At 52.4% G+C, this 70,328-nt stretch overlaps 1 protein-coding gene across 3 annotated transcripts; it reads left to right on the top strand.

Moving 5' to 3' along the window:
• The first annotated feature begins 221 nt into the window (after positions 1-221).
• KCNC4 (potassium voltage-gated channel subfamily C member 4) lies at positions 222-22,070 on the top strand. Of its 3 annotated transcripts, none has more exons than XM_014835245.3 (4): positions 222-1,044; positions 11,786-12,722; positions 14,795-14,998; positions 20,872-22,070. In XM_014835245.3, the coding sequence occupies exons 1-4, from the start codon at positions 367-369 to the stop codon at positions 20,922-20,924; spliced, it is 1,872 nt and encodes a 623-aa protein (XP_014690731.1). In that variant the 5' UTR covers positions 222-366; the 3' UTR covers positions 20,925-22,070. The 3 variants fall into 3 exon arrangements, with proteins under 3 accessions (XP_014690731.1, XP_014690730.1, XP_014690728.1); XM_014835244.3 differs by having other exon boundaries at positions 20,931-22,070; XM_014835242.3 differs by lacking the exon at positions 20,872-22,070 and adding an exon at positions 17,356-17,660.
• Positions 22,071-70,328: the final 48,258 nt, after the last annotated feature.

Raw genomic sequence — 70,328 nt, forward strand, 5'->3', positions numbered from 1 at the left:
TGAAAAGGGGGGTGTGTCCCGGACCAGGAGCGTCTGAGTGTCCAGCTCTAGCGGGGGAACGTGTGTGTGTTTGCCCCTGACTCCCTGGGCTCCTCGCTTGGGTCCTCGGCTACCCTTTCCCCATCCTGCCTCCCTCCCCGGCGGCGCCTGCCCAAACCCCAACCACCTGTGCACCCGAGAAACCCAACTCCTCCCGCTCCGCGCCGGGGGGTGGGGAGGCAGGGGCAGGGCCAAGCCGCAGAGGGGGCCGCCGCCGCCTCCTGCCTCCTCCTCGTCTCCTCCCCCTCCCCCGCCTGACGCTGCCTCCTCGGGAAGGGTGTTTGGAGGGCAGCGGCCGCCCCAAGCCGAAGCCCCGCAGCGCTTCTTATGATCAGCTCGGTGTGTGTCTCCTCCTACCGCGGGCGCAAGTCGGGGAACAAGCCTCCGTCCAAAACATGTCTGAAGGAGGAGATGGCCAAGGGCGAGGCGTCGGAGAAGATCATCATCAACGTGGGCGGCACGCGACATGAGACCTACCGCAGCACCCTGCGCACCCTACCGGGCACCCGCCTCGCTTGGCTGGCCGATCCCGACGGCGGGGGCCGGCCCGAGTGCGATGGCGGTGGTGCGGGCAGCAGCGGCAGCAGCGGCGGCGGGGGCTGCGAGTTCTTCTTCGACCGGCACCCCGGCGTCTTCGCTTACGTGCTCAACTACTACCGCACCGGCAAGCTGCACTGCCCCGCCGACGTGTGCGGGCCGCTCTTCGAGGAGGAGCTCACCTTCTGGGGCATCGACGAGACCGACGTGGAGCCCTGCTGCTGGATGACCTACCGGCAGCACCGCGACGCCGAGGAGGCGCTGGACATCTTCGAGAGTCCGGACGGAGGCGGCGGAGGCGCGGGGCCCCGCGACGAGGCCGGCGACGATGAGCGGGAGCTGGCCCTGCAGCGCCTGGGGCCGCACGAAGGAGGCGCGGGCCCCGGCGCCGGGTCCGGGGGCTGCCGCGGCTGGCAACCCCGCATGTGGGCGCTCTTCGAGGATCCCTACTCCTCCAGGGCGGCCAGGGTGAGTGACAGGAGCCTGCGTCGCCTCTGGGGTCTGCAAGGGGGTGCAGGGTGGTGGTCGGTAAAGGCTGGGAGGAGCCAGACGGAGACTGACTTACCTTACCACTGCCTCCCTCCCAATTTCCCCTGCCTTCCCTGGGCCCCCAGGGGAATCACACCCCCCCTCTCCCCTGCACGCCTCATCAGGAGATTGCACACACACGATTTACTACTTGGACCTAATCCCAGATGCCTGCTTTGCTGCATCCCCCCCACCCCCCAGCCCTTAGTTGAGCTCTTCCACCCCCTTCTTTCTGCACAGGGTACCTCTCTTCCTTTACCTGGCACTCCTCCACAGGGCCAGAGTCCTGGAGAGTTCGGGTTAGGCCTTCCGCTGGGGTCAGGCGGGGTTTAGGGAAAGAAAACTAGCATGTGTTAGCACCACAGGATAGGCAGGCCATCGCATTCACTGCTTGCAGGCGTGCCACCTTAGTTCAATCCTCCTAGCAGCTTACTGTGCTAGACCTGTGAGTTTTAGAAAGGGGCACAGGGGCTTCAGCCTCTTCAGCCCGTGACAGGCAAGGCTGGGACCAGAAGTCAGGCCTCTGTCCAGGTTTGGGAGGGGCCTTTTTACAGGGAGATCCCTGCCCTATGCCGTGCCCCTGAGGCTTCCTGGACCCCTCGAAGGCATGAGGGCAGAGATAGACTGGAAGGGCCTAATGTTCTGGGCCCTGCAGGCGCCATGGCCAGGGGCCAACCACACTGCCTGGGGATGATCCCAGGTTTGTTGCTGCTTTTCTTCCTGCTGCGGCACAGATTGGTTTTCCAGAAAGCCCTGGTTCAGGTTACTGCTTGAAATGGATGTTTGGGCTGGGGGTGGGGGGACGGGTGGGTTGATTTGGGCAAGAACCAGTCCCTTCCCACCACCTTCTCCCCAAGTCAGTCCTGTTTCCCCTAACTCCGTTAGGTGGAGGGCTGGGCAGATATGCTTGGGCAGCAAAAAAAAAAAAAAAAAAAAAAGCCCCAAAAGGTGGCTTTAGAATCTTTGAAAAACAGAATCCTGGGGGCTGGTGGTCTGATCTCATGGCTGGCAGCCTGAAGTCTGTCTGGGAATCAGGAAAGAGCTACATGACGTGCTGGGTCTGGGGACTGCCTCCTGATGTGGAAGCCAGTTGTCACCTCTGGCATCCCAAGCTGTCATGTTAATGAGTCTCAGAGCCCTCCTGGCCCTGCCCCCCCACCTCCTGTGCTGGGCCTCAACTCAGTCAGGGGAGGAAAAGTTCCACTTCCCCACCCAGGGGAGGGTTAGGAGATTGGGAAATGGGCTGCAGGGAGGGGCCAGGCAGACACGGACGCTAGAGCAGGGCAGCTGCATCTCCTGCCCGGAAGAGAAGGGAGGAGCACAGGGCTCTGGTCGTGGCGTACCAGGCTGGGACTGCAGGCGTCCCAGGGCAGCCACTGGGAGACAGGGCCCTTTTGCAGGACTGAGTGAAGCTAAGGCCAGTTGCGTTTGCTTCTCCACCTGCAGCCCTGGGACCAGCTCAGAGGGTGAGGGCACAGCAATGCCCTGGCTGGAGTCTCCTGTCAGTTCCTTGGGCTTCTCATGCAGTTCCCTAACCGCTAGTGTCAATTCTTGGCTGTGTGCACTAGAAGAGAGACAAGTACGGATAATGCAGCCTCCTTCAAAGTTGGGGGTCAGGAGGAGGGAACAGGTTTAGCTTGATAGAGATGGGGAAAGGGGCCAAGGCTGGGAGGCCGGAAGGAATGAGGTGGGTAGGGGAGCAAGGCCCTATTTCTGAGCATTCTGGGGTCTCTGGGGACTTTCCACTGTCTCAGGTTCTTCCCTCTTGGATTCCAAGGGTCTATACCATCAATGAGTTAATTTTTTCCTTAACTGACCGCAGACTGGCCCAGCCAGGGGGCTGTGTGAGTAAGCTCAGAGCCTGATCGGCCCCTTGAAGTCCTCCAGAAGCCCAGGAGACTTTGCCCTTTGACGTGGAGTCACATCAGGCAGGGCATTCCAATTGAGGGAGGAAGTTTGGGGCCAGACAGGATTAATTGGTTGAAGCAATGAAGAAAGCAGGATTCAGAGACAGTAAGTGTCTTGTCAAAGACACTTAAATAAGAGCAGAGCCAGCAAACCACCCCTAGTTTCCAGTCTTCTGGGTGTTAATACTGATGTGAACAGCTGTATGGAGCTTTGGTGGCATTCATGCCAAAGGAGGACTTGCCTTCTGCTAAGGAGCACAGAGGCAAGCCTTCAGCTGTTCCTGGATCACACAAGTGAGAATTCATAATTTAAAAAAATTAACGACAACTGCTATTTATTGAGCACTCCATGTGGGTACTTTGCATTAGTCTCTAATCCTCCCAGTAAACTCGCAGTGGAGGCATTATCCCCATTTAACTGACTGAGGCTGTGAGAGGGTAAACAACTTGCCTGAGGTCACACAGCTGGATCTTGGTGGGCTGTGACCGCAGCCAGGGCTGCCTGACTCCCCAGCCCTTGCTCCACGGGTTACAACATGTTATTTCCACTGCACGAGGCTGTTTTCCAGGAGGAGAGGTGGCTATTTCTTGCTCTGGCCTGGGAGGTATTCTGAGGTTTTGTCCGTCCTCTGGATGATATCAGAAAACCCTGGGGCAGATGAGGACATCAGAGGGGACACTTACTCTGTTGCCCCTCCAGCCTGAGGGTCTGAGGTCCAGGAACTCTGGGCCTGCGCCCTGCCCCTCTGTTTACCTCAGGCCAGTGACACTGTCCCCACCCCCAGCTGTCCCCTGGGTCTGTGTGCACGCTTTCCTTCTCTTGGGGCCTCTTCCTGCTGCCTCCCTGGAGGGTCTGTACCCGCAGCACCGTGGTGGTGGGCTTGGGGCACTCAATGATGGCCAGTAAGGGCAGAGGAGCAGCACTGTGCCCCAGGCGTCTTCTTCTTCACACACAGCAGCCGGTCATTTGAGTAGTGCCTTATGGCAGAAGCAGAACAGATACAAACACAAAGTGAACGGAGCTGATTGTGGGAGCCTGTTGCTTAGCTACCCGCCTGGCCTGAGGAGCCATTCCCGTGCAGGCAGCCTCCCGGCCTGGGGTGCTCACCTCTGCTCCCTTCACTGTGGCCGGGCCCATGGGTGGCTGCTGCTGTGGTTCTGTTTCTGTGGCCTTACCTGGGGGCAGGCACGAGGGGCAGACTAGTCCTGGCCCCACCTGCCCACTGCCTATAGTCCCGGGCAGAGTGAGGGCTCGGCAACAGCCAGGGCGGCTTCCCAGCCTCAGGGGGACCAGTGTCCAGAGCTCTAGAATCAGACCTGCCTTCTTTTCTGAGGGCAGACAGGAGAACTGATGAATGGGACCTTGGCACTCCCCTCCCTCACTCCCAGTCTCCAGAGGTCCCAGGGGCCATGCTGGCTTTACCTTAGTTATTAGTCCTGTTACAGATGACAGTCCTCCTTCTTTGGCTAAATCAGTACTTGGGTTGAGTTTCCCCATGATGTTTTCCCTGTGAGGAGAGGACATGACCACAGGATCCCCATTGCTCCAGGAAGGCAGCTGAGGCTGGGCTTTCACACTGAGGAAGCATCCACTAGGCGTCAGGTGCTGTCACCTGTGCATTCTTCTGATGTCTCATCTGGCCCATGTGAGGCAGGGGATTATTAACCTCAGTTTACAGAGAAGGACACTGAGGCCGGGAGGGGCTTGCTCAAGCCCACACAGCTGGTGGTAGAACTAGGATCTGAACTCAAATCTTGTGACCCCACATCTGTGCTTGTACCGTGCTTCAGCTGCCTCCTGTGGCTTCTTCCTGGAGAAAGCCTCTGACTTCAGGAGGGCCCTTCTGCTCTCCTCCCATCCCTTCCTTCACTTCTCTCTCCAAACTAAAGCTCCTGTCTCCTCGCTCCCTAGAATTCTCATGTCCAAGCTTGCTTGCTTGCTTGCGTTTTTTTTTCATTCCCTCACCGCGGGACTTTCATAGGACAAAAAGAAAGGAGGCTTGGTTAGGAGAGGAGACTAGGTGTCCCCCGGCCCAGGCAGAGGAATGAAACCAAGGCCTTCTAGGAAGGAAATGCAGAGCTCTGTTCCTCTCGCTCCTTCTCGTGGTCCCGGCTTCTCAGGCCCCGGCGTCACCTGGGACCAGCTGATCGGTGGGCAGGACCTCTGGTCCCGTGCCCTCTGGGCTAAGGAGAATCACAACCTGAGCCCAGGTGCTGGGTGCCATGGCTTCCCAGCCCCCCAGGACGGCGGTGCCAGCATGCCCCAGGGCAGCCCCTCTACCTCCCTGGGGAGCGATACGGGTGCAGGCCTCCCCCAGCCCCTCCCTGAGGCAGCCTCCCAGTCTCCTCCTGGGTTTGTTTTGTGTTTTCCTCTCTTATTCTGAACAGACCAGCATTTGCCTCTGAACATCTCATCTCTGGATGATGAGGTGTTTGTTTGTCACCATGTGGGGTGGGGTGTAAAGTGGGGGAGGGGGTAAAAGAGACCTGGGCTATTTTGGAGAGCTGGAGGATGAGCAGGCAGGAACAGAGTCAGGCAGCTGGGCCTCAGGAACGGGCACCCCGGACCCCTCACCTCTGCTGTGGACGGTGTTGGCCTGGGATGCTGGGCGCCAGGGCACTCACGCCATCCTTGTTCCTGGGCAGCCAGCCTGCGTGACCTCTGGCCCAGCTCCCTGCTGGGTTTTTTTCAAGCTGGCAGGGGTCCCCGTCAGGCAGTGGGTTTGGCCTACCCTGGCAAACCGTAGAGTCTGAGAGCCCAGGTGCCTGGAGGTATTCCTGGGCACACCCTTGTCACCTCTAGCCCCGGTTAGCGGGGCTGATGATCTCTGTGATGGGCTCCCCAGGACCGGGAAAAGGAACAGGCCGTCGCCTTGGCTGCAATCATTCAGAAACATTTATTGAGCGCTGGCTACATGCCAGACCCCAAACTGGGCCCTATATTTATAAAGATGAGCCAGAGGGGGTCTCTAATCCTGAAGAGAGCCAGGTCAGGTAGGGGAGGTGGCAGTTGGGAGAAATTAGATGACAAGAAATGGTGATAATGGTGTAAGATAGATCATGAGAGGTGCCACAGTAGTCTTAAAAAAAGTTCAATAGGAGGTGAGAGAGGGAAGCCATGATCCCACCTCTACATGGGACAGGGTTGGAGGGGGTGGCGTGCGGAAGCTTCAGCGAGGAAACAGAAGTTGAGCTGAGTAGGCCCTGCAGGATAATGACTTAGCTCCCTTAAATAATTTTTAGAAGGAGGCAGGTTATAAATAAATTTATAAATAAGTAAGTGTTCAATGTGGGTAGTGCGTAACTATGCAGACTTAGGGAAGAGGGGACTTTCCTGGCCAGGGGACTGGCCCGAGCAGAGATGGGACAGCATGGGACACTGATGGGCAATACCCCGGAATTGCATTTGACTGGATAATAAGTTCTTGGCCAGTGATCTAGGCTGGGCTGAATTCCTTCTGGGGCTGGAACTCAGAGGCTCTGGGCAACCCAGTGGCCCTGAGAGGCCCCAAGTGCTGACTTGGTACGAGGTGGCCATAGGTAGAGGCTGGCTCTGGACACTAGAACCAGAGGGTCCTGGCTGGGCAGGGGGCAGGGCCAGGTTCTGCTCCTAGGGAAGCCCATGAGGGGAGAGGAATAGGGGTCTCTCGGCTGGGAACTGGGCTTCGTAGTTCTAGCCCTCACCCAGGAGCCCAGGGATGGCTCAGAGATCCCTTTCCTGGCAGACTCCCTCTTCCTTCCTGCCTCTGAGCCCCCAGGGCTGCCCACTCCCTTCCCAGCACTTCCTGGGCACCAGGATCTCGCTTCCCTGGAAGGCTTCGCTCCTCGTCCCATCCCCACAGAGCTTCCTCTGCAAGTGTCTTTGGCTGTGTTCTCAAATTTCTCTTCTCCTACACTTCATCCTTAATATAGGTTTTTGGGCATGAGTCTTCTTATGTTTATCTGTCCATCTGTCTCCTTGGCCCTTCCTCCTTGGGCTCCCCGCCCTGCCCCCGCTGATTGTATTCAGTTCCCAATGACTGGTGTCTGTCACCTCTCCCCCCCAGCCCCCCCACCCAGCCTGTGCCAGATTCCTGAGACACTCTAGGCTCTGAGCTGAGTTTTGCAAATATCATTTATTTTAATCCTCAAAACGACCCTATAAGGTAGGTACTGCTCTCATCCCTCAACACACCAAGCATGCTGTGGCCTCAGGGCCTTTGCACTTCTCGTTCCCTCTGTCCCTCAAGCTCTTCTGGATCTTCACATGACTCACCTCCTCCCTCCTTCAGGTCTCTGCTTAGATGTCTCCTTAGCCTTGAGGCCCTGCCTGACCACCCTATGTGAAATATCTCCCCCACCCTCCGACTCCTTATCCCCCTTTTCTCTTTATTTTTCTCCGTAATCCTTATACCATTTGTCATACTATCTATTTTCCTTGTTTACTTGTTGACAGTCTCCCTCCACTAGAATATGAGGTCTGAGGGGCAGGGGGTGTGTTTTGTTTCCCAGTGTTCCCCAGCACCCAGAACTATGGCTGGCATGTAGCAGGTACTCACTTTTCCATTTTATGAGCAAAGATCCTAAGGCTCAGAGAGGTTAAGAAACTTGCCCAAGGTCTCCCAGGCAGTAAGTAGCAGAGCCCGACTTGCACCCGGAAGTGTGTGACTACATTTCCACCAAGGACAGTTGTAGGATGAGCTTGGTGCAGGAGGCTGGTCACAGGGCGGGCACATCAGCTGACACTCCTGGGTCTCTGGGGATGGTGGTCCTGAGCAGGATACCGCTGGCCACATGAGGGGCCCAAGGAGCAGGAAGCTTGAAGGAGCAGCGCTGCCCTGCACAGAGGCTGGGAACCTGCTGTCCAGATGCCGAGACCCTCCCGCCTCCTCCCAGCAGACAGGAAAGGAGTTGCTGCTGGCGGAACCCGTTCACGCAAGCACTTTTCCACCTGGGCAGCTTTGACTTGGGGCAGAATCCACAACCTGTGTCCCCGGGCAGTGGAAAGAACGCACAGCTTCGGCCATGGGCACCAGGCAAGCCAGTCCTCCCCAGGCCTCAGTTTCCTCACCTGTGAAACAGCAGGAAGGGAGCTGAACTGCATGATCTTCAGAGTTCCTTTCACTTCTAAAAACCAAGGATTTTCTGATATTATTGGCTCCAGATCCAGCTCGCCTTCAGAAACTGCATGCAGGGGTCCACAGAGGCCCCACACCTCCTCAGCTCTGTCACTACGTGAGCACTACTGTGTGCCGGGTGCTTGCTGTGTAGATGCTCGTTTAATCCTGTAGTAACACTACTAGGTGGGTTCTAGAACTGTCCCTGTTTTGTAGTGAGGAACAGGCACAGAGCGCACCATTTACCTGGTCAAGGGGCAGGCCCAGGATGAGGCAGCTGGGCAGTCTGACTCCAGGGCTCCGTAGCTCGCCTTTGCTCTGGTCTCTGGCTCCCCTGAGGCCCCACAGTCCCCTCGGCAGGGCCAGGTGCCCATGGCCGAAGGGAAGGAGGCTCAGATGCGCACTGCCGGTGCTGCAGGTGGTTGCTGAACGGGAGCGAGGCCGTGACCTCTAAGCAGGGTGGTGTGCTGCAGCCAGCGCGTCCTCCCTGGGCCCTTCTTTGCCCGGGAAGCGTCCCAGTCTAGAGAGCTGCGAGAAGGAAAGCATCCATGATGGTGACAGGCACTGATTACAGGCAGGGGCACCACTTCCACAACAATTCAGTTTGAGGAATAACTTAGGGAGGAAAGGAATAATTTGGGCCCTGAAGGGGGACCTGTAACCTTGGGACCCACCTGGGGCAACATGCCAGAGCCCACTCCCCTGCATCCATCACAGCTCAGCCTCAGGTCTGCCTGGCGCCTGCTGCCAGCCCTGGAGAGGCTGCAGGGGGGATGGAGGCCCCATGCAAGTTCCTCAAGGAGGAGTGGATTTTCCAACTGGTTTGGTTAGAGGGCCAAGCGGGAAGAGCACTGAGCAGAGAGGCAGGAGACTCAGCCTCAGTTTGGTCCTGAGCGAGTCGTTTGCCCTCTCTCGTGCCTCTGTTGCCCCTGAGAAATGAGCACATGTGGCTACCCTCTGCCTGGCCTCTTCTTTTGAAATGGTGGAGGTGAGGGGTAGAAGTAAAGAGATGGGGCAGTTCTGTGTTTAAAAGAAAAAGCAAAAGTGAGTGCAGACTGCAGGAATTCAGGAGAGGTGGCATGTGCCTACGGGGCCTCCGCAGACAGAGCTGTGGGCCATGGGAGCTGGGAAGGCACCGAGGCAGGACCAGAGGCAGGCTCCTTGGCCCTGCAGGTGAGACAGTGGCCCAGGCCGCACGATTCTCCCTCCCACTCCCGCTCTCTGTGCCCTGGGCTGAGCCCCTTGGCAGTTCTTCCTGAACTTGTTTTTCCAAATCACTAATTAACTTCTCACTCAGGCTCCCAGTTGGGCCAACTCTCCTGGCTAACTTTTCCTCGGAGTGGGCAAGCTCCTGCTTCCCAAGCTTCCAGGCAGAGCTGAGATATGCTGTCCCCATGCCTTACTCCAGCCCCCTCTGCTTCTCAGGGAGAAGGGGGCATTGCCAGGACTCTGGGTTCCCAGTGTCAACACGGCCACCGGACGGGTGCCTCCCCCAGCTCATCTCCGGACAGCCAAGGAGAGCTCACAGGCTGGGGCCGTCTGCCTGATGCCCAGGTCAGCCTGTATTGCCTTAACAGCCCATGGCTCAGGGGAGGAAAAATGAGGCCGGAAAAGGAACTTCAATTGGCCTTCACGGGGGAGACAGAGGCAGGAGAGGTTCCAGGCAAAGTTGTCAAGTGGGGAGAGTGTGTCTGTGGTCCACTACTCCCTCCTCCTCCTGTGCCGTATCCGATCAACACGTCCATGTTCAACTGTAAATAAGATAAGTCTTAGTGTGTGACGGGTGTCTGTCCTAAACCAAAGGTGCACATCCCTAGCGTGAACTAGCAGGCATCAAGGAGCTGGCTGGGAGCAGTGTCCACAATTCAGGGAAGGCTTTCTTCAACCTGTGAATAGACCCTGCCTGGGAGGTAGTGAAGACAATGTGGTGTGAAGAGAAGGTACAGCCTCTGAATTAAACAGTGCTGAGTTCAAGTCTGTTTCCACCCCTTTCAGGCTGTGTGACTTTAGGGAAGTATATAACCTCTCTGATCCTCAGTTCCTCTTTGGTAAAATGGGATGACGAGGCCTACCTCACAGGGTCACTGGGAGGACTGAAGGCAGTAACATACAGAGTGCCCAACTGTGCCAGGCACAGAATAGACAACTCAGGAATGTTCATTCCCAAAGTTTCCTCTTCAGAATTGCCCTACTCCCGAAGGAGCTCCTGGAGGTGCTCCTTGCTTTGTTTTCTCGGATCCCCTGTATTCTCCACTGCTGTTTTGTACTAAGTAAGGTGTTTGGTCGTGGGTCCCCCCTCTCCCTCCTGCCACCAGTGAAGACTCCCGGGGAGGAAGACGTCTCAGAGGCCTAGTCCAACAGGCAACGTCATGGCCAGGTGGACATTGGGGTGGGGCAGGCGTGGGGTTGCCAAGTGGCCGTGGGGCCTCAATCCTCCCTCATCCACCTTTTAGGCTCAGCCCTCTGCTCAGGAAGGAAACCCTCCACCCACCAAGCAGGACAGGCAGCAGCAGGGGGCGTGGACCCCAGCAACTGGTCCGCTGATGGTGGTGAATGGATCTCATGAATAACAGATGAGGGCTCCATAATTGGTGTTATTACACGTGCCTTTCGTCTCCATAACAATCGGACACTTCAGCCCAGCCGTTCGTCTGCCGAGTGCCGCTGTCATCTTTCCAGCCGCGATCCCGGCGGCTGTCTGGAGCAGTTGCTGTCACTCTCTGATCCCAATGGGTGCAGTTTACTTCTCTCTGGAACTCAGTGTCCCAGGAAATGTCAGTTCTCAGGACGGGGAGGGGTGGTTACTCTGGGCAAACCACCCTGCTTCCTGCCGCAGAGCATGTTGTCTTCTTTCTGACGCTTCTCTCCGTCTGGGCGGTCAGCTGAGACAGGCTGAGGTGAGAGGCCAGAGAGAGGGGCTGGGACTTGACGAGGTGGCTCGTGGCTGGAGCTTAATAGGCTCAGCGGCAGAAAGAGGCCCAGGGTCATTCCCTCCAGCCCCCCGCCTCTGGGCATATCCCTTAGTGCAGTCACCTGAACATTTAGTGTGCATCAGAATTACCTGGAAGATTTGCTGAAAGGGACTGCCGGCCCTGCCCCCAGCGTCTCTCCTTCAGTAGGTTTGGGTGGGGCCCGAGAGTTGGCCATTCTAACTAGTTCCCAGGTGATGCCAACTCTGCTGGTCCAGGGCCTCTCTGAGGAGTACCGCTTTAAAGCCTAGTTGCACCGCGTGGTCTGTGGACGGCAGCCTCCCTGAGAGCTTGTTAGAAATGGAGAATCACAGGCCCTGCCCTCAACCGCCTGAATCCGAATCGCATTTTAACAAGATTCCCAGATGATTTATAAACCCATTACAGTTTGAGAAGCTTTAAAGCACAACTGGGGTAGTGGTGGCCAGAGCTAGGCAGTAGGCACGGCTGGGCAGCTGTAGCTCCCTGTCCAGTTGCTTCCAGCCAAGAGCAGCCTCTGGCTCCTGTGCACGGTGCATGCAAGCAGAAGGATAAAGGCCCTGCGAGGAGGGAATTTCAGCCCCTGAGTGTGCACCTTAGTCACATCTCTCACCATGGAACTGACTGCCTGGTGACCCATGCCCCACGCTCCCCCAGCAGAAGTCCCTGTCGTCGCTGGGCCTGTCCATCCCTGTCTGACAGCTGCCCCCACGCTCCTCCCCGCCCACAGGTGGTGGCCTTTGCCTCTCTCTTCTTCATCCTGGTCTCCATCACCACCTTCTGCCTGGAGACCCACGAGGCCTTCAACATCGACCGCAACGTGACGGAGATCCACCGAGTGGGGAATACCACCAGCGTGCGCTTCCGGCGGGAGGTGGAGACAGAGCCCATCCTGACCTACATCGAGGGCGTGTGCGTGCTGTGGTTCACACTGGAGTTCCTGGTGCGCATTGTGTGCTGCCCCGACACGCTGGACTTCGTCAAGAACCTGCTCAACATCATCGACTTCGTGGCCATCCTGCCCTTCTACCTGGAGGTGGGGCTGAGCGGCCTGTCATCCAAGGCGGCCCGAGACGTGCTGGGCTTCCTGCGCGTGGTGCGCTTCGTGCGCATCCTGCGCATCTTCAAGCTCACGCGCCACTTTGTGGGTTTGCGAGTGCTGGGCCACACCCTGCGTGCCAGCACCAACGAGTTCCTGCTCCTCATCATCTTCCTGGCTCTGGGAGTGCTTATCTTCGCCACCATGATCTATTATGCTGAGCGCATCGGCGCCAGGCCCTCTGATCCACGGGGCAACGACCACACCGACTTCAAGAACATCCCCATCGGCTTCTGGTGGGCCGTGGTCACCATGACAACCCTGGGCTATGGGGACATGTACCCCAAGACATGGTCGGGCATGCTGGTGGGGGCGCTGTGTGCACTGGCCGGCGTGCTCACCATTGCCATGCCAGTGCCTGTCATTGTCAACAACTTCGGCATGTACTACTCCCTGGCCATGGCCAAGCAGAAGCTGCCCAAGAAGCGAAAGAAGCACGTGCCACGGCCACCCCAGCTCGAGTCGCCCATTTACTGCAAGTCCGAGGAGACCTCGCCCCGGGACAGCACCTACAGTGACACCAGCCCGCCTGTCCCGGAAGAGGGTATGGTGGAGAGGAAACGGGCAGGTGAGATTGGGGGGTGGGAAGGAAAGCCACCTCTCCCCCAGTGGCCACGGGAGTCCCGAGGTGAACCTCAGTCCTTGGAATTTGGGATTGTGCTTTACTTCTCTATGCTTCCCTAAGTCCAAGACCTGCCTTCATGAGGGCAAAGTATCAAGGCCGAATCTCTATCCTTGGTTGTCTGATAGCTTCCTGAACTTCGGGGTCCTTCCTGAACATGGGTGGAGTGAGTATCCCACCCAGCTTAGGCTGTGATGGGCAGTGCATGGAGCTATAAATTAGAAGCCTGGCTTTCTAATCCCATCTTGGCCACTCTGCTGTGTATTCTGAAGCCTGCCACTCACCCTCTCTGGGCATAGATGCCTCATCTGTAAAATGAGAATGATATCAATATCCTACCCCCAAGATTTTGATGAGACCCAAATGACAGATATGAAAGTACTTTGAGAAGCTAAAACCACTTTACAAATCAAGTGCTGTTATTATTAGCTGGAGAGCGGGGCAGTTGTTCTTCCAAGGGGCATCAGCACATGAATCATTTCTTTCCAAACATTCGAGCCTGGTGTCTCTTGGCCTAATAATGTGATAACGTAACAGCAGTGGGAGGCTGCCTTCTGTTCACCACAAGCTAGACTGAGTCCTGGGCTCAGGGTTTAACATGGGATGGAAAGGAATCAAGAGGCAGTGGCCCAGACAGTGTTGGGAAAGGGAAAGAGAGCAGCTGGTGTCTGCCTCCTGGAAGGGGAGGACCCGAGGGTCTCAATCCTCTTCTTCAAGGATGGAAAGGCCACCCCAGGGAAGCTCGCCTCCCCCCGAGTTAGGAGACGGGAAAGGAGATGGACTTAACCCACAGCAGCGTGGAGCTGGGTTGGAGAGTAGGGGCCTGACTGTTAGGTAGGGATGGGCTCCTGAGGGAGGCACAGGATTCCTAGTCCAAGGCTGTTGGATGCCAGGCCAGTGGGGAGCTGCCGGTGGGGCCGGACAGTAAGAAGCATCTCCTGGCTAGGCTCTGAAGGCAAAGTGGGACTCCTCCTCCAGAGGAGTGCCTGACTCAGAACATCATCCGTGGTCTGTTGGTGGATGCCCACCATATGTGCTGCAGCCACTCATTCTCTGGGGTCATGCAGGGGCCTGGGTCTCCCAAAGATCTTGATGGAATAGCACCCGTCAGCCTCTTCTCCTCTCCCCCACCAAAGTGGTACCCCTTCCCCAATCCCTAAATATAAATCTCCCAGCCAGTGCCCCAGGGAATTTTAGCTGCACCCCGAGGCCCATTCAGGGCTCAGAGGGAAACCTAATATCAAAATGTACACGCCCCTAGGCTGGCTCCTCAGTTCACACCTACCTATGGCCCGGTCAGCCGTGCCTTAGCCTGGCCATACCTGCTTGACCACAGTAAGGGCATTACTGGCCAAGGCTACAGCCACTTCCCTCAAACCAAGCCCAGATCCAAGGGCCCAGCTTTACCTGTGCTGCTGCCTGATGGAGCAGGAGGTTGGAGCTAAGAGCCCACAACAGCAGGAGCTGAATTGGAGACTCTTCCCCCCGGGGTCCTCCCCAGACACAGGTGAGCCCCAGGAGCAGAGGGCTGTGAGTCCTTTGAGCGCTGGACTCCGGCTTGGATGCCTGGTGAACAAGAATAACTGCCTTCAGGTGGTCCAGGGAGACAGCCATGGAAGCCGCTCTATCCATTTAACCCTGGCAGTGCCGCCCCTCCCTCCAACAAGCAGGGCATCCTCCAAGGAATGCAAACTCATCCAGGTGTCAGCCTGAGCCAGACCCAAGGAGGAAGCAGAGTCTGCCACCTGCCCTGGGCTGATCTGCAGCAGGCAGACTTGGGGAGTGGCTGCTTAGGGTATCTGTGGCCCCGTCTTCTAGGAAAGACTGTAGGCCAAGGGAAGGAGGGAAGCCAGCATCCTGCCCTCAAGACCAGGCCCGCTCCCTGGCTCTGGCAACACTCCTGCCTCCTTGGGTCAGGCAAGTGGCACTCAAGGTCTGGGATGTGAAAGACCCCAGGACCCCATGAGGAAGACCCCGGCAGCCCCTCACGCAGCCTCCTTTCTGTCTGCCCCTTCTAGACTCCAAGCAGAATGGCGATGCCAATGCGGTGCTGTCAGACGAGGAGGGAGCTGGCCTCACGCAGCCCCTGGCCTCCGCCCCGTCCCCTGAGGAGCGCCGGGCTCTGCGACGTTCTGGCACCCGAGACAGAAACAAGAAGGCAGCTGCCTGCTTCCTGCTCAGCGCTGGGGACTATGCCTGTGCTGATGGTAGTGTCCGGAAAGGTATGGCTCCCCAGGCCGGGCAGGTGGGGAGACCCCATGGAACTGAGTCTCCCCAGTGTCCCCCACAAAGCTTGAGGTCCCCTCCTCCCCTGAGGCCGTGGCCACCATCTCCTCTGCCTTGGACACACCCCCGCTTTTAGGATGAGACTGATCTCCCCGTCCCTGGATTAGAAAGGCCTCCAGCATCCCCAGAAAGTACACAGAGCCCGTCCCGCCAGGGTCTCCTAGAGGGTGAGGGGACACCAGATCAGGGGCCCCTGCCCCTCACATCTATTTCATCACCTTCTCTGCCTCTGGTTCCTGCTGTGACCTTCAGGCCCGGCTCCACAGGGTCACTGCCAGCCTCTCCCTAGGCTCCCTTAAACACAGCTAAGGCTTCCCCAAGTAAGAAGTTCCGGGAGATGCCGGCACCATTCAGGAGGCAGGATAAGAACAAGGTGCTGCTGTGAGGTCCTCAGAGAGCCTGGCACAGGCCCCAGCTCCTCCATCCCGCGCTGGGGGTCCTGGAGCCCACGAGGGGCTGACCCAGCTCTGCAAGCCCCTAGAGGTGACTGTCCCCTTGAGGCCGAGCCGGAAGGTGACCGTGGGGTGGAAGTGGGCAGGGAGAGTGGATCCCCTCTGAGGTGTGTTCTGAAGGATTTGAAGAGTTCAAGGGAGCAGCCGATTCCCTCCGTGGAGGAGGGCCGGCGTTCCCTCAGCGACCCCAAGCCTGCAGCAGGGGCAGGGCAGAAGCTGGGCGGTGGAGCGCAGGATTCCTGTCCTGAAAAGGGGCAGAAATATCAAGGATAGTTGAGAACCACTAGTGGCTGAGAACCGGGGGTGTCAGGGCCAGATGTTCCTTCTGCCCAGTTCCTGATCACCATTTTGTCTTTCTTGTCCTGTCCCTGTGACACCCTGCACACCCTGCTCAGCTCCAGGATAAACCCCGACTCCTTCCCAAGCGAAGCTCTTTCCTGGGTTCTTGGGCCACTTCTTAGATCCCAAGTTCTCCCTCCCCCACTTCCTGCTCCCCCAAATTCCAGGCCAAGACTGGGTTGAGTGAGGAGGGGCGGTGGCTGCTGCAGGACCAGCCTGTGATGCCTGTGGCCCCTGAGGGCTGTCCCCTGGCTGCCCAGCCCATGCAGCCTCCATGGGCACCTTCCAGACCCCTTCCCTGGCCTGCTCAATACCACTGTTCCCACGGGATTCCCCAGGATGCCCTGACCCTAAGCAAGCCCTGAGCGGTGTACATCCAGCTTTGCTGGGCATATGTCCTGTCGGGTGACAGGAGCAGCGAACTGGCAGCTGGGAGGAGATGGCCCAGAGGCCCCAGTTAGAGGGCTGCAGGTGGATGTGCTCAGACCGCTTCCACCCTCTCGTGCATTCTCGGATCACCCTTCTGCGGGCCCTGGTTCTTGGGCTCTGGATGTGCCTCTCCCTTCTGCCCCTCACCCCAAATATGCAGGCTTCCCCTGTGTCCTGGTTCAGACCCAGAGCCTTGCTCTGGCTGGAGTATGCTAAGTGGACAGCCTAGAATGTGGGGTGGGGGGAGCCCCCCCCATGGAGGAATTGAGCAAACAGCCGAGTGCTGAGCACCCCTGCTTTCATCCAAGTGTTGTCGGGGGCTCCGTGAAAGTAGAAGAGACTGTGAGTCAGAGAAGGGACCATGAGGTACTGGGGGAGAGTCGCACCTGGGGAAGGGTGGCATGTGTGCGTGCATGGGGCTGGGGAGCCTGCGTCCCACCACCGTGTCTCTCTGGGTGCTTGTGGGGCCCAGCTGCTCTATTTTCAAGATGCCACCACAGTGCTTCTTGGCAACAGGCATGTAGCTCAGCCAATTAGAGTGACCTTCGAGAGGGAACAGGTGGGTTGCTGGGAAACAGGCCCTGCTAAGCAAGCGTGGCAATTAGCATCGCCAAACTCCCAGTGCGTACTCGGCAACTTTCTCCATGCCAGGCCGTGCCACACGCTCTGCACTCGGGCTACGTTGAGCCCCAGGAGTGAGTGGGCTCAGGCCTCCTCCAGCCACCGGTGCAGACCCCGCTGTTAGCCTGTAGCCGCCCACGTGTCAGAGTGTCAGCTCCCTGGGAAGAAGGTGTCAGATGCTCATCAGGGTTGAGAAAGGAAGGTGCTGGAGGCTGTGGGGAAACTTACCTGGGGACAACGACAGGGCAAGCTGGGTATGGGCCCTGGAGTCTGTCCTCAGGAGCCCTGGTGACCCAGAGACCAGGGAAAGTCAGGGAGCCGTTCCCAGCTGGACCAGACCCTTCCACCCAGGCCGGGGCACCTGCCCTGCAGGGTCCCCTGGAACATGGATCCCATGGCGCTGCTCAGGCAAGGAGCCACGCCCTCTGACCCATGTGCCTTTTCTTCACAAGGCTGCGAAAAGTCCCGGAGTCTAAACAACATAGCCGGCGCGGCTGGAACCAGTCTGGGGCTGTCTCCACTGGCATCACGATACGGCTCGCCCTACCCTCCGAGAAAGCTCCTGCTCTCCCACCCCTTCCACCCCCTCACCAGCCCACCACCCGGACACTTGGCCCCATAGCTGCACCCTCAGCTCTCCTTGCCTCCGGGCGTGGTGCACAAGCAGGCACACTTGATGCCCTGCGGCCCTCCTTCCTCCTGGGGCCCGAGGGAGCTGCCTGAGCTAGGCAGGCAGGATGCAGGAGAAGGCGAGCCCTGAGCTGCCCCCCCACAGCACCCAGCTCCCCCAGATGTTCAGCTCTGGAGCCTGGAGCAAGGGGGCGAGTTTCCCCAGGGCTTCCATCCACCTGCCCCTATCCTGGGCGGAGGTGCCTGCGCCCCCAGGACCTGTGTCTCTGGGCCCTGCCTCCCCCCTCAGGGTCCCACGTTAATCACAGCCAATGCAATTCCGTTCCTCGTGGCCTTCAACCAGAAACCAAACAACCTGGAACTGAATGTCTGTCTGTCTGTCCACCCCACACCCAGACCAGCAAGGAATAAGGTTGTCCCATGGGGCAGCTGCTGGTGTCCAGAGGGCTTGTCTCCTTAGAGGAGCAGTGCCGCCCTGGGAGGAGAGGCCTGATGTTCTCCAGCTCTGACCCGGGGCGCAGGTGGGGGCGCTTAGAGTCAGAGCCCCAGGATGGGCCGCTGAGGTGCGGGGATGCCCGTCTCTCCGGGGCGACATCCAGCGGTGGAGCTTAACATCCTATCTGCGCCCCGAGCCTCGGCATCTCTCGCCACACTGCTGCTTCTGCTTCCACGACAGTTTTTCTTCCCTCTCCCCCCTCCCTCAAACTGCCAGCCCAGCCTCTGAGTCACCTGCCGCTCCCACCCAGCCTCTGCGCTCTGTATTGCTGCCAGAACCGGAGAGTCATCTAATTTCTATAATTAAGTGTATTCATTTACCTAATGAGCCCGGGAGCACAACAGGTTTGTGAGTCACTGAGCGAAGCAGGGTGCGCCCTGGGCAGGGGCAGCTGAGGGGAAGCCATCCTGCGCCTACCCGCTCCTGCACCGGCACCTGGCCACTCCCAGGGAGGGCCAAGCCGTGAGTGGTCCCTCCCCAAGCAGGGCACCGAGCAAGGCTCCCAAGGCCCTCGTCAGCCCTGAGAAGGAGGAACAAGGATTGCCCTAGCCAGGACATTTCCTGTTTCACCTGATGGGAATTAGACCTGACAGCGAGCTGTGTGCCTGGCAATTTTTAGAGTCAGATTATGCAACTTGGTGGAACGAATGACTAAGTAAGGTCCGTATCTGCTCCTTCCAGGGTGAGCATAGATAGGTATGGCAAGATAGCATTTGGGGACTTGGCAGGAGGCTGGGAAATGTGGGGCCCACCCCGAAAGGTGAACTGGGCAGAAAAGTCAGATGGTTTCATGGGATTGGGGGTTGTGAAAAGCCTATGCCAGGAGCATCCCCATTTCAGTGACTTCTTCGGCGTTGGGCAGAGATGGGAATGTCCCTTCTAGAAAAGTCTGTTCAAGGTGGGTCCTGAGATATCCCAGCCCTGCTGTGGTCTACGGGGCCTGTCTCCTGCTTGCTCTCAGAATGAAGTGTGCCCCTAGGAGTTGAGAAGATACCGGGGCATCTTTGCAGCCACCCTTCAGAAGGGGACAGGCCTCTTTAATCAACAGGGGAGCAGGATGGAGACACCCGGCACCCTCTCCCTGCACAGCCCAGTTTGAGGGCCCAGCTGATTCTCCTTCATGAGGACAGGTTCCATCCTGCCCCACAGGGCTCCTTGTCACTGGGGTCCTGGCTCTGATGGGGACAAGATGAGCTAGATGTCCAGTTTAGCATGGGTCCCACAGCTCTTTTCTCCTCTGACTTGCCTTTCTGGTTCAGGGAACTGAGGCGGCTATTTCTGTGGCAGCCCTCAAGTTGTCAGGAGCCCAAGTTTCCACGGTACCCGCCGCCTCCTTCCCTCTCTTCCCTCCCACAGGGATGGGCATGCTCACGGCACCCCTATGGTGGGCACAGATGTCCCTGGGCGACATGATGCAGGAGTGCCAGCCTGGAGCCCCTAGTGCTTTGGAGATGGGCTCCCACACGTGTGTGTGTGTCCCCCCGCCCCCCGCCCACCCCGGCTCTCTGGGTCCTGTGAGGGAGACACAGGACCTGGCTAACAGGAGAGCTGAGTAGGCTGCTCTAGCTACCACTCAGGGCTCTGGGAAAGGGCAAACCGAGTCCTGGAGTTTACAAAGACCCACTGTGTACCAGGCTCTGCCCAGAGAGGTGGCTGTCTGCACAGGCCTCCCTCCTTGGGGAAGGCCCTGCCGCCCACCTACAATCTGAGAGTGTAGTTTGCTTTATCTTGCATCTAGACTTGGACCTGTACCATTACTTTGGCTTTTAGAAGCCTTTCCCCCACAACTGGGGCCTGCCCGTCCCCGCAGAGCTGGGAAGCAGCCTGGGTAGGAGTTGTTAACCCTACCTTCCAGTTTGTGCCAGCACTACTGACAACCCTAGAGGCCACTTCTCAGTCCCCAGGGCTTCTGAGAGGAGTGGCTGTGAGCTGCACTGTGGTGAGTGGGGAGGCTGGGTACCAGCCGGAGGGCTGGGGCTGCCCTTTCCCAGAGCTGCCTGGGACAGGAGGGCCTCCTCCGCCCTAGCCAGACAGCATCACCTCCGAAATACCTTCCCCACGGCAACCACCCTGTCTGCCCTACCTGTGCCACTGCTGGGAAGGTGGGAGAAGGGAAGGGCCAGGCCGCTGACCTCCCAGGCTGAGGATGGGATACTAAGAAGAGCTCATGGAGGGGTTGGGTTTCTCAGAAAGATGCTATTTTCTGGCCTTCTCTCCTAAGAGGGCTACATTCATCCTCCCTGACCTTCCCCTTCAGCATTCACCCTCCAGCTGCCAGATTGAGGAAGGGGGGCTGGGCACCACGTGGTAGCACTCAAGAGCCTTCTTCACCAGCCCCCAGGGACAGGGGAAGAGCCCCAGGTGGTGATGGCAGATGGAGCAATATGGGGGGAACCCAAGTTGGGCAGGCAGCAGCCCAGGTGATGGCCTGTGGGCTACAGGTCACACCAGGAGCCTCTCCCTCCCATGACGCCCCCACCCTGCCTCCATGCCACGCTGCAGAGCTGTGGTCCCTCCCCGCACTGCACTAGGGCTTTGGAGACCTGAGTGCTAGTGATTCCTGGGTTCATTACCTGAGCAGGTGTGGAGATGAGCTGTGACATCACCTAGGAGTCACCTTGGCCCAGGCTCTGGGTTGGCAGAGGAGTGATGAAGGGGCGCACCCCATACCCTGACCTGTCCCTGCTCTTCCTGGCCTCTTAGCCCTGGGTCCCCATGCATTCCAGCTCTGCTCCTGGCCTGCTCCTTAGCCCACAGCCTGTGGGTCGGCAGCTGCCTTCCTTCTAACATCTTGTTCTTTGTTTCTCCCTTTCTTTTGCTGAACTCCTTGCCCCCCGAGAAGGCAATGTTGAGCCGAAAGCGTGCGTCCCAGTGTCTCACACCTGTGCTCTTTAAACACAGAGACCTGCCAAGACGCCCTCTCGTCCAACTATGCCCAGGCTGAAGTCCTCACCCTCTCTTAAGGCGGCACCAGCGTGAGAGAGACAGGCAGACAGACAGAAAGCCAAAGGCTTAGGGAAACTCTGGAACCCAGGCAAGAATCTTTCGCTGGGAAAGACTCAGATATCTGTGTTTGCACAGGACTGGTGGAAAACCTCCCATGTGACCCCCGGGGCCCAGAGCCATCTGGGTCTGATGTTCTGTTCTGTTGTACATTGAAGAGACATGTATGCACATATAGTATCTATATTCATACGTACTATACTCTTGTGTGTAGTGCATGTGCTGTTGGTGGTCTGTCTTCTTTGTTAGGCTGTGTCTCCCCAAGTCCTTGCCCCACCCCTAGACCCCCATTCCCTTCCCCTTTACTGATTCCTTGTCTGCTGAACGTGTGTGAGGAATGTCCTAGGAAAAGTGCACCTGGGATCTGCCGGTCCAGCTGGGTGATCCCAGGCTAGACTGTCCCTCTTGGGGGCGTTTCCCCTGTGGGCCGGTGGCCTATGGAAGGCCAGATTGCCCCCCAGGGTCACTTGCTCCACTAGCCCCATCCCACCCCAGATTGGGGTTCTACCTCCCACCCCACGCCCCAGTTGTGGGGGGACTTCCAGGGGCTCCTCTGCAGCTTCTTCCACTCCTTCCTCCACCTTCCCTGTGTCCTTGACTGAGGGGGCGTTTCATCTTTTTTTGTTTTTGATTTTTTTGTTCTGTCTCCTTCGTTCATTTGTTTTCAAAGATGCTGCTGGGCAGACGGGCAGGGAAGGGGTCTGTCTGTCCATCTGGCTCAGGGGTCTGAGAAGGGGAAGCCTCGGGCGAGTGGAGACCAGTTGCAATACTGTACTTCCTGGCCAGTGGCCAGAGGATGCGTGCAATAGCAGAGGCCAGGGGACCCCTTCGACCTTGGCCTCTGCCCCTCCCTCCCCGTTCCCACCCCGCCCTGCCCCTCCCTGGTGTTGGTCAGTCCTTTTCTAAAGCTGTCCCCTCGTGCGTGTCTGAGGCATGCCTGGGCTGGCCCTGCCGCCCTGTCCGCATGCCTCTGACTGTCATGCTGTGCTCGAGCCCCAATAAAGACATCTGGAGCGTGCCGCTGCTCCTGCTGTGTGAGTGACTGTCTCTGCCTCTCCTTTCTGGTTCTATGTCTGTGGGGACCTCCCCAGGAGTCCACCCCAACACCGGAGAAATGCAACACACTCCGGCCCTAACCCCACCCCCTCCAGGAGTCATCCATGCAGCCCAACCCCTGCACTTAGAGCTAGACTCTGATGCTCAGAGGAACAGCAATCTGCCCAAGGTCACACAGAGGGCTAGCCCGGGACCCCTGATGCCCAAGCAATGTCCTGATCGCCACTGCTGCCACCTGACCCCAGCCCTAACGTGAAAGAAAAGACTGTTGTTTGTTTAAGGAATCCCACTGTGTTCCTGCTTGTTTGTGCAGGGGCCCGCCCCTCCTCCCTGAAATTGCACCAGTTCTATTTGGGCCAAGGCCCTGGGGATGCCAAAGTCCTTGTGATGACTGGATGGCTGATGAACTGAGGCCGACAAGGGACCGGTGACACGACTGGGACCACTTAGGGATGGGGAATGAACCCCTCCTGGGCCCAGATAGGATTGGGTAATGGTGAGTGCTAGTCACGCGTGGTCCGTCTCAGACCCACAGGGGGGCACACACAGGGCTGGCTTCAGGAGCGTGCAACCTGTGCAGTCGCTCACAAAGGCCCCTCACTTGACTTAATGCTCAGCTGTCGCTGTCTTGAAATTACTAGTCATTATCCAAGAAGGGGCCCTGCGTTTCCTCCTGGCACCGGGCTTTGCGGATTGTACAGGAGGTCTGGGTACATGTTTGCCCTTCGTTCTCTTATTTCTCACTCCTTCCTCTCACTCCAGGCATGATAGAGCCACAATGTCCTCAGTGCAGAGTCTGGATCTGCTACACACTAGCTGGGTATCTTGGGGCAACTCACCGAGCCTCAGGTTCCCTGTCTGTAGACTGGGGATAGTGATAGTCTATTTCAGAGACAGTGAGTGGAAGGACCTGGCCGAGGGCTGTTTCTCTACATGTGACATACAGTAGGTGCACACTAAGTGTCAGTTCCCGCCTCACCCTGTTCCTGTAGCTCTCAGGCCTTTCTCCACAGATCTCTGAGATCTCCTGTCCGTCACACCAAGAAAGGACAGAGCCCAGTGGGGAGCAGGGGTGAGGATGGCAGGGCTGAGGGAAGAGAAGAAGCGAGGGGAAGCCTATTCCTGAAGCAGAAGAGAAATGGGCCTGGGAGCCTGGGCCAGCGGGGGCAAGGCGATGGCAGGCAGCCAGTTGTCAATTAAAGATAAAATCTCTCCTCCAGCGGCAGAGGGCAAGGAGGGCTGTGGCGCCCCACCCCTCCCCACCCCCCCCACCCCGGACGGGAGAAAGCCATTTGCAGCCAGGCTCGCCCCAGAGAAGCTTGGCCAGGCGATAATGGTTTGAGATGCACTGCTGGCTCCTTAATGAGATTACGCATCAGGGCCCATGTCCAAAATGGCTGTTTTTTTTGTAGATCAGCATGGAACCATTTCATGGTCAGGGGTCAAAAACCCAGCAAGCGGCCCAGGGGTACCAGATGCCAGGGTGGTCCTGAGGGGACCCAAGGAGATGCAGCTGGGGTCTCCGGTGTCACCATCAGACCGCTGGAGCCGGAGAGGGGCAGGGGGCTTGGTGAGAGAAGCAAGAGACCGCTCCTCCTCCCCACCTCGCAGAAACATCAGGCAATGCCATCAAGGAAGACAAGGTTCTGGCTTCCTCTGCTCCCTGGAGCTGGAAATGAGCCTAAACCAGAGAGCTGGCTAAAAGAACGGGACCCTGCGCTGACGGAGACTGACTTTGGGAGTCAGACAGGCTCAAGTTGGAGTCCTGGTTCCAGCACTTCCTAGTGGTGTGACCTTGGGCAGGTGACTTCATCTGTGTGAAACTCTATTTCCTCATCTGTAAAATGGGAGTTATGATAGTGTCTCCCTCGTGGGGGTGTTAGGAGAATTCAGTGAGGCAGGGCCTATAAAGCCCTTAGCACGTGCCTCGCACAAAACATTGCTTACAAATTTTGGGGGGCAGGGGGGTAAACCGTGGAGCAACTCACTCCAATAACATGACTGGTTTGGTTTGATGGCCTCACCTTTCAAACAGGTGCTATGAATTAGCCTCGTTTCAGCGAAGCCCTTCTCTGCCTGTGAAGGAGGAAAAGTCGGGGTGACAATATCAAATAGCTAATATTTATTGAGTGCTAGGCAATACATCGAATGCTCCTAAACGTGGAGTCCGAGATTGGTGTTATCACCCTCTTTGTTTCACAGAGGGGAGAACTGCAGCACAGCAATGTCAAGTCATTTCTCCAAGGTCATACAGCCCATCAGTGGCAAAGCCGGGATTTGAACCCCAGCAGTCTGGCTCTGTGAGCCCAACACTTAGCAACTACCAAACGGAAGGGGGCTTCTAAGTTATAACCCCTAGGGTAGGAATTTGTGCTTTTTAATGTTTTTCATTTCCTTAATCTCAATTGATTGTCATAGCAAAGGTACTGTTTTCCTCTTTTATAGATGAGAAAACCAAGGCTTGAGGAAGCGAGTGATTTGAACATGCCCTCCCACACACGCATGCACAGATACACACACACACATTAACTAACGAGCACGAGGTGACACCTAACTTGGGGAGTGACTGGTTCCTTCCTTCTGCAACCCCCTGAGCTTTACTGTCTGACGCTCAGAAGGGGGGACTGCTGGGGGGACTGGTCTGGAAACCAAGTTAAAGGAGGAGAAGCTCAGCCCGGAGGAGGACGCGGTGGGGACGTGATCCCCGCCTTCAGGTATTTGAAGGGCACCCGAGGGGAAGTGGGGTTAGACTCTGATCCCAGAGAGCACACCTGGGAGCAGTAGGTGGAAATGTTAGGAAGGCAGATTTGGTTCAAATAAAGGAGAACCCTACTTTTTGTTCTTGCCATTACAAATTTAGCACACGGTTTGGCAAACATCCCATACCAAATCAACGGGGAAGCCCCATCCCCCTCCCTCCATCGACTCTCCTCCCCGGAGGTGACACTGTCACCCTCTGGTGTTGGATCCTTCGAGGCCCTTTGAGAAAGAGACGTTCTCTGGCAAAGCTGCCGAATAGGAACGGGCTGCCCTGCGGTGGTGGAGTCCACATTCCTGGAAGTTTGCAAAGACACTGGCTGACCACGGGCCAGGGGTTTGTGGGAAGAATTTCTGCTCAGCATAGCAGGTTCCATTAGAAGATGTCTTCCGGTTCTAAGATGTTCTGACCCACCTGGGGCCGACGAGCTAGGTCATGCTGGGGGCAGGTCTTCTGAACAGGACTCAGATCAGCTCTCTCCCGGCATGATTTTCCTCAAAGTCCTTGACTCTGGAGTGGAATTCCCTGCTAGGCTTCCCGTTGGCCTCTCCCCAGCCAGTCATGGGTGTGTGTGCCAGGGCAGGGGCTGGCATGTGTGGTGTCTGCAGTGACTCAGGGGGTACCTGGGCTTGGGTTGACAACGTGTGCCCAGCACCTGCTCCTGCAGCCTCCCGGCCCTGGCAGCATTGTTACAGCGAGCACAGGCCTTCATCTCCCAGCCCCAGGCCCTTGGGCGTGCACATCCTGGGATGCGTACACGGGTGGCACAGGAGCTAGCTGAGTCCCCTGGGGCTGTGGTAACCACACCCATGCCCCAGGCAGCATGGGTTGCTCTAGAGGCCAGCAAGGGCTGCCAGGGACTCCAGGACCCGCCCCCTCCTGGGCAGCCTCAGTTGGGCCTGACCACAGCGTCACAGGCTGAGGAGAGGGAGCCAGGAGGAGGGCTGGGGCTCCAGGTCAGAGGGGTCGGAGGCCTCTGATGTTGGGGCTGGAAGCCTCTCCTTCTTTCCCCACAGGGCTGTGGGGCCAGCCCCTGCCCTCTGCCATATTTCCTGCTTCTCGGGCTACTCTGTAAGAGTCTCCCGAAACTGCAGGACTCTGCTTTTTGCTGAGCTCAGGTCCCTGTTTCCTAAATCGACAATACCTGGTTTGAGGAGAGAGGGTAGCTAGCGGGGGTTGGGGGGGGGTCCCTTCCTCTCTCTCTCTCCATACACTCTTCCCTAGGTGACCTCATCCACTCCCACAGCCTTGAACTTCCAGGCACTGGTGACAGCCACATTTATAGCTCCAGCCCAGAACTCTTCTCTCAACTCCAGTCATTCATTCATTCAACAAACAAGTATTGAGCCTCTTCTCTATTCCAGGCACTGCTCTACATGCTGGGTGTGCAACAGTGACCCAAATAGACAGCCCCTTCCCCTCATGCTCTCCATGCCCACTTGCGCTGCCTGCCAGGCCCCTCACAGGCACCTCCACCACTTCCCTGACTCTGGGCTTTGATCACCGCTCTGCCCGACTGATCCTCCCCTCTCTGCATGCCACCACCATCCACCCTGCAGCTGAACCAGAAACGGGGGTATCATCGTTAATCCTGCCCTCTCCTGCCTTAATTCCTCAGTCACCATGCACTAAATCTTTTTAAATACCTATACTGTGTCTGGGGACCAACAGAGAACAAGACCAACAGCATCCTTGCCCTTATGGAGCTTACATTCTAGTAGGGGAGAGAGGCCAAAAGACCAATAGATAAAAAAATAGATACTAATATTTCCCACCCACATTCCAACCCATTCACAAGTTCCGTCACTCCCAGCTCTGAAGCATGTTTCACAGATCCTCCCTCTCCTGCTCTCACCAGTCCAGACTGCAGCGGGCTCCCTCGCCTCTCCCCTGGTCTCCCTGGGTCCCATCTTCTCTTCTACCACCCAGTCTCCACCCAGCAGCCAGAGAGCTTCCTACAACAGACACCAGCTCGTGTTACCCCTGCTTAAAACCTCCAGTGGCTGGATCCCCGCCGCATCTCAAATAAAATCCAAACTCCTTCAGAGAAAGGCAGGCCCTCGGGGCCCTGCTGCTCATCAGGCCCCTTCCTGCCTCTGCAAATCCTCGTGCCTCTCTCCCTAGGCCCCGTGAGCCTTTCTCACGCGCACCAGTCCCTTCCACCTTCAGTCGTCTGCATGCGCTGTTCCCTCACGTGGACCACTGAACCCCAGCCCACCCGGCTCCTTCGCTTAGCTGAGGCCTCACCCTTCAGGCCTGGCTTAAATGTCACTTCCTTGGTGAGGGGTCCCCCCCACCCCGTGTTGTTTTCTGTGACTGCAGCCGATTCATTCTCTTGGTGGTACTTACCACTCCTTGTGACTACATATATGTTTATTGCCTGCCTCCCTGGAAGTACCCGGGGCCTAGCACAGGGCTAGGGCTCAGTAAATATTTTATGAATGAATGAATGGGCAGAGATGCCCCTGGCACGAGGAGCTGCTGAACTCTGTCCTCTCTTATCCCTCCCAAGCTGTCTCCAGCTGGCTTTTGCACCTCACTTCTGGGGCATTCCTGGGAGGCCTTGGGGGAATAACGTGAAAGCCCTTCTCTTTACATTATGCATTTCCTGCCTGAGAAACTGTCAGGATAAGGAGGAGGGCTGAAACAGAGAGAGAGGGAGGGAGAGTCCCCATAGCTCTTCCTTTCAGAAGGTAACTGTTTGTACTGCTGTTTTGGGTCCTTGTAACCTTCCCCCTCCCCAGATGTGAGGGGGCTGATTCATCCTGGCTCCTCTCAGGGCCTAGCCCAGCACGCCATGCACAGTAGGTACTGGGGAGATGCCGGGTGAACCAAGAAAGGGATGGAAAAGGGAGCAGGAAGAGTGAGGAAGAAGAGGGAGGGATGAAGGGAGTGATGAAGAGATGAAAGAGAAGGATGGAGGGAAGTGAGGTTGGGGCCTGGGAAAAAGCCGGGATTGCCTGACCCAGCATGGCCCTTAAGGCAGCCCTGTCACCCCCCACACGCTCTTTCTTGCACTCAGAGCCCTCCTCCCAGACCCTGGGGCTGCTGGACGTGACTGCGCCTGAGGGCCCCTCTGCAGGGACCTTAACCCTTGGAGCAACTCCATTCCTAATAGCCCTAGAGACTCCTGCTCAGCACTGGTCCCCCCACCCCCACCCTGTCTTTAGGCCCCAGACCCAAGGACAATTACCTCAAATTCAGTGTAGTGATCAAGTGTTCAGAGCACACAAAGGAAAATAAAACCAGACTTTCCTCCACGCCCTCAGCCCTCAGCCCCAGAGGGGCTCCAGGAGGGGGTGTCCTCCCACTGCTTCAGGGCCCAGGCTTTGCCAGCGGCCCCTCTGGAATACCAGGGGTAAGCTCAGGAGGCCAGAGGCCCAGAGGAGCTGTTCCTGGTCTAGATGTTGCCATGGTGGCTCTCCCTGGGGTGGCGGCTCCCAAGTTGCTATGGAGAGCAGAGTTATGCCACTGCCACCACCACCACCACCACAGAGAGGCTGCCCCGGGATCCTGAACCCTTGCTAGGCTGCTGGATGGTCAGCCTAGTGGCCAGTCTGTGCCATCCTCTCAGTATGCGAGGGGGGAGCGGCACAGAACCATGAACGTGAGTCAGAATTAACCCCCTTCCCAACACTCCAGCAGCATCCAACCTGGTGCCTCAGGACCTCCTCCTCCCCTCCGGGGACAACACTGTTTGTACTCCTGGTGGATCAATTAGGGACCTCATCTCTCTCAGGAACCCACTAGAAGGGAACCTGGGGGTGGAATGGTGAGGGTAGGGGATGGGTAAAAAGGCTCCAGTGGTACCACTCTCCCTCTGGGTCTCAGTGTGCTGGACTGTGACAAGCTGGATCTCCCTGGAAGAATTGAAAAATTCGTCTCTAGTACACTCCATCTTTCCTCCTGGGTTTTTCTCTACCCTTGCCGGGGACTCTCACTGACCGTCACCCCCTTACTGCCTCTAAAACACATATATTTCCAGGGTCCTTCTATTCTCTTCACTCTCTCTTCATGTTCTCATCTATGCGTAGGAAAGTATCTTGTGTCAGTCATCCATACTCTAGTATAAGCTAGGGTCCCTGTATATTTTATTTCCCAGGACATAGGATTACTAGACCTCCTCCCAACTTATGGAGCGAGAGCCTTGTTCTCTGTTATAGAAAATCCTAGCACCAAAGAGCTCCAAGCAGGGTAGATAATTGTTTGATCAGAGGAGAAAGAACACAGGAGCTTCCTTGTGTGAGTCAAATTAGAGGCCAGGATTCTACAAGGAGGTCTGGGTTGGTTCTGATTAACAAAAAAGAAAATGGAGCACAAAAGGGAAATGAGAAGTGATATACAATGGAAGTTGCCTATGTCTAGAAGATCCTGTCTCTACTTTTTGTCCCCCTTCCACATTCCAGTATTAAGTCCTCTGCCTGGCAAACTCTTATTCATCCCTCAAGGCCCACTCAACTATCACCTCCTCTGAGAATCCTTCCTGGACTCTTCCTTTATGCTCTCATAGCACCTTGTATACGCCTCCATTATAGTGTTGATCACAGTAATAGCTGATTGCTTGTTTACTCATTTATGGATGCTTCGTTTATTAATGCCTTTATCTCCAGCCCCTTCTCAGTGCTCAGGAGCTCAACAATGGACAAATGAATGAAGGAATGAGTGAGCAGACAGTAAATGAGCTAGCTGCTCGCTGCTGACTTCAGTCGTTCACATCTGTCATTCTAGCCTGTGTCTGGTCTCAGAATTCATCCAAAACAAATTCCCTGGGATGCTGAACCTCTCCCTCTACCACCCCACCACTGTGTGCCAGCCAAGTCTCTCCTCCACCACCACCATCAGTGCTCCCATATGCAGCCCCCCACGCCCCTCAGCTTCCAGGCTCTGACCGGCTGGGCCTTTCTTTCCTGGTCCCCATCTGTGAAATGGGGATACTTGTACATGTCCTGCAGATTTGCCAGGAGGAGTAAACGGAGGTGGAATACATGAAACAGCCAGCCAGACTCAGGCAGGTGATGGCTCAGTGCATATCCTTCCCTATTTGTAGAGAAACAGTCGGGGGGCGGGGGGGGGGAAGGCCTGACTTCCACAACAGAAAGTACCAGAAACCCTTTTCCAGAAATCCCTTACTAGGGCCATTCACTGTGGGAATATGGGATGGAGATGGTGTCCATTTGAGGCAGGGCCTTGGGACGTGAGTGCTCATGAGACGACTCGCTGGGGTGGCCATTTCCCTCTTGGTGACCCAGAATCAGTGATGCGTACAGACTTGCTTCCCCTGAGAAGTCAGAGAGTGGCCTGCAAAGCTGCCTGCTTCCTGTGCTTGGGGGCACCTCTGCCCTGCTTCCATTCCTCCTCTCTGCCCCAAGGCCCAGGGTCCAGAGCTGCCCCACGTCTTCACACACACCTGCCAGCTGCTGAGAATGGGAGCCAGGGAGGCCGTGAGAGAAGAGAAAGCAGTAGAGGAGAGGCAGAGAGCAGGATCTCAGGAGAGGAGGAGGAGGAAGTGGAAGAGGAGGAAGGGGGAGGAAGAGGAAGAGGGAGGAGGGGAGTAGAGGGGGAGGGGGGAGAAAGGAGAGTGGAAGGGAGGGGGAGGGGAAGCCAGGCTGGAGGAGAGAGAGAAAACGTGGCTGGGGGAGGGGAGGAGGGGAAGAAGGAGCTGCCGGCTGGTCCTCTGCGGGACCTAAGATGAACTGAGCAGGCTGGAAATAGAACAGCGGGGCAAACCCAAAACGCTCTGTTTGGGTGTCTGCTGAGCCAGCACGTGAATGAGCAGAACTGGGGGAGCAATTCAAGGAACAAATAGATCATTTCACCTCAGGGGGAGGTCAGAACGGGAAGCATTTATCCCAGCTCTCCCAGACTTGTCGGGGTTCTTTTTCTGAAGATGTTTGCTTTACATAATCATTATTTTTAACAGGCTAGCTTAGTGGCTGGGTTAGCCTGCCACCACCCCGTCTTTGGCAGGTTGAAGCTTTGGGTTACTTTGAGACCAAGCCCACTCTGGGTTTTTATTCTGACTGTGGACACGTCTGGCTTCAGGAGAAGGGATCTTAATCCACTTTCCAAATGGAGACTTTGGAGTCTGAGCCACGTAATGGAATACCACTTACCTTATTTGAACAAAACCCAGTTCTGGGACGGGTCAGGACTGACCTGCGGGGCCCTGCCTCTCTCAGCCCCCGAGAGCTCCACCACCATGCCTTTTGATGACCAGATTTGATGCCAGGAACTTCACCCTGAGAGGTGCCCAGAGCACTGAGGCCCTGCCGTGCTTGCTCCTTCCCCGATCACAAGAGGTACCACCTCTGTTCCTCTCCACCAGCCCCCACCACAGCCCTCTGTTTCTCTCTTCCTCCACTCCTCCAAACCCTTCCTCTCTCTTTCCCCACCTGGGCCCCCATGGGGGCTCTTGGGTGGCAAAGAGAACTTTCTGACTCTCAGGGCCCATGAACTCCCTGAAATTGCAGCCAAAGTTGTGTGTATGTGTGGGTGAATGTACATTTTCTAGAGACAGGATCCAGATTCTGAGGACTTTGAGCCCACCACCACCCCCCCCCCCCAACATGAAGAACTGTTAGTCTAGAAGTTAGAGGTCAGGCCAGCACAGGCTGTGAAGACAGCTGGAGCCAGTGGCCTCTGGCAGCTGCTTTTTGGCCCAGCCCACGTCCTCCTCACTGTGGGGTTTTTGCTCCATCACAGATTTCTTGAGAATTCAGATCAGCTCTACTTGGGACTGAGTGTGGACAGCTATTAGGGGCCTAGAGCTCTAGCCTTGCGTCCACCAATGGCTGTACAATCTTTGGCAACTTGCTTGACTTGGCTGAGCTGCAGTTCTCCCTCTGTAAAACTGGGGATATTACCGCCCGCCTTAGTGAATTCTCACGAGGCTCGAATGAGACCCCGTGTCCCTGCCACTTAGCTCAGTAACTGACGTTTCATCAACTTCATTTCCTTCCTTCCTGCTCTCACTCCTTTCCTGGATGAACTTGAAGGGCCTTTCTAAGTTTAATAGGTAGACTCCACCGGAGGACCTGTGAGGAAACCTAAACTGGGGAGAGAAAGAACCCAGGCCATTCCACAGCCTCTCCAGGAGGGGCTGGGGCCGGAGGGTAGGTCTGCAGGGCAGACGAGGGAGATGGGAGTAAGCAGAAGGTCTTGACTGTGGTGGACAGGTGACCAAACCCGTAGCTCTTTGGAACACAGCTGGATATCAGACAGGACTTTGGCTTTAACCAAATATTTGACATTTTGTAGAGCTCATATCTAAACGTGAGGCCGGGTGCTGCAGGCGGGGGTCCATTCCCCAGTCCCTGCTCTGGGCTTCAGTTTTCATCAGGAGTCTTTCATAGGAAGCCCCGGCTAGTGATCAATTCATGGCAAAAAGCAAAGGGAAGTCTTATCTCCAAGGAGATTAGATCAGCGTTTTCCTGTTTCAACTGGGTGGTTAGTCCTGCACATATTGATTATATAACCGCAAGTGGAAATAGGGCCCACGAGTTGACTGCCTTTCCAGACTGGACACTTAGGAACACATCAGCCGTAAGGAAGCTGATTTAAGGCCCCCTGGGTCCCCGCCCCCATTGCACATGTGTGCACACACTCACGCACACACCAGCAAGAGAGATGCCTGATTGATTGCAGTTGTTGTTAGCACCATCGAATTGATTCTGACCCCTCGTGACCCTGTGTACGGCAGAACTGAACCGTGCCTGGTCTTTACCGGCGGCACAGCTTTCACCATCACAGCAACATGCAGCTGCCACAGTGTGACAATTGAAAGACGACAGGGCGGTGTGGTTCCCTGATCAGAAAAGGAACCCAGGCCACAGCAGTGAGAGTACTGGATCTTAACCACTAGACCGCCTGGGCTGGCTTGGTTGCAGAGCCTCCCTATAATCTCTCCTTCCCCGCACTGCATCTCCCCTTCCTCTGGGCCACAGGCTCTCGCCTAAAGTGGCTTGTTCTGCGCACTTCAGGTAGAACTAGAAGGAAAGCAAGTCAGACTCCTCTTCTCTGACATTGATGAGGTGGGGGACCAGGGAGGATGTTTCAGAAAATTCTGGAGTTCTTCTTGGTTCCTTGTACTATCTGGGCCAGTTCCAGCTTGTGCTGCCCTTGTTTGGCCTGCCTGTTGCAGGAGTGAGAGACCAGCATCTTAGAGAATGCACATAAAGTACTCTGAGCCTCTCACGTGTAAAGACAAGAGAAATCAAAGCTGGCTCTTATCTCCATCCAGATGATGGGTAAAGATGAGAGAAATCAAAGCCGGCTCTTATCTCCATCCAGATGATGGGGATCCAAACGGTCGGCTCCCGTGCCCTTTCTGGCCTCACTTGGACAGTGGCTGAGTTAATGCCAGGTTGAGATTTCTCTTCCCCTGTACTAACCTGGCCCCAAGGCTGGCAGGGTATCAGCTGCTAAATCTCCAGTCCATTAAGAGTCACCTGCAGCCTTCTTCACATCCCAGGAGGAGTCTACTCCATCCTGACTTCAGAAGCCGCCTTTACCAATGCTTTCTTCACTGTGGATTTGGGCATCACATCTGTAATCTGAAGCCTAGAAAATATTTTTAGCCACCAACCCTGATGCAGACTTTATCCCCGTTCACAACAGTGGGGGGTGAAGAGGGGAGGGAACTGACTGGAAGATTCCACCACCACAGGGCTAACAGCTCCTTGGGGATCTTCCCAAGGACAAGCCTGGCCACATCCATCCTTTTCTGAAAGCCCTTCCGTGGCTCCCATTGGATGAAGGTGAGATGTGTCTGTGCAGCTTCCAGAGACCCTCGACCGTCGGTCCCAGCCCTCCCTCCCCACCTGCCCACGCACAAGTGTCCTTTGAAATCGTGTGCTTTCCTGCTTTGGGTCACACTCTTCGCTTTCTTGGAGTGACCCCTGCTTCCTCCACCTTGTGAAACCTACTCTTCCTTTGTGAAGTCTTCTGATCCACCCTGTCCCACCGGCAGAACTCTGTGCCCTCCTGGCCCTTGATACACCTTTATGAGAGCGTTTGCTGCACGAGACGTTTACTTGACTGCGTCGGACAAGCCTTTTAAGGGCCGTGGCTTGGACTCACCTTTCCTGTACTCCTGCCAACTAGGCCACAGGGACCTCCATAGATATGTTAGAAAAAATTTTCGGAAATTTAGATAAGACCAAGAGAATGGCTGTATGTTCCTTCAGTGTCCTACTGAAGCTTTGTTTAACAGACCTACACGAAGATCGTTTAATTCTCCGGAACCGTGCTATCAACGTATGGCTACGTTGAAATGTGAGGAACACTTGAAATGTGGGGAACACCACATGTCAAAATGACAATATTTTGGACATGCTGGGTTAAATAAAATATATTATTACAATTAATTTCACCTATTTGTTTTTCATTTTTAATGTGGCTACTAGAAAAACTTAAATTACACACGTGGCTCGCGAGATATATCTGTTGGACGGCGTGGCTCTGCTGCCGTAGAAGAAAGTTTCACTGTTGACTTTGCCATTTGGTTTTTTGGGGGGGTTTTTTGCGAGGAAGATTGGCCCTGAGCTAACATCTGTTGCCAATCTTCCTCTTTTTGCTTGAGGAAGATTGCTGCTGAGCTAACATCTGTGCCAGTCTTCCTCTATTTTATGTGGGATGCCACCACAGTGTGGCTTGATGAGCGGTGCTAGGTCCGTGCCCAGGATCCAAACCTGCAAACCCTGGGCCACCAAAACAGAGTGCACAAACTTAACTACGAGACCACCGGGCCGGCCTGGTTATTTGCTATTATTAGTGAAGAACTTAGACTGTGAAGTTGCATGTTGAGTAGTAGGTTTTTGTCTGGTAGAGATTTGAGTGGTTTCTGTCCACTGGGGGAGATCACCTGATTTTATTCCCCTGTAGGACATTTACCAGATTTGTCTCTAACTTAAAGAAATTATTTTGGTGTGCCCTTCCTTTAAGTCCCAGTTCCGTAACTGCTCTTTGAACCAGCTTTGTCATCTCACGGGCTCCCTCGTTAACTAACGAGTTCAGTAAAATCTTTGATACGTGTTCATTCCGTATCCGTATGAGACGCATGCTTTTAACTGTTTGGAAATTACTTAGATGGATCTCTATCTCCTGTCCAGCTTAAGAAAAGAGACTGAATTATTAACATGCCTGGTATTAAGTAGGGGCTCAGTAAATGTTTATTGAATGAATAAAAAGCACTTTCTTGGACTTGGGAGCTTATGTTCAAACTGCCAGCCACACTTGGGATCCCTATCAGCCCTATGCCCAGAGGCGGGGGGATATAGGAAAGATAAGACTCTCTTTTCAGGATCCCAAACTATTTGGCTGGTCCCCAGGAAGATTCCCCAATTCTTGGAGCCTGCGATCCCAAGGGGATGCTGGCCAAAGCCAGTCCCTTCAGTCAGCTCACGGGGAGGTCCACCCAGCCTCCCCTGCCAGGGTGCTGCAGGAAGCGGGGCACCCACACAGGTTTCCCTGCTCTTGCCGCCCGTGCCCTGGGGTCTTGCTGACCTCAGCACTGTGAAGATCCCACAGACAGCCCTGGCTGCTCCTCAAGGGCTGGACACAGAGGCGCTTGTGTGTTGTAGGTCAGTAGCAGTGCTGGCCTTGAGACCCAGGTCTTCTGGAGGCCCTGGAAAAATCTCTGAGTCCTGAGTCCTGGCAGACAATTGCAAAACTATGTCTCTTCCCGCACGGTGAGCGGATGGCCGGCTGGCAGGTGAGGGTGGAAGTTGATTGCGAATTCCTTGAGGGCAGAAGTTTGTCGTTTGTATGCCTGGCACCTGCTGAGCACTTTGCTGGGCGCACAGTGGTCACCCAGTGAATGCTAATCCCCTCCCCGCCCATGCCCAACTCCAGCTGTAGCTGCTTCCTTCCAATGAGCCCGATAGACTCCTTGGCCGCGACAGAACATCGATTAATCAATGCCCCTCTGGGAGTCTGGGCGAGATCCGCTGACAATTAGGCATCAAGCTCAGGGGTGGTGACCTTTCAGAAGTGTCACACCAAGCCCGCCCTTGCCTTACAAAAACAGAGAAGTTGGTAGAGGCTCTGCTCCTGGAGGAGGAGAATAAAAGCAATATTTCTTTTCTTTTTTAATTGTGGTAAAATTTCCGTAACAAAATTTACTCTTTTTAAGTATACAGTTCAGTGGCATTAATACCTTCACATTGTTTTACAACCACCACCACCACCCATCTCTAGAAATTTCCCATCACCCCAGACTGAAACTCTGTACCTGTTAAACGACAGCTCCCCATTCCCCCTCCCCAGGTCCTGGCCATCACCATCCTACCTTCTGTCCCTGTGAATCTGACAACGCTAGTACCTCATATAAGTGGAATCATACGGTATTTGTCCTTTTGTGATTGGCTTAGCATAATGTCCTCAAAGTTCATCTATACTGTAACATATGTCATAATTTACTTTTTAAGGTTGAAAAATATTCCATTGTGTGTGTATATATATGCATTGCATGTGTGTGTGTGTGTGTGTGTGTATATATATACACACATAAAATTTGATACATATTTTATTTATCCATTAATCCATTGATGAACTCTTGGGTTGCTTCCACATTTTGGCTATTGTGAATAATGGATATACAAATATCTTTTCAAGATCCTACTTTCAGTTCTTCTGGGTATATAGCCAGAAGTGAAATTACTAGATCATATGGTAATTCGGTGTTTAAGTTTTCCAGGTAAAAGCAACATTCTGAGCACCTCTCTTGTGCCGGCTCTAAGCTAGGCCCTTTCCATATGACATCTCATTTAATCCATACAACAACCCTGTGGGGTAGAAATTACTGTTTCCACTTTATAGAAAGTGTAGGTTCCAGAAACTAATTGACTTTCTCAAGATTATAGGTAGTGACTGGCAGTCAAGTTTTGAACCCAGGCCTGCTTGATTCCAAAGCCACACTGTTCCCAGGCAGAAGGCAGTGAAGATAAATACAGTCCTCAAAAGGAGGGGCCACACTTTAAAGCTGTTAGCAGCTAACACTTTCCTTAATTAACAATTAACACCTTAGCAGGAATCAGATGCTGACGGAAGAATGGGTCGTCACTCTCCTTTTTCTCATGTCAACTGAAAGGCAGTCTTCCAGATGGTTCCCAGACACAGCTCCTCTTTCCCTGGCCTCCCACCCCGCCTCCTCTCCCATCACCAGGCTTCCCTCATTCCCTGGCTAAGGCCCCCACTCAGCTCAAGCCTCATCTCCACCCAGAAGTCCTCCCAGCCACACTCCAGGAGGGGAGGCTCCTCCATGCTTCCCTGGGCTTCGGGGCCTCCCTGGAGTAGGCCGCCCTGAACTTGGCACTATTGCTTCCTATGCTAACTCACTCCTGGCTGCAAGCTCCCCAGGGCAGAGTGCACACTGCTCCTCTGGACAGCCTGCCCCTACCACGCCTGGTGCTCTGGAACTGTTTGAATCAATGATTCAATGAGTGACTCATTCAATCAGCGACAGTAGGGAAGACAGGAACGAAGAGAGAGGAAACCAGAATTATCCTCCTCTACTTCACTATTTGTGTAAGACCCGGCTGTGAGTTGCTCAGAATAATTTGTGTTCCACATTTGGCACCACTGCGCAAACCTGAGCCATTTTGGGGTTGGAAACTCCCAGGAAAAGCAATGGAATTATCCTTTTGGAGAAAATATGCCCACGCGGTTGGCCCAAGGAAGGAGAGGAGGGGCTTTCAGTGTTGGCAGAGATTTCATGTCCCGAGGAAAACCAAATCCCAAGGGGAGAAACTGTTCGTGAGACCTTGAGCACCATTATTCATTCCTTCATTCACTGTCATCCCAATGATCAGACCTGCACTTGCTCTGAGCCAGGCACCCAGCTCGCACCCAAGGGAAAAAGAGAAGGAAAGACCCACTCCTGAGGTGTGGTGTGCTCAGACGCAGCCATTGGGCCAGGAGAGGCCCTGTCACCAGGAGAGGCCCCCGGCTTCTCCGGGAGGAGGAGAGTAGCGGCTGCGGCAGGGGAGGCTCAGCCAAGCCCACGGCCAGGAAGCAGGTGGCTGCTCCTGAAGCCAAGCCCCTCGATTGCAGGGAAGCACTGGCTTCACCTGCAGGTTCAGCTGACGCTCCAGCCTTTGACGTCAGGACTGGTGGATGAGGACCTCGCAGCAGGCAGGGAGGGGAGGGGAGGCAGTCGGCAAACAGAGAAATAGCCAGGTATCCAGGCGTGGCAGCTGTTCACACCCAGAGGGTAGGCGGGGAGTGCCAGCACAGTAGCGGAGTTCATTGGCCAGAGCCCTTGCAGGACCTCCATGTGGGCGCCACGAAGTCTGTCCCCACCACCGCACACTAGTCCAGCTTGGCTTAGAGCACAGTCTATTTAGAGGGCTTCAAGCTCCGCAGGCCAAGAACATGAAAATGTAGTGAAAAATGCTGCTATGAACGTGGTGTACGGATATCTCTTTGAGATCCTACTTTCAATTCATCTGGGTGTATATCCAGAAGTAGAATTGCTGGAAGGGCAGCAGAAAAAAGCAGAAGCAGGAACAAGTGTAGCAGAAAGAGATAGGATTTGAACTTGATTAGAGGGCAAGGCTTTGGGGTTATTTGCCCAAGAGAGAAGGCACTTAAGTGACTTGGTCATTCATAATTATTTGTAAGGTGTTAGGATGACAGCAGTAATCCAAACGGTCCTCACTCTATGAGATGAGCACGACAGGACACCATTCCATTGTGCAGGTAAAGGAAACGAGACACTGAAATGTTATGGCCCTTTCTGGGCACTGAGTTTGTCAGTAAAGGAGATTGAATGCCGGTGTTTCTGTCCTTGGTCCAGGGTCGTTGCTCACTCCAGGCTGCTTCTCCTGATGGCATGGGTACAAGGTGGGTCCCACATTGGGGGGATTTTGAGACCAAGCCCACAAGGGTGAGCCACCTAGCTGCTCCAGGTCGCTCCCTGAGGACTGATCATAGGAAGGAGCCGGGGGGAGCAGGCCCTAAGTCACCTGGGACCTGCGCAGCCTGCTGCACCCCCACTCTTCATCCGGGTGCCCAGCCCTGACTGGTCCTGGCAGCTTGAGTGCATTTACCTTACCAGGCCTTAGCAGGGGTGGCTTGGGGGAACTCAGAGGCTTCCTGGCTGGAGGAGGATGTCCAGGTTCTGTGACTCAGTGTGCTTGCAAGAAAATAAATTCGCTAAAATGATTTCTTTTTCCTTCCAACATAGAAATGAAGTTCATAATCTAGCCCTGGCTGCCAGAGGAGAGCCCTCTCTGAATTCCTGCCCTGTCTTGAGTACAGCCATTAAATGGTCATTTGGGTTCAGGGGATGGAAGTCTGCCCACAGGGCTGTGCCTGGCCTGGTTAACTCCCTGGCGTAAGCCCGGGAGAAGGATGGAGCGAGGCTTTGCTCCCCCCAGGGCTCTCCCTCCCAGGCTACATGGAGCACTGAGAAATGTGCTCCCTTGGTCAGAGGGGAGAGGGTGGATGGCTCAGCTCAACCTTCCTCTCCGCTCAAAAGAGTTCCCAATGCCCCACCTGCCTAGAGTAGGTCTAGCACATTAGCACATCCACTGGGCATTTCCTCTGGGCCAAATATTGGAGGAGGTGTAATTTCCACGCTAAAGATGAGAAACCTGAGGCTCAGAGATGTTAACTTGTCTGGGTCAGGCAGCTAGTGAGTTGCAGCTCAAAGCCTGGCTCTGATGGAATCCTTGCACCGGTCATTTCAGGTAGGTATTGTTATCAGTTTTGCATAGGTGAAGAAACTGGGGCTCAGACAGGCTGAGCGAGCCCCTCAGGCAACAGTCACTAAAAGATACACCTAAAACTAGAGCCGAAAGCCCTACCTCTTTCCAGTCTCCTGTCCCCACTGCCACTGGCAGGCTGTCCTCCCTCACACTGCCCATGTTGGGCTTCATACCTTTGCTCACTGGGTCCCTTGCACCCTCAACACCCTTCTCCCACCCGGTGCTTTCAGGCAGCTCTCTGAAGCCAACTCTGAACATCCTCACAGTCCGTCTGTGCGGTCCGGCTCCAAACGGCTCCTCCAAAGTCTTCCCTGACGCTTGAGCTATGCCGAGCACCCCCTGTCTCTTCTTCCCAATCTCCTGTTGCATTTCCTAAACCTAAGAGCACTTAGTGATGGTCTGTTTATGTGTCTTTGGCTTGTTTCGCATGCGTAGACCTTGTTCCTGCCCCTCTTGCCTTCCCTAAGGGACAACAGCCAATTATCTGAGATGTCACATTGCCTACAGCCTTGAGATGTCAACTCCAGATTACACAATCTTCCTGAGGGCCGAGGCCACCACTTCTGTGTTTGCCACATCATCTAGCACAGTGCCAACTACAAAGAAGGTATTGAATAAATTCCACTCATTTGTCCATTATTGTTCAGAGCGGCTGACTGTTCATTATCTTGAATCTTCTTGAGAACCTTGTGAGGTGAGTATCCAGGTTCCGAGGTATCCAGGTTCCTAGCTAAGGTGGCTAGCTGGTCAGTGGAAAAGCAGGACTGGGAGGCAGATTTTCTGATCCCATTTGTAGGACTCTTTCTTCTGCCCAAGCCACAGATATGTGATCAGCTGTCTCCTGGAATGGTATCCCTGAGCAGCAGATTCTCTCCGCTGTTTCTCCTTCCTTAGAGCTTTGAGAAGGGTCCTGCTGGGCCCTGGGAAGGCCTTGTCAGACTGGCCCGAGGGAAGCTTGAGTTAGAGGATGAGGAGGTAAGGAGCATCTCAGGTGAAGCTCTGAATGAGTCCAGCACCTGGGAGGGCTGGCGTCCTGGTCCAAGAGGGGATGCCCCCAGTGCCCTCCAAAGGGTCATGCAAGGTCTCAGGTCTGCAGTGTCCCTGCCCCACCCCATGGCCGTGCTGGAGCCACCAGTGGGGACAGGTGATCAGTTACAGCTCAATCCCCAGGAAGCCACAGGATCCTTCCTCCAGCAAGAGGGGAAAGGAAAACCATCAGCAACCTGCTCTTGCCTCGGGAAGGAGGAAACAATCAGGGCAGAAGGAGTCGCTCTTGTTGTTTTGCCCACAGAGCGCAGGAGGGAACCGGAAGCCCAGCTGCTTCCCTCAGGCAGTGGATGCTCCTATCGGGCTATCTGCAGCTTCTTTGCCAAAAAGAGGGATTAGGTTGCATGAAACCATTCTCATTCTCGGCCGACAGCCTGAAGGATTTGGGGTGCATCCAGGAGCCCAGCCCCTTCTCTCTGCTCCAAGCTAATGAGCAGCCACAGGATCTGACCCCCTGAGGCTCAGGAGGGTGGTCAGGGTCACAGCCACATCTTCATGTGGTCTGGTGCCTCATCCATGGGATCCTCATGTGCCTGCATAGCACCTACGTGTATCTAGGGACAGTCCCCCAGCGTTATGGCCATTTTCCATTTCTCCATCTCGTGGCTCATCTGCCTTGAGGAGGAGGCAGGGGTTGGAGCTGGGGCTGGGGCTGAGTGTATGACACCTGCCTTTTGAGAGCGGCTCTGGCACCGACTGCGTGCTGTAAACTCTGCACAGCTTCCTGCTCTGGGAAATGCAGAATTAATTGAATGACATGTGCAGCGATTACGGGAAGGAGATGGGGTGGGGGGAGGACTGTTTGTGGATCCTGCCAAGGAGGCTAGGAATTAATTCAACCTGTCACTTTATACTGAGCTCCCTTAGCAGGTGTCAGTGGAGCAGTCACCTCATCTATCCCGAATACAGTACCTCATAGCCTGAGCATGCACTTTACAGAGCTGGCCAGAGCCTCTGAGGCACTTGGAGAGGGCTGGTGCACTGGGGTAGAACAGACCACAGCTGCAGCTGCGACGCCATTCGATTCCTCCCCAGTACATTCAATCCAGCATTAGCTCACCACCTAGTATGTGCTGGAAACGCTGCCAAGGTTATAAGTAAAATCATCTTCAAGTGGAGGAAGGTCGCTGCTAGCAGAGAAGACATCCAGGTATCCACGTAGTATGTCTGCACTTTCAGGAATAATCCCAATTTCAAACACTCTGTAAACTCTAGTGAGAGCAGAGAACATATGCACTCTCTTATTCACACCTGTAATCCCAGTGCCTGGCACAGAGTCTGGAACAGAGTATGACTTAATGTATGTTTGTTGAATGAGCAAATGAACACGTGTCTCGATCATTACTTGGACCAGCTAGTTCCCTGGAGCTTTGCAGGGAGTTAGGATTCAAGGTGCTCTCTGCTGGCTGTCCTCCCAGAAGCCCTCGGTTTCCTCTCAGGGGATCCTCCTCACTTCTCCACCTTCTTCGCTCTGGCATACCCCTCCAGACCTGTGCTCTGCAATTTTGCATTCAATGCCCCACTCTATGCCCCCCAAGCCCAAGTTGCCAAAGATAACTAATATTAGCAAGTCAGAGTCAGCACAGATTCACTCTGAGATGCTTGGCCTGGCTGGAGAGCCCTAGACAGAACCAGATGTATTTTTAGCTCTTTGGGGATACGGAAAGATATTGAGATGCAGTCCTCGTTAACAGACACCCGGGCAAATCAGTATTCTGCTACTGGCCTCCCCACACCAGCAGTTTCCATTCAGTGTCTCAAAAGCAAGGGTTGCCATGGAGATTGAGTGCCGGGGCAACCAAACTTCCTGTCAGGAACCAGCGGCACAGGTAGGGCTCTGGGCCAATGGGAATCCAGGAGCTCCTTGGATGGCCATGGTTTCCCCTCCTGAAGGCAAATGCTGGCAGAAGTCCCTGACATCCTCATCCTCGGAAAGGGTCAGCCGGGAGCCGGAGGATGCTGTCTCTGAACTTCATTCAAGGACGGATTGATTCTGTTTCTCCCTCGCACCTGCCATAGGACTGGTTTAGTTCTTTCCCTGTTCCTTTGCCCAAGGACTTTGGCCACCTAAAAAGCAGACTGGAAGCTTCTTAGGAAGGAAGGTGGCAGGGTCATTTTGTAATAGAGGCCAGTCCTGGCAAGTACCTAGAACCCAAGCCATGCTTGGGGCTGGGGAGGCCAGGTCAAGCCAGTTCGAGAGCCATTTGAATTCCAGTAACCCACTTTTCTGGATGGCACTGTGCAGGATTATTTTATTTTATCCTTGCTATCGTCTGGGGAGACAGCCACGACAGGTGGCATGGTCCCCACTTTCCTCATTTAATCAACAAACATTTCTTGTGTGCCTGGTATGCTTGGCAACTGCAATGAAAAATCCCAGCTCCAAGAGGCTAAGGGACCCACCCACAGTTACAAAGCTAGTAAGGGGTGGAACCAGAAGAGCACCAGGGCTGTCCAGTCCATAGAGTCAGAGGGATAAGAGCCCAAAGAAGTTCTCAGAGAGCATTTAGCCTGACCCTCACACTCCACAGAAAATAAACTGAGGCCCGGAGAAAACCTGAAACTTAGGAGCTATAGAAGAGGACCAGGATTCTTTTGCCCATTCTTCTCATCACCCACAGCTCTTTCCAGAGAAATAGGCTGCCCCAAACTTTTACAGAACCCTAGCTCAGTGCCAGGCACTGGATCGGCTAAGAATTTCTTTTAGTTGTTGTTAACAGACATGACTACAGTGACTTAAACAAACTAGGGGTTTATTCTCTCTCATAAAAGCATCCCAGAGCAGATGTTCCAGGGCTGTGTGAAAGCTCACCAAAGTCACCAGCTCAACAAGACTCATCAGTCGTCAGGATGCAGGTTCCTTCTAGCTTTCTGCATCACTGCCATTAAACACCCAAGATGGCTGCTGGAGTTCTAGCCATCACATCCACATTCCAGGCAGGAAAGAAGGATAACAAAGGAATAAAAAGGCCTGCATGCCCCCCTGTCTCCTTTAGGAGTCTTCCTGAAAGCCCACCTAAGTTCCACTTATAACCCATTAGCACTTACTAGTTGTAAGGGAGGTTAAGAAAAGTTATCTTTTACCTGGGCACATTGCTACCCTAAATGGGGTTGTGGCAGGAATGAAGAATGGGGGAATGGTATTGGGAGTAATTTCTGCCATAGGCACTGTGTGTGGATACTATATATATATATTTCATATTTGTCCTAAGATTTATAAAGGGTTTTGTTTCCTACTTCTCAAAACTTTTCTGTGTTTCTAAATTTTCTGCAGTGTGTATATATTTGACAATGAGAAAAAAACCCAAACTGCCCATCCATCCTCCTCCTAACCGCCCACACAGGTGATTTATTAGCCCTGCTCAGAGTCACCTACGGTAGTACGCTACTTTCATGAAGACGGCACAAAAATTCTTAAAATGGGATTTGAACAAAATATCAATTCGATTCAGTTTGAATGAAACCTACAGACCTTGTAGAGATCACCCACCCTCGGATGAGGCTTAGAGCAGAAGTGGCAAATCCACCCAGGAGCTGGAGAAAATCAAAGCTTCAAGCAAAGCCAGCTCCCCAGCCTCGAGCCTCCCCGGCCGCCAGCCGCCAGCTCCTCTCGTCCGGGAGCACCTCCCACACGCAGCCTCCTGGACACTGAAATCCAATGCCCTCTGGGGGCTGCAGGGCTTCCGGGCTGCACGCCGGCCTGGAGTCATGCTGAACATCGGGGGTAGACGCCGTGGGTCCACCCGGGAGACTCAGCCTCGCGCAGATGGCTGGGGTTATTTATGAATCGGAGCTGTCCTCCTCAAGAACCCGTGAGGCAGGTCAAGGACATGGAGGAGCTCCACCGTAAACCAAAGCCAGGCCCAGGCATCCTGACTCCTGCCACCCCCACGGAAATTCTTCAGGAGTGAGTCACAGGCCAGCACAGGAGCATGACTGGGCACACAGGGAACCCACTCCAAGACTTTCTCCCAGTGTGGTGCTTCTTGACAATATTTTTAGCTAATACATTGTCCAAGGCATGATGGAAAGGTCTTTGAGAGAGGCCCGTGAAAAAGCAAGGGTCAGTGCACTCAGTATGGAACTGAATGGGGGTCGTGCGCTCCTGAAATAGCCCAGACCTTCTAGTGTATCCCAGAATCCATTTTCCCCTTAATTTTACTAAATGAACACGAATTTTTGGGGGGAGAGGTAATGTGCTCAGTGGAAATATCTGATCTCAGGCTCACTTGCAGATGTTCATAGAACTGGATAGTAAAATATGGCTAAACATCTCTGGGAAGGCTGTCCATCCCTAACAAAAGGCAAAGGCCCAGGAGGAGAAGACTGCATTTTGGCCTCACCCCTCCCCTTCTTCCTGCCTGGAGGGAGAAGGAGATGCTCGGGAAGGAAGCAGCCATCTCACAACTGAAAAGGAAAGCCTCATGCTAGGAGGCAAAGCAGGAAGCTGGAAGGATCTGAGGTCCTTCGTGAAGTTCTTGACAATGTCCCTGGACTACCTACCCCCTGATTTCTTGTTATACTACAAAAATAGAAGCCCCATTTGGGGAAGCCAGTGCGGGTTTCTGTTACAGGAAATGCAATCCTAACTGATGCCTACAGATTGCCAAAGGGCTGTGTGTGTTTGTGGGATGACAGACTCGCCAACCGACGTGCAGTTCCTGCCCTGCTTCTGTCCCCAGGCTCGCTTCCTCTGAGGTTAGAACTGGGTGGCTCGGATCAGACCACCCCATTTATCAGGGGCCGAAACCGTGGCTGAGTTCTTGCAGCAGAACTCCCAGCAGGCCTGGACACGTACCTCAGACTAGGCTGGGCTGTTCCTCAGTTGTTCATCTTACACATCAGTCTGGGGGAAAGTGAAGAATTAAGTCCCATGGACTGCTTTTACCCCTCCCAAGAAAGAACGTGGCACACAGGAAGATGCTTCTTGGCTGAGAAGTCCCTGAGAACTTAAACCTTGGTCCTCTCAACCCAAGAATAGAATCTTCTCCCTTTCCCTTCACCTTCCCCTTTCAAAACACTGTGGGCATAAAACCGCTTCCCACTGACGGCCCCATAGATCATGGATCTCAATCCTTTGGGATTTGTGACATCTTAAGGCTATGTGGGAGGAAATGATGACTGTATCATGTCAGATTTTTCTCAATTCAACCAACGTGTTTTTGAGTGCCGACTATGTATCCATATAATCTTCACAAAATGAGCAAACAGCTTTAAAAGATTCCTGCAAAGAAGTCCGGATTAGAGATATTATCAATAATGCAAACATAAGAAACAATAAGAAAATATCTGGAATGACCTTTCTCCTTCTGGATAAGCTCGTCATTGGCCATATTGTAAGGCAAAAGCAATGACAATCTAATTGGATCTGAAAGAAGTTGACAAAAAATTCAACATTTTCAAGATAATTCCCTGAAATATGGTTGACATTTATTATTGTTAATGAAGGTTATTGACCTAAGAGTTTTTGCCTTGAGATATTAGCTAATGATAGCAGAAAGCTTCCCAATTAGTAAGGTATTTAAAATTAAGCATCTGGACCATGAACATGAACTTCTTCATTTATTTCATCAATGCTTAAAGTCATTACAATACTTACCTGGTTATTTAACAACATTTCATTAAATGTAATAATAAATGGATACAAGAGTCTTGGTAATTGCAAAACATAAAAAACCACAAGCCCTTAGGGAAACATTTGCTTTTTCTACTGCGAAAAATGGCTGAAATACTACATGAAGAGCAATATGGGCACAAAAAATGGAATCTTTTGTTATCAGTTGTTGTTGAAAAAGGCGTAGCAAACATTGCTGAAAATTTTAAGACATAAATATTAGACAAAGTATGCCTTATAGGAAATTTGATTAAGAATATAGAGATTTCCAACTTCTCAGTTAATGGGATTTGCTAGCTTTTATTATATATTAGAAATACATGAGAAATAATTTTTTTTTAACCTTTTATTTTTATTTATTTATTTTTTTGTGGAAGATCAGCCCCGGACTAACATCCACTGCCAAGCCTCCTCTTTTTGCTGAGGAAGACTGGCCCTGAGCTAACATCCATGCCCATCTTCCTCTACTTTATACGTGGGATGCCTGCCACAGCATGGCTTGCCAAGCAGTACCATAACTGCACCCAGGATGCGAACCCGCGGACCCTGGGCCACCAGAACGGAGCGTGTGTGCTTAACCACTGCGCCACCAGGCCAGCCCTGAGAAATAACTATTTTTGAACCACTAAAGGAAGGATGTGTGGGAGAAGAGAAAATAACTTCCTTAATAAGAATGTTTTATGGGAAAACTATTGACTGGAATAAAAAGAGGGGCTGGAGTGAGGTTACGTAGACCCATACTTGATCTTCATTCACTCGACAACAAAGACGTTACAGACACATGCGCGCAAAATGCCAAAGGTTGTCACTGATGTTGTTAATTTCATAAAAATAAGGTCTTCAAAGTAAAATAGAGTCTTTATGCCACTTAGTAACGGAATATGGGTTGACCAGGAAGATCTTTCCTATCACACAGAAGTTTGCAAGTTTTCTCACGGCAAGTACTTAAAAGAGTTACCAACCTTAAGGAAAAAAATGTTTTTCTTACAGAGACAAATGTTCCATTTAATTGCCCTTCTCTGTGATGACAAATGGCTGTCAGAGTTTTTAAATAAGCACTCTTGATCCATCCCTTCGAGATAAAGGTGATGCTTGATCGTCTCTTAAAAAATACACTCACGCTAAGAAAAGAACACTTGAAAACAGATGTTTGGGTGTTTCCTTTGTTACACAATTTTGCCCAAAGCCCTCCTTGTAATACCTTTAAATTTCTGGAATCTGTACACTTAAAAAAGGATTGAAAACAGAATTTTCTAACTTGTCTTAAAATCTTTTAAATGAGAAGTCCCCATAGGTTTTGACTCCATTTTATTAAAATTATAAAAATAATAATTCTATAATATATAGTAAATAATTATAAAAATGTTTCTATTTGCTTTAAAAGAGCAAATTTTGGGGTCTTACAGCAATTATGTGATGCCTCCTGTATATGGCCTTATACTATGGTTGTCTTATCCATGGGAGTGCGCTTTGTCCTCTGACCCAGTGGAAGCTCGGTGTAGCTTTCTTCTCCTTTCCCTGCCTCTCCTCTCCTCTCCCCTGCCTCCCTGCACCCACTTGCCCCCAGCTGACCATTGTTCTGCGGGTGCCACACTTGTCAACGTGAATGTCAAGTTCAGGCCAGCTCTGACCTCCCAGTCTCGTAGCCTACATTTCCAGGCCTGTTCTCACATCTGCTCTGGCTCTCTGGTGCCCCCAGGATAAACTCTTAATTTCTATGCAGTACAGCTTCGCTTCTGCTCACCCAGCCTCTGTGAACCTCCTCAAACTTGCCTTTCCAAGTTCTTTTCAGGGAGCCTTCCTCCTCCCTTTTTCTTTAAGGTCTAGGTTGATACCAAGACCCCGCTCAGATCCTATTTCTTTCTTGCACCTCTCTGGCCCTGGCCTCTCCCAGTCCTCTCTGGGCTATCCCTCCCCTCAGTGCTTTTCTACAGCACTTACTGCACAATCAGACACTATCAGCACTTATCACGATGAGGACGTCCTGTCTCTCCGACTAGACTGTCAACCTGTGAGCACCAGAGTGAGTCTCTGTGTGGCCCGAGCCCTGTGAACAACAGAGGGTGATGTACACAGGCTCCTGATTCACGGTACAGTATCACTGCTGTATCCAGTAAATGCTCAGTGGTGACAGCGTGACATCTGGAGTTTGCGTGGAGACCTGTCTGCATCTGTCACCTGCACATTTTTCTATGGTGGAGGGAGTGGCCATGTACTGTGACCCTATAACTGCTGCCCGCCTGGTGGCAGAGGGGACATGTGGGGTCAGGAGACATGGGCTGCTCTGCCTGTTCTGGGACAGCCGGCTGCCCTGAGCTCAGGGAACTGCTTGCTGGATGCTGGCTCATCCGCTGGGTCAGAGTTACGATAGTAACTGCTGTTCTGGTCCAAAATACATCTAGTGACATCCTGGGAGGTTTGGGTGCGTGAAGTATGCTTTAAAAATACATGAGAAATGAGGTTTTTTCCCACACGTGTAGGGAGAACATGTCCACGTGCTGGGGCTAATATTAGGGCTGTTTATTTTCTAAGTCGGCATTCCCTTGGCCATCTAAGATTGCCACTGGAGATAGAATGATTGCTCTTTACTTTGGCACCTCTCATCTAGAAAGGATTACCAAGAGTAAGGAGGAGCGTGTCTGGGGAACACAGACAGACAGACACCCAGAACTGTGCGGGCCATTCCAAACAGGGCTATCCTCTGACCCATAGTCTTTTCTGGAGTTCAAAGGGACCCTTATATAAAACAGTCCCAGTTAGAGGGGAACATTTCATGTGGGGACTGATAGTTCAAAAATCCAGTGCTAGAATCAGAAACAGCTCTGCCAGTGCGGGAGACTCCTCAGGGAAACACATTCAGACCTGTGAGGCAATGCTCTCCCTTCCCGAAACAGAACCAAACTCTTCCGCTGCCAAGCTTCAAGTGAGGAGGGGTGTCCCTCATTTGAGGAGGGCCCCTTTGCAAGCTTCTCCTTCCCTCTGGGCTCTGCCTCTCCCTGGAGGACAAAGCCGCCCCATTCTCCCTGGTCAAATGAGTTGGGGGAAAAAAGCTCTCTTTCTCCTGTTGCCCTTAGTACAACTGAGGCAGGTTGGAATTCTAAAAGGGACTTGGTAAAAAAAAAAGGAAAGAAAATAAAGTACAAAAACACTTGCGATATCAAAACAGAAGTTATTGATGCTGAACTAGAACCTCTGTTACCCTGTCTCTTCCCTATCCTCTTGGAAAATCCCCAGAAAATTCTCTCCTTCATAGTGTATAGGCTCTCGCTAGGCTGGAAGGCTTGGAAAACAGGTGTGCAAGTGGCCGATGAGCGAGCAGTAGAACGCTCAGTCTTCCTGGGTCGCCAGCTGCAGCGAAAAAAAAAAAAAGCCATCGCCACCCAGGGGACAGCTCTAGCTGTTGGGACCTCAGGTGCTGGAAGAGGGCTGTAGCCAGAGCCCAAAGGGGTTTTCGAGGGGGTTGCTCAAGCGGCTCCTCCGGGCCCCTTTCCCCCAGCAGCAGTGGGCATGGTCACGCCACACTGCTCTCCTGGCAGCTTGAGTTCGTTGAACTACAACATACTCATGTCGAAATGTTAACCCTCACTGGTTTGGCGAGAGAACCCAAGCAGACACCATCTTCCCTTTAGCACCGGGGAGCCTGTTCTGGGCCCCAAAGAAGGATTCAGGAGCGAGGCCCTGGGAGGTGGGTAGGACAGGGGAGGTCCTGCCCAGAGCTACGCCCTCTCCTCCTGAAAACTTGGGGATACTAGGCTTGTGGTGCAGGGGTATTAGCTAGGGACAGTGGGGACTCGCTCCTGAGCTCCACAGGAGGACAGAAGGAGCATCACTGAGCACTTACTGGATGCAGGCACTCATATGCTTTGGTACGATTCAATGAGGCCCCTACTCGCCCTGTGGGATAGGGGAAGAAAGAACGAGCAAGAAAGTAAGTTAAGTGGTGATCAGGGATGCAAGCACAGGCTTCCCACCCCACTGCTGGGCCAGGCTCCCAGCAGCACTGAACCGAACAGAACTAGCAATGTTCGTAGCCACAGGCTGAAACTACGCACAGGAGGGCTGAGTGACAGGGGGCGCGCAGTGCAGAAGAACAGGTCCCACAAATATGTGCAGCCCCAGACCGTGCTTGGAACTCCTTGGAGAACCTCAGTAAAGCCAGTCATTCATTGCTGGTAAACTTCCTGATTCCTTCGTCTCGGCCAGGCTTGCTCCGAGCACTGGACATGGAGTAACTCATTAGTCTCCCTAGCACCCTAGCAGGAGGTACTATGACTATCCGCATTTTGCAAATGAGGAAGTGGAGACTCAGAAAGGTTAAACAACTCACCTAGGGGCACAGTAGCCGTGAGTGGCAGGGCTGGGATTTGAACCCAAGCTGTCTGGCTCCAGTTTCTGTTCCTAGCTCTCTGACTGCCACAGCTGTTGTTGCTACTCCTGGCCTGGACTGGCCCCTTTGCTAAAATGCACTCTTGGTGATGTGCCCCATTCCTTCCCCTGAATTCCTTGGTATTTGCACCCTAAAGGACCTCAATATCTGGAGATACCTGAGATCATGGGGTCCCTAGGCCCTAGAGGCCCCTAGGCCTTGATGCACTGTTGTCGTGGAGTGTGTACGTTTTTCTTTTCTTTTTTTTTTAGGAAGATTAACCCTAAGCTAACATCCATGCCCATCTTCCTCTATTTTATATGTGGGACACTGCCACAGCGTGGCTTGATAACCAATGTGTAGGTCCGTGCCTGGGATCCCAACCTGCAAACCATGGGCCGCTGAAGCTGAGCACATGAACTTAACTGCTATGCCACCAGGCCAGCCCGGGGGATGTGCTCCTTTTGAGGTCCCCTCAGCATCTCCTGCTTAGTTCTCTTGGGCCACCTCTTTCTCTCCTAGGCTTACTGGGCAGGCTGAGCAAACAGTGTCTGCCAAGGGGCCTGCAGGAAACCAACAGCAGCAGTTCCAGAGGTCTCAGAGCTTCCATTCAGCACACAGCCAGCTGGGGGGGCCTCTGCCGGCCGGTGGTGCCCCTGGGGACACCGATACCCAGTGCTTGTTGGCGGCGGCTGGCTCAGGCACCTGTGTGCCCTGGGCATCACTGGAGAACGGGGCACTTGCCTTTCTGGAGCTGAGGGGGTGACGGGGAGGAGCTGGGGACGGGTGGGGCTGCTGCTGGACCCACCTCAGGCTGCTCAGGACCAGCATCTCTGCTCCACCCTGAGGCAGAAGAACCTCAGGTTTGCTCATTTGCTATTTATACTGGAGCTGCTGTCTAGGGGTTTTATTTGAAGCAAACTGGTAAGCTCCAAGGCGGGAAGCGCATTCCTGGCTCAGTTCGGATGTCACACACCAGGGTTCAGCTGACACAAGGCCCGACCTTCTTCCCCTCCTGCCTCCAGGTCCTTCCTGAATCTGTGCATTTGAGGCACCACCCCTCCCCGCGCTGCCACACAAACATGCTCCAAAATATACTTAGGGTCTGGCTACTGCTTCCTCCCCAGGCCAGTGAAACTGCTTCAGTCTCTCTTAGGATCAGGCCAGACCCTTAGCCACTGTCTTAGTCTCTTCCTTTTAGCAGGATGCGGCCCTCTAAATTCAGTCGCCATTTTTAATCCTCCTTGCTGCAGTCCCCCGTTCCTCACCCCCAGGACAGGGCCACCTGCTGAGGAAGCAAATGCCCCCTGGGCCTTCCTGTGACAAAGTATCTAAACCGAGTGGTATTTTTTTTCCAGTCACTTTTACTGAGGTCTAATTTACACAGAGTAAAATACACCCTTTTTAGTGTACAGTTCTATGATTTTTGGCAAACATCCGGTCGTATAAGCACCACCACAATCAAGATACAAAATGCCCCAAAAGGTTCTCATGCCCCGTAGTAGTCAGCCACGCCTCCCACACCCAGCCTCTTGCAACCACCAGTCTGGGTGGGTTTTATTTTTGCCCTGTAGTTTTGCCTTTTCCAGGATGTCACATAAACGGAAGCTAGAGGCTGGCTTCCTTCACGCGGCATAATCCTCCTGAGATTCGTCCCCGTGCTCCATGTATCTCTAATCCCTCCCTTTTCAATGCTAGGTAGTATTCCGAAGTGTGGATGTACCCCAGTTTGTTTCTCCATTCACTCGTTGAAGGACATTTGGGTTGTTTCCAGTTTTAGACAATTATAAGTAAAACTGCTATAAACATTTGTGTAGAGGTTTTCATGTGGACATATGTTTTCGTTTCTCTTGGGTAAATACCTGGGAACGGGATTTCTGAGTTGTAAGGTAAGTGTATATTTAACTTTTAAGGAACTGCCCAACTGTTTTCCAAAGTGGCTATATCACTTTGCATTTCTCCCAGAAATGTGTGAGACATGCAGTTGCTACGCACTCTCACCGGCATCAGGTATGGCCAGTTTCCCCAGCCCATCCTCCTCTTGTTCTAAAGATGTGCCATGTGGTACTTTAATAATCTATTTGTGTGTTTCTTCCCCTCAAGTGGCAGTCCTAAAGGCAGGACATGGGATCTGTCTATTTCTATATTGCCTACACAGAATACATCAGGGGAGGAACTGAGTAAATCTTTATCACTCGTATGAATGAATGAACGAACACTTCCCAGGTTGCTTGGCAGTTTCTAGAGGACAGAGCTATTGATATTCAAGCCATCTCACCTGGAAAAACACTGTGACTCAACCAACTCCCCTCCAGTCATGGGGTAGCACCTGGTCTACTTCAGTCCCGACCCCTTCTTGATGCTGCCCTCAGTCTCGTCTCCGGTCCCTTTCTCTTAGGGCGCTGCCTGCTGTATTAGCCTCATTCCTTTGAGAACAAGCTGAATGCAGAGAGAGCCTTCCCCTCCAGTATCAGGTCATGGCCAGTGGACCCCCCAGGGCACAGCTACTGGGGAGATGCAAGACTGCAGGATCACGAGGGAACTATTACCAAGGACAGATGCTTCTGCCCGGCAAGTTCAAACCCAAGCCAGGCAGTTGGGTGGGGACATACTGAGACCTCAGGGTGGACTGAGGGAGAGGCAGCCCAACAGCCTGATGACCCTGAATCCACACATTTGCTGTGAGTCCTGCAAGCTGTCCCCACCGTGTGGCTGTGCGGCTTCTTTAGGGAGATAAGCTGCTCATTGGAGGGCGTGAACACAAACCAGGAGGGTGAGCAAATGAACTCCAGGAGAGGAACGGCTGCAGGAAAGACAAGCAGGAGCACGATGAGATGCAGAACACGGCTGCGAGGTGGGCAGGGATGGCCTGCCAGAGTGGGCCTGGGTCCTTGGACCCAACCACACGGCAGCAGAGGGCAGAGCCAATCAGGGCCCTGATGGCCTCACCACGGGATGCCTGGCCGAGCCCAGTGGCCACAATGCATCTTTCCCTCCTCTGAGACTGGCTCTGCTGTGGCCTCAGTTCAGAATTACACATTCTGGGACAATAGAGGAGTCTATTGATGTGAAAGGTCAACCCTTCAATAGATTTGGACATGGGAGCTGAATAGAACTCTCCTGAAGGATCTTTTCAGGAGGGCTTGGGGGCAAGTGGAGGGATGCTGAGAATTATAGTCCAGGAGGAGGGAAGAAAGAAGCAGAAAAACAAAACAACGAGTGACTCTCCAGAGTCAAGGGCATTCCGTTCCCCTCGTGCAGGCTGGCAAGGGCCAGAGGCACCCAGGCGCTGGAGAAATAGAGCAGAGAGAAGCGAGAAGTTAAACCTTCAGAGGTGGGGCAGCTGTGAGTCCAGGACGTATTCCCGCTGAAGCGAGGACGGCTGAGAGCTGGCGTGCGGCCCCGGTGAAGGCTGAGTGAGAAATGGTCAAGAAGAAAAGAACCGTGGAGATCATCTACTCCAAAGTCGCTGTTCCTACAGGTGAGAAATCTGAGGCCTTGGGTGGGGAAGGGATTTGCCAATGGGCACACAGCTAGTTAGTAATGGAGATAAAACTGGAACCCAGGTCTCTGGACTCTTTAGAGAATAATTTTGAATCCAGAATCCTGTAAAAGCTAGTCAGGAAAACTCATCAGGAAAAGCTAGTCTAGAAAACTTTTAAAGACCAAAAAGCTAAAAATGGGAAGCAAGATTTGTCGGAGCCTAGATCTGTTTGGACTGGCTCATTCCTGTCCAACATACCTGCACTTGTGTAGCTTCTGATTACAGGAGTTTAAGCTTGCGAGTGGGGTGCAAATGGACACCGTTGTCTTTCTGTAGAAGACCATTCCAACAAAAAGTGGGCTAGCTGCTCCTGGAAACATTTAGGCCCAGTTTTTCCAGGAAGCAGACAACCATGTGGGGCTATTTCTAGTTTAGGGTATGGCAGAAGGGGGGTGGGCTATGGGGTGGGGGAGGACACTGTCCCTGCCACATGCTTTGAGAATCTCTCCTCTTGCTGACAGTTGTGCAGTGACTCAGGGAGGCAGCTGGTAGTGGAGGAGGAGACTGCTCACACACAAAAGTCTAAGAGTGACCTGAAGTTTACACTACACAGTCACCCTTAACTACCCTATAGTCCTCTAAATTATCAACACCATGACCAGAACAGATCCTCTTCCTGCCACAATTTTCCCTAAAGTTGTGGACCTTTGTTGACCTCAAAACTGATCTAACATAGTAATTTTGTTCTAGGGTACCTGGATCTCTCTCTCTCTCTGAGATCTATCTTAGTGTATCACCCTACTGAAAGGACAGGCCCAAGCTGCCTTATTTGTTCCAGGTGATCCCCAGATGCAGCTGATTGGACCAGAATCAGATCTTGTCTCAATGTTGAGCAATCTATTGGTTGGTCAGTAACCAATCAGATTTACCTTTTTGAGAGTTTTAAGTAAGTGCTATAGAGCCAGAACTCAGTCAGAGTTCAAGGTTTATGGAGAGTGGGGGACTTCACACAAAAGCCCAAGCTGTGAATAGGCTGAATTTATTAGAAGGCGGAGAAGCATCTCAGACAAGCTGAAGAGAGGAAAATGGCGCCGACATGTAAATAGATGAGACAACATGGAGGCCCCAGAGAAAGAGAGTCAAAGAGAGTGTCTACCTCAAGCCCTAAGAGTTCAGATTTCCCAGATCCAATTTCCAAGAGACTGAGCTATTCTTTATTTCCACAAGCTGCCCTATAACCTTACAATAATTACCTCCTTTATTTTGGCTTGCATGAGTGCTTTTCTGTCCTTTGCCTCCAGTAAATCCATCCTAAAATGCCTTTATCTTCATGTAATCTGATTTCATGTATTATAAAAATGATCTGTCCCAAATCTCCAAGGGATGGCCCTGGAGTTGGTGGTGGTGTCCATCTAAGTCTCCACTGCTCCCATGACAATTGCCTTGACAGAATGAGAGACCATTAAGAAGCCAAGTGAGAGAGGAAGGAGGAAAGCTGTACTTCTGTAACTGCATCTAAAGTTTCCTGGAGAAAATGAGTCCTGGAGTCGAAAGAGGGCATCTAGTTAGAGGGAGAAAGTGTCTTTCACTGACTCAGCTTGGTCCCTGGAGAGGAAGCACTCTGTGGTTCCCAACTGATGCCTTTGTTTGTTCCATAAACACTTATTCTGCACAAATGTTGGCCTGACCCTGGGCTTGGTGCTGAGGAAACAGAGAAATTAGACAGTTTCTTCTCACAGTTTAGTGAGGGAGACAAATACGCCAGCACTCTGTCAGTTGGTACTGCAACTAACTCAGCCTTTGTTATGGTCTACCTTCCGTGAGAGATAATTACCTCCATGTCGCTTTCTTCTCTGAGATGAAGAGTCCAGACAGAACAGGGACCCTGAGTTATCATCTCTCTTTCCCACACTGAGGCTCCTGCTGAGGCCGGCACTCAGGAAGCGACTGGAGAATTGATTAGAGGGTCTGGGCTGTGGGTTTGAACCATGTTGCTCCTCGATGTCCACTGATGGTCACCCTGGCCCTGACTTGCAAATCTAAATGTGTGTCCCTGGGTCACAAAAGGAGACTGGGGAAGGGTGAGGAATGTGGCTGGAATCACTCAAATCCATGCCGGGAAAAGGACTCAAAGCACATGACCTCTAGATGTGCATGGGTGGTGTTGGAGAGAGGCGCCCCAGGACTTATAGATAAACCCCTCATCTGGGACTAAAGCTGGTAGCAAAACCAGTTGTCCCACAGCTCAGTGGATGCTCTAAGTTTTCTGAGGGAGTCACCCAGACTTGGGAGTCTAACCAGTTGTAGAGAGGACCTGAATGTTCTCAGGACTAACGTGTCATTAAGAACTGAATACATGCTGTGTGACCTGTATACACGAAGAATTGAGATAGTAGAAATGAGGTGGTTTTCATAGTGTCCAGGCAAACGAGGCTGACGAACATGAGTTATCCTAGCTTTGTCAGGTAAGGGAGACCTGCCGAGCCTCCATGGGTAACTGGACTCCTCGGCAGGAATTCTTCTAGAGCAGAGATGTAGGTACCTGGCTCCCGTGGGACAATATAGTGACCATTAAAAAGCATAAACCAACCTCCTGCCCCCACATTCTGCCTCAATAGCATCCGAGCAACTCCTGGTTCCAGACTATTTGGGAGCGTCATTTCTCAAGACCATCAATCTCTTGGGAGGTTAGCTGGCATGAGTTAGTCCTCTAGTGCATCTAAATGTGAGAGTGTCATCTTTGGGCAGAGAGAGCAGGACATTTTGTATTCAACACAGCACAGAAACAAGCGTTCTAACAGCCCCAACAGCTTAATATTTCATGCAGAAACAGTGCGTCACGTCACCAAGCCAAAAACAAACTAAAGATTGACAAACGCAGAACTGTGGGGGGAAAGCTGCAAAAGTGAATTGATAACACACAGTTTCTCTGAGAAGGTCTCAGTGGTGCTGAGACCTGGGTCATTTGTATTTACCAGTATAGCTCACACATTTTTAATTAGTGAGAGACTCAAGTTTAACTAAATTGCAAAGGGCCTGTAAACTGTCCTTTTCTTCTGAAGCCTCTGCTTTCAGCATTACCTACCACCTCACACGCTGGCGTAATCTAAATTTAGCCATCTCCTTTCACTATTTCAGTAATCACAGGGGCCTAGATCACTTGAGAGGGGTGATATTATAAGTGAGGTCAGGAAAGAACACATCATTAAAAATGTTCAGGGCCAGCAAAACGTCTTTGAAATTGCTTGCTTTTTAGTTGGAAATATGAAATAGCATAGAGGGAGCAGGTCTTGATGTCTGCATTAGGAAGATAATAGAAATGTTATGCTAGTTCCAGTGCCACTGAATGCCGTTGGGCAGCTCTGGGCTCTGGCAAATTAACAACAGGATGTTCTTTTCTTTAACAAAAAAGTAAATAAGATTTATTGGTGAAATAGATTTCACCACATTTCTTATTCAGTCACCATATCTGCCCCTGAAATAGCCCATCTGCTGCTAGCCTTGGAGTTCTTCTCTTCCTGGAGAGATCTGGGTCCCTCGTTCTCCTTCGATACCAAGACCGGCAAAGTCTGACGTTCCAGTCAGCAGTACTGCCATGGGAGCTGAGTGACCGTGTTTCCATCTCTAGAGCCTGGCACATTTTGTTCTGAGCTGGATCCCAGGAAAGTCTGTGTAGGAAGCAATATTGTGCAAGTCCCCAGCCCCAGTGACCTCAAGAGAAGCTACGGGAACAGGGCCCTTCTTGGTTCAGATATTGGCTAACTCTAAAGGTTTTTATATAGTTGGACTATAAGTTATATGATCATATTAGGTGCATATGTACAAGACCCTTTCTTTGTGTGTGGACTGTTGTAGAAGACCTCTCCAGGGAAAGTCACCAAAGAACAAACTACACAGGCCACCTTTCCAGATCTGTTTCTTTACTGCTAAGTTGAGATGATTTGAGTCAGGGGTTTTCAACCAGGGGTGACTTTGTTCCCCCAGGGACATTGGGCAGCATCTGGAGACATTTTTGGTTGTAACAATGTGGGGGAGTGAGCAGTGTTACTGGCACCTGTGGATGCTGCTGAATATCCTACAATGCACGGGACAACCTCTCACGACACAAAATAATTTGGCTTAAAGTGTCAATAGCGTCAAGGTTGAGAAACCCTGGAGTTGATGATCTCTAAGTTCCCTTCAAGTGTAAGAATATCTGCTTTTTTGCGCGAGTATTAAAAACCCACGTAAGCATGTATAATTGGGACCTCCTGAGGTTTTTTTGTGTTTTTTAAAATGGTTTTGTTATTTATTTTTATTTTATTTATTTTTGTTTTTGCTGAGGAAGATTTGCTCTGAGCTAACATCTCTGCCAGTCTTCCTCTATTTTGTATGTGGGTTGCTGCCACAGCATGGCTCACAAGTGGTGTATAGATCCACGCCTAGGATCTGAACCTATGAACCCTAGACCACAGAAGTGGAGCATGTTGAACTTAACCATTATGCCACAGGGCTGGCCCTGGGACCTCCTCAGTTTTGATAGTAAGGCCCAAGGCACTTGTCTCAGGCACCAGGAGGGCACACTGCTTTTGTCCCTACCTCCTGGGGGTCACCCTCCAAATCAAACAGACCCAGGACCATCTGCTGCCATCTTATCTGTCATCTGCAGCATCAGCAGAACATTCATCATCAAGGAAGGCATTTCCAGTTAGACAAGCTTGATGGGAGTGGGGACAGAGTCAATGATGGCATCAGTCCCTCAGTCGGCTAGGTTATCACTTGTCACTGGACTTTTCTCCCTGCCAGATTTCTCTCATTATCTGGTGAACTCTTCTCCCATCTGTCAGCCCTTGCCTGTCAGGGACCCAGGAGTGCAATCTTACTTCACTGCCTCATGTTCATTTCTTTCCTCCTTTGGGACTTATATCTGCCAGCTCTGAAGTCTTACTTTCCCCTGAACTGGGACTCAAGCTGAATAGAGCTGTCCTGGGGAAGGAAGAGAAGGAAGGAGGAAAGGTGGTTTAATGAGCTGTACTCTCAGGCATTAAAGGGGACTGCAGGAACGATGGGTTCCATTATTTCTACAACAGAGGTAATGGTTGTGAGTGAGAGGTACGTGTGTAACTTCCCCACACTTATTGTTTTTTATTATCCCTTTCCTGGTCCCCTGTGGTAATTAGAGAGCTTTAGGCATTTTAGGTTATCATTTATTGAGTGCTGTGTTCTAACAGGTTTATAAACATTAACCCACTTGACCATCACAATGGTTCTCTTTTTACCCCTATTTCTCGGAAACTGAGGCTCCAAGTGGTTAATTACATGGCCAGATGCACAGCTAGTGGTTAACTCAGCTCAGATGCACACCCAGTCGCTGTGCCTCCAAAGCCGGTATTCACAAACCCTTCAAATAGAAAGAGTCTGGGTGCTTGTGCTCGGTGGCTGCAAGCAGGGAGGAGATGGCATTCCATCTGTCTGCCAAGTTTGAGGGGAGAGAAACCCCAAGGGAAGTAGCTGAGGGCCTGAGACCTTAGGGAAGGCAGAAAAATGTCTCACAGAGTTGGTCTGAATAGGAAATAGGTCCTCAGCACTGAAGTCTGGGGAGCTCCAGGGGGCTGCAACTTAGAGGTCCAGGATGGGGTATATTTCTGGTCTATTGCCCCATGATCCCCTGGTTACTGCCCCACCATCCCCTAGTCTACAATCTAACATCCTCTGGTGCACTGCCCTGTCATCTCATGGTTGTCACCCCCACCATTAGGGCTGCCAGATTTAGCAAACGAAAATAAAAGATGACCAGATAACTCTGAAATTCAAGTCACAACAAATAATTTTTTAGTACAAGTATGTCCCCTGGAATATCTGGGATAAGCTTATCCTAAGAAATTATTCATTGTTTGTCTGAATTTTAAATGTAAGTGGCCATCCTGTATTTTATGTAGCAATTCTATCCATCATCCCTTGGCTTGCTGCCCCACCCTGGTCTACTGTTCCACCAACTCCAGGTTTACTGACCCACCACCCCCTGCACCACTGCCCTATGAGTCCCAGTGGACACTCCTGGCCCCACACAGGCCCCTGAGTTTCTGTGCCATGTCCCCTGTCCAGAGCGGCCTGGTGATCTATACCCAGCTTGGCCTCTTGTAGAGCCCTCCCTGAAGCAAACAGCTGCAGCCCTGAGGACAGGGCCCTAAGTATGCTTGCCCAAGTCTCTCAGGTCCTCCGGGGGCATTAGGCTCAGGTGACAGACTCAGGCTCCCTGTGGAGGTGATGAGGGGGCTTCTGGCCCACAAAATAATGAAGCTAATGAGCCAAGCATCTTGCCTTGCAGTTAGGAAAACTTCATCACTTCCCTGGCTCTGGGCCAAAACAATCTTTTTAAGGTGTTTTAGGGAGGATTTAGAGGAGGGTGGTTTGTTGTCAGTTTCTGCCCCCAGACTTGCCAACTGCAGACAGGATAAGTTAATGAGTTGCAGAAGCAGAATTCACCCAGGAAATGATCTGGGACCTGTTCCCTAAGGCTGTAAAGCTCCAGGCTTGGAGCAGGGGCAAGCTGCAAGCCCACTGCCTGTTGGGGGTCTCCCACCCCGCCCTTCAGACACAACCATAGAGAACGGGAAGGATTTGGCGGGGGGCAGGAACCCCATAAATTGAGGAAGATGGGAGAGGGGCCAGGAGGAGGGAGGGGGAATTAGAGGGCTGTGTTTCTGTATCCCCCACCCCCACATGCACACATACACACCCGCCTGTGCACAGGCGCATTCGTGTACACACGTGCTCACAGCACAAGAACGGGGTTCTCATGCCTCTTCTGCTCGTGGTGAGCCGGCTGCTTCCCCTGGCTAGGCCTCAGTGTGCTCATCTGTAAAATTTAGGAGGATTAGGGTCTCTCAGGCTTTGCCTGTCTCGGAGGCTGAGGAGTCTGGTATCCCCATCAGACTATGAACTCCCTGAAGGCAGGATCTTGGCTTCAATCCCCTGGGTGACCGAGCACCCAGGACCTAGCCAGCCTGGGGGAGGGTTCAGCAATGCCAGCTTCTTCTGTGGCTGCTGTCCCTGGACCTGGCAACTGCCTACAAAACCAGAGGCCCTTCTCAAAGCAAGAGCCAGGATCTGCCCAGGCTGCTCTGACAGAGGTTGCAGGGGGAACCTGCTTCTGAAGTCAGCATCCTGAATTTCCAAGCAGTTCACCCTGCTGGTGCCCTGCACCCCAGCACCTTGGGGCTGTGCAGGAGACCGAGCAGAAGGCGAGGACACATCTGGCAGGCGGCTCCCAGGGTCCCACCCCGGAGTCATTCACACACTCAGAGCCGCTGTGAATGCCTTTCGATTTAGCTTAATTAGGCCATCTGCCCACATTAAATGGTAAATTATCTCAATCACTCTCTGAATCCCAGAGGGGAGAAGGAGATAAAAGGAAACTGTCGTCCCCTGTGTGGAGGAGGAGGACCCTGCCCCTCCGGCGACTTCCCTGGATGAGAGACGGCCTCCAGTATTTACAAATCCTCCTGCACCCCCCCAAACTCTACCTCAGCCTGTGGCCTCACTGCTGCCTTCTCCTCTTAGGGAGAGGAGCAGGGTGGAGGAAAAAAGATCAGAGCTTTCTTTGTTGCTTTCTTGCTAGTTTGGGGTCCTTGAGTGCCTGCGATATTGTTCTCTTCCAATAAGCCTGTGTTATTTTGGCCGCCCTTAGCTCTTGGTTCTGCTGAGGGAGCCCTGTGTTCCCACAGGTGGGGGGTGCCCAGTAGGCCATCCTGAAGTGACCTGTGACCCTCACTCTGCTTGGCAGGTGTGTGGCCAGAGGCTGAAGGATGAGGCATCTCATGACAGATATCCTGTGTGCAGGTTGGGGGTGTCTCCCAGGTCAGGTGCACCTTTGCAGGGTTGCTGTGGACCCGGGGATGGCCCTTACTCTGCTTTGCTGTTCCAGACATTGGATTTATGAGCATGCTTGTAGTTGTTCAAGTTCAAGAGGTGTTGACTTACAATCACTAAATTCATAAGACACTGATAACCTGAGGCCAGTATAAAACTGGGGGACGGAGCTCAACAGCGATTGACTCACAATCACTAAACTCCTAAGAGTCTGAGGAACTCAAGGTAACTGTAAGACAGTTCCTACCAGGTAGCCCCTTTCTGGTATCAAGCTAACACAGAAAACTAACACCCAGAAGGTTGCTTAGTGAGTACAGGGCAGAGACATTTTGTCACGACCTTAGAGAATCATGATGACCTCTGCCTGGCCCGCAGCAGAGTCTCTCTCTCCAGAGCCAGGGTGTCTCTTTCAGGTGGACCTGGAGACACAGTGACTGGTTCTATCCTTTGCCCCCTCCCTGGGCTCCAGACAGACCCAGAGCTTCAGCTGCCGCAGCCGTTCTTCAGTCAGTTCGAGAACTATTGATTGGGCTGCAGGTCTGCTTAGCTACATTTGAGTCCTCGTCACCTTTTCTGGTCTCCAGTATTTCCCAATCTCTTCATTACACATTTTCGAAGCATCGTTTGGAGCGGATCTTTTCTATAAATAGCTAAATGTATTCATTTTTGTTAATTTTTACCTGTTTTACTTTCTTGAAAGTGACTTAAGCTCCAGGTTCTGGGAATATCTTTCAGTAGCTCCCTAAGTGCATAGTGTCCTTGTTATGACCTGTAAATTAGGCCACCTGACTTCAGATAGGATTTTACGCTGTTTCAGGGCGCACCTGGGGCTCTGTCTGAGGCTTTGCTCATCCACCTGCCACCTGTGTTACTTTGCGCAAGTTACTAAACCTCCATGAGCCTTGGTTTCCTTGGGACAAAATGGGGATATAACAATGATCTCATAGGGTGTGAGGCTCAAGGGAGAAAGTGTTGTATCACAGTCACGTGATGGGATGGACCATGTCCTTCTGACTCTAACACCAATTCTGACGTGTAGGGGTTTTCCCACTCTACCAAGCAATTCTCCTCTGACACCAGCTGGATGTCCTAGAACTCTGCTCAGTTCTGACACTATCTACCTGGAGATGGCATCAGACCCCATAAGTAAAGGGCTCAGTCTCACAAGACTGCCCTCCCTGACAGCTTGAGATGTCAGTCACAAGTCCAGGCTGTCATCTGTGCTTCTGACCGCCTGGTTATAGATTGGAGGTTCCCACAACCTCCTCCTTGGGTTTGGTTAATTTGCTAGAGAGGCTCACAGAATTCAGAGAAACATTTCACTTACTATATTACCGGTTTGTTACAAAAGGACGTAACTCAGGAACAGCCAGATGGAAGAGATGTATAGGGCAAGGTATGAGGAAAGGACATGGAGCTTCCACGCTCTCTCCGAGCCCTCCACTCTCCTGGAATCTCCACGTATTCACCGACCGGGAAGCTCTCCGCACCCTGTCCTTTTGGATTTTCATGGAGGCTTCCTTACGCAGACATGATTGATTAAATCATTGGCCATCGGTGATTGAACCCCATCTCCAGCCCCTCTCCCTTCTCTGGAGGTGGGGGTGGGGGATGGGGGTGGGACTGAAAGTTCCAACCCTCTAATCATAAAGTTGACTCTACTGGCAACCAGCCCCCATCCTTAGGTGCGTCCAAAAGTCACCTCCTTAACGTAACCAAAGATACCTTTACTGTTCTCATCTCAGGAAATTCCAAGGGTTTTAGGGGCTCTGTGCCAGGAAGAGGATGAAAACCAAATATGTACTTCTTATTATAAATCACAGTATCGCAATCCTCCTTTCTGTGACTGTTATCAGTCAGGAGCCTGAAGCGATGCTTTCGCAAACAGGAATAGTCCTGGGAACATGCTTACTTCATTTATTCAAAGAGCATTTATCAGGCACCTATTATGTGACAAGCATGGTTCTCACCCTGATAGAAGCAGTGTTCTTAAGCTGAGATAACTACTTTACCATTGGAGGTGGGGACAGCACATTGATAAATAATACTGGAAACTTACTGAGTGCCAGACAGAGTACTGATTGCAAGCATAATCTTACTTAATCCATACGACAGTGCAATGACCTAGATACTTTACTCCCATTTTGCAGATTAGCACACTGAAGTTTAGAGAAATAAATCCAATTCCTTAAGGTCATACAGCTTGTCCGCAGTGTAACTGGAACTCAGGTCTGAGTGGCTGCAAAGCTCATGTTCTCAAGCACAGCTCCAGAAAGGTATAGATTACAAATGCAAAGTCAAGGTTGGCACAGATTGGCCCCCTTGCACTGGGTGTGGGTGACTCTCTTGCGTGGTACTGAATTTGATGTGTTGTATTCAGACATGATTGTGGATTGAGACTGCAACATTGGGGTGGGTGGGTGGAGAGGAGATCTTCCCCAGTAGAATGAACAGTCATGAAAGAACCCGTAACAGGGACAAAGAGGATTCTCAGACCAGCACTCAGGAAGCAGGCCCTCGGCCAATGCAGAGAGGGACTTCCCCATCTAGGGGTGGCCTCCTGGAAGGCAGGTGCAAAGATAGTGTCCACCGTTTTGAAGCAGCCAGGAAGGGGCAGGGGCCATGAACTGGGGAAACTTGCCATCTCCCTTAATAAAATCCCAGACCTTCAAAACTAGTGTGTAAGGGGGCGGGGCCTCACTGTGGCTGACTCAGAGATTCATGCTCCCCTTGGGGATGTTCTGACAGTGACTGCTGCCTCTCCCATGGGGCTTCGCTATGAAAGGCCCAGCCCCAGAGAAGGCACAAGACCTTGTCTTTGAAGCCCATCACTAGGTGAGCAGCGTGTCTTGAAGTTATGTTCCCCAGTCCTGTTTTACTGTCTGCATTTATTCTTCTTTAGTTATTCCTTTAGTCAAGCATTATCTAACTGGCCCAGCCTAATTTCTGCCAGGCAAAGGGAAAGCTTGAGCTCAGGCTGAACTGGAGCATTAAAGAGATTGCAAGTGCAAAGAGATTGCAAGGGCCCTGAAGCTTTGCCAGGCAGAGTGTCCTCTGCATTCTCTTCAGAAAATATGCTGGCACGACCTTGTCACCATAGGACAAGGAAGTGATAGTTCACAGAATTGTTCTGAGGCCCTGACACCACCCTCCCACCCTCAGGCCCAGAGCAACTGATGCTCCTGTTTTCAGGTTCCTGATAATGGTCCTGAGCAGTAACCATCACCAAGCACCTGTTGGGGGCCAGGGCAGGCCACCCCAAAATATCCCACAATGGCATATTGATTATTTTGAATTAAAATTACTTAAGAAACAGCCGGTGCAACAGGACACTCTAATCATTCTTTGTCTCCCTGAAAACAGGAAATAAATCTCCCATATGAAGGCTGCCCTCCCTGTACCTGAAGACAGAGAGAGACATCCTTATCAGAGCTATGAAATTCAGAGCTATGAAATTCAGGCCATGAAGCCTATATAAACAAACCTTGCTAATTTACTACCTCAAGTCTAAACTCTGCTTAAATTCCTCTCTTATCACATATGTATCTCAAACCTAAGTTCCTTTGTCATGTCATTCCTCACAAATTTATTGTAAAAGATATATATACTGCCTGCTTTGTTCACTCTCTGAGCATCATTTCTCTATGATCTCCAATACATACATATTAAATTGGGTTTTTCTCCTGTTAATCTGGTCTTGTGTCAATTTTATTAGTAGTCCTGCCATAAGAACACAAGAAGGGTGGAAGGGGGAATTTCCCCTCCCCAACAACCTCATTATCCAGAGTGCTTCCCTGTCCTGGGGACAAGCAGCCTAGCATCACAGGAGATTGTAAAGAATGCAGAGCCTCAGGCCTGCACCAAATCTGCTGAATCAGAATCTGCATTTTAATAAGATCCTCAAGTGGTTCGTTCATATGCACAGGAAAGTTTGAAAAGCACAGATCTAAGGCAGAAACTCTTAACCTGGGTCCATGAACTTAAATGGGGACTAAAACATACCATTATTTTCACTAATCACTAACCAAAATTTAGCATTTACTTAAACTATGGATGTAGGTAGCAAGTCATAGAAGTATTATCAATACCTGGTGACTTTGTCACCAATGGAAATTATGGGTATTTTCATAACACGTTACAGTTGTTTTAGATATCTTGAATTATGTTTTACCACTACTTGAAAATTGTAATCGTTATTAGTTCTGAAACTACATCATGCTATTTAACAGTAATGAAACATATATATTATTATATCACAAAATTTTTCAACATTTTTGATAACTATTTCAAGGGAATTGATATTCTTTATAATCCTATTATTTTATTTTAAACATTAGAAATGTTATTCTAAGAAAGGTCCATAGGCCTCACCAGGTTGTTGTGTTTCAAGGGAGTCACTGTGGATCCCCGGCGGTGTTTGGAGAAGTTCAGAGACACAGGTGAGGTGAGTGTGACCCAGTCTGGAAAGCCCCAGAACTCACATGTCCCCACAGACAGGTGGCCTTTGGAGCAGCCATGGCTGGCAGCTAGTGGTCTGCCTTGATGGCATCTTCATAAAAGATCTTCACTCTTTATAAAAAAGTGAGTTTGATGGGGCTATGCTAAGGAATAAAACCAAGATTCCTAGTTGGGGGATTGCTGCTGTCAGCCCAGCAAGAAAATCTGGGGCCCAACTGAAGGTCAGGAAAGTCTTTAAAGCTTTGAAACATCTTCGTGGTTGTTACTTTTGTCACCCTCCCCTCTCTTTCCCTGCAGCCATCCACAGTAAAAGCCTTAAAAGGAAAATGGCCTGCATGCCTGTCTTTAGGGGAGAAAGGAAGGAGCCTCTGGGGAGGCTGCTCCTTTTGCAGCCAGTGGGGTGGGTGGTAGAGGCCCAGGGGATGAGAGTGGGTGGTGGCAGCCTTAAAAAGGAGATCTCATTGGGGGAGGGTCGCTGGGCCTGAGGGAATGGCGGGGGTCTCTGGCTGATATAGGACCCCAAGGCAAAAGAGTAGTCCTGGGCTGGTCTCCAGAGCTCCTTGAGGAAAGAGAAATGGCCACCCTCAGTGGAAGCTCTTCTGGCAAGGGTGTGAGGAGGGAAGAGCGAGAGGAGCCCAGGGCTAGTGCCTTTCCCTGAGTCCTCAGCTTGGGGCAGGGCAGGCAGGCGAGTGGTTCCAGGAGCTCGGATGGCCCAACAGTGCCCTGGAAAGCAGGGTCCTAGAGGACCTACATAGTTGCTTTGCGTGAATCTTGGGCTAAAGCCACAGAGGTGGGGTTCCCTTGGTGAAGGCGTACCTTTGTGTTATTCGTGAAAAATTATAATAGCTTCACAAACCTTATAATATTTTAGACTTTTCAAAACTGCCTTAAGGCAGCCCGATGTGGTAGTGGAAAGAGACCAAAACTGAAGCCTGCTTCTGCACATGAAAAAAACAGGGAAACCCGTAGCCAAATTACTTCGCCCTCTTGAGCTTCAGTATTTTCATCCGTAGGGTGGGGATAGTAATAACTAAGGACCCTCCCTCACTGGTTTCTGTGGGGATCAAATGGCACATGGGTGTGAAAGATGAGGGGCTTTCTATGGAAATGAAAGCTGTTCTTTTCTCTGAGCACTTTTATCTCCTGGGTTAGTTTCCTAGGGCTGTCATAATAAAATGCCATAAACTGAGTGACTTAAACAACAAAAATTTTATTGTCTCACAGCTCCGGGGGCCAGGAGTCTGAGATCAGGGCATCAGCAGGCTTGGTTCCTTCTGAGGGCTGTGAGGAAGAATCTGTTCCAGCCTCTCCCCGGCTTCTGGCGGCTCACTGGCAATCCTTGGTGTTCCGTGGGGTGTAGCAGCATCACCCTGATCTCCTCCTTCATCTTCACAAGGCGTTCCCCATGTGTGCGAGTCTATGTCCAAATTCCCCCTTTTTGTAAAGACACCAGTCATATTGGAGTAGGGACCACTCTACTCCAGTATGACCTCATCCTAACTAGTTACATCTGCCAAGACCTTATTTCAAAATAAGGTCACATTCTGAGGTATTAGGGGGTTAGGACTTAAACATATGAATGGGGGGGTGGTGCGCAATTCAACCCTTAACACCTCTATTGCCCCATTTTATACTCCTTGGCAGTGAGGAGCGCAGGAGCACGCGCAGTGAGGCCGGGTGCAGGGGATGGAGTCAGTGGGGAGGGCCCAACTCTTCCAGGCAGGTTCAGCTCTCAGCTAAATTGAGTCTTCCTCCACCTCTTTTATTAAACACTTAAACATTTATTAAGCATCTACATATCCCACATATGGAGGATATAAAAAATGAATAAAATATTGTCCTTGACTTAAGAGGAAAAGAGAGACAGACGTGTAAACGAATCATTGCAAGGCAGTATGATTCATGCAGTGAGAGATTTATGTGGCAAGAAAGAGGTGGTCCAGGACAGGATTGTCAAGGAAGGCTCTCGAGAGGTGGTGACCTTAGCACTGAATCTTTGAAGACGACTAAGAGTTTTCCAGGCAGACACATTTCAACCAGAGGGAAAGCACCATGCTTGGACGTGTAAGAGCTGCCTGGCCTGGCTAGAAGATCAAAGGTAGGTTGGGTCGGGTATTAAGGGGATTATCCACAACCTAAAGGATGTGAACTTTATCCTATAGCACAGCCGTGGATAACTCTCTCTCCACTGTAAGCTCTGAAAAGGCAATGACTTCATTGGTTGTGAGAAATGAGGCCGGAGTGGTAAGCAGGAGCTAGCATAACACCTGGCACATGGTAGGCACACAGTAAATAAGTGAATGAACGAACGAATGGCTTTTAAGCAGCAGAGTGGTATGAGAGGAGAGACGTAAGAGTGGGATGAATGTAGAAGCAGAAAAATACAGTCAGGATAATTTACTGTAGGCCAGGCAAGTGTTGTGAGGATCTGAATGAGCCTGCAAGAAGAGGAAGGACATCTATGGCCTTAAACGGGATGGAAGGAAGGTGGGAAAGGTGAAAAGATGGATACATTTGTAGGGCTCTAGGGTTGGAAGTCGAGGGCGTTCCTGCCCACTGATCTCCATTATCTCTGTGAAGCCTGGTTCCAGAGGGAGATAGAAGAGGCTGTGGATGGACCTCTTTTGGCTGAGGAGCCCCAGGAGTGCAGAGAAGAGTAGGAGGAGCTAAGAGCTGGGCTCAGCAGCCCCGAAGTCAAAAGGGAAATGCTGACTGTGGTCTTGAGCCAAGCCTGGGGATTTGGAAGGCAGATGCAGTAGAAGGAAAAAGGGGGTCTGCAGTGGAGTGAAGAGTCTCCTCCCAAAGTTCATGTCTACCCAGAACCTCAGAATGTTACTTCTTATGGAAATAGGGTCTTTGCAGATGTCATAAAGGTAAGAATTGAGATGAGATCATACTGGACTAGGGTGGACCCTAAATTCAATGACTGGTGTCATGATAAGAAGCAGAAATAGGGGCCAGCCCCCTGGCATAGTTGTTAAATTCGGCATGCTCTGCTTGGGCAGCCTGGGTTTGCGGGTTAGGATCTCAGGCACGGGCCTACACCACTAGTCAGCCATGCTGTGGTGGCAACAGTCATATAAAGTGAAGGAAGATTGGCACAGATGTTAGCTCAGGATTAATCTTCCTCAAGCAAAAAAATAGAGGAGGATTGGCAACAGATGTTAGCTCAGGATTAATCTTCCTCAGGGGAAAAATGAAAAAGAAAGAAACAGATACACAGATATACAAGAAAGAAGGTCGTGTGAAGACGCAGGCAGAGACTGGAGCTATGCTGCCACAAGCCACAGGAATCCGGGAGCCACTAGAAGCTGGAAAAGGCAAGGACGAGTTCTCCCCTGGATCCTTTGGAGGGAGCGCAGCATTGCCAACACAATACATATCCCACTATTCTAAGCCCCCAGCTTATGGTACTTTGTTACGGCAGCCCTGGGAAACTAACACAGGGCCAGACCACACGAGGCTGGTGAAGGCTGGGTCAAATGGTCGACCAAGGAGGGGAGACCTAGTCAGGAGAGGAGTGAGGTCAAGAGGGGCCGATAGACTGAGAGGGGTTTAGGGCTGAAGGTCCTGAGGAAGAACGGCAGGTTTAGGGAAAAGCTGGAAGGACAGGAGATTTGTAGCCAGACAGTGGCCTGTGTGAAATTGAGTTTTCAGAGGTGGAGCGGTTCCAGGTGATTACAGGGACTGTCAGATCAGTCTCTCTCTTCAAGGATAAAAGCTACCTAACAAACAAATTCACCCTAAACTGGCAAGCAGTTTACCCTCCCTCGAGTCTGCACTTTAAATCCAAGGCCTAAAGAGGAGCCTACACGTTCTTACAAGGAATTACCAGTAGCTCTCTCCATTTCGGTGGCATTCCAGACCCTGCCTGAGAGTCTGTGTTCTAGGAAGGAGGGCATGTGGGGAGGGGTGGGGGTGAGGTGCCCAATCACAGCCCAGGCGTGGATCTTC

Source organism: Equus asinus, chromosome 16 (assembly GCF_041296235.1).
Source record: "Equus asinus isolate D_3611 breed Donkey chromosome 16, EquAss-T2T_v2, whole genome shotgun sequence".
NCBI lineage: Eukaryota > Metazoa > Chordata > Mammalia > Perissodactyla > Equidae > Equus > Equus asinus.

Coding starts and splice junctions, on each gene's coding strand:
- KCNC4 (XM_014835242.3), top strand. CDS start 367: ATGATCAGCTCGGTGTGTGTCTCCTCCTACCGCGGGCGCAAGTCGGGG. Junction 12,723..14,794: donor GGTGGAGAGGAAACGGGCAG/GTGAGATTGGGG, acceptor TGCCCCTTCTAG/ACTCCAAGCAGAATGGCGAT. Junction 14,999..17,355: donor TGATGGTAGTGTCCGGAAAG/GTATGGCTCCCC, acceptor TTTCTTCACAAG/GCTGCGAAAAGTCCCGGAGT.